Raw genomic sequence first — 72089 nt, 5'->3', positions numbered from 1 at the left:
TTACAACTTCATTTTTGTGTGGAAATGTCCATGTTTTCTCTTGCTCTATTCAGATTTTCCAGAAAAGTTATTTGGTTGAAGGCAGGTACATCCAATCGCAAGCAAACCTTTGTAGCAAGATATTTCTATGATGCTGTTGAGGAACAAAGGGGTATGTACTGAAGAGTTTTGGTTTGAACCTTTGTTTATTTGTATGGTGCCAATTCACACGTCATCTCGAGTTACATTACACAGAAAACAAACAAGTGTAGATCCAATTCAACAAAGTCAGATTTGAGCCAATTATATTCCAGTTCAGCTAAATTAATAGTAACTCCAGGTATGATGGAATTAATTCCAAATGAGTCACAGATTCAAAATTAACACAATGCCAATTCATAAAAACAGCCCAGATGGGGATCCCAAAAAATTGAGCTGAATCTTCACTTTGGTACAATCCCCCATCCAGTGCATCATGGGAGGTCCTCCAGGTCTCTAGTCCTATAGCAGCTTACATAAAGGCATGGTTCAGCTCACCTGAGCCAACACTATCAGCTTTATTAAAAAAAATAATAATAATTTTTAGCATAGTTTAGAAGGTGGAGAGGGTGTCTGCATCCTGAACACTGACTGAAAGCTGGTTCCACTAGAGAAGAACCTGATAACTGAAGGATTTGTCTCCCATTCTGCCTTTAGAAATTCTGTGAATCATAAGTAATTCTGCAGTCTGAGAATAAAGTGCTTTGTTTGGATTATATGGAATTTTGAGTGTTTCAAGATGGATAACTTTTACCTATGTAGAGTAGTAGAGGTTTGATAAGCATTTTATTGTTGGGATGGGAGTACACTAAATACATGGTTAAACCAGACACTAAGCATTTTCCTTGATGTTCAGGCTGTCCTCGACTGATCCGAGGTGACAGAGGAAAGGAAAACCTCGTTGTTGGCCAAATGCAAGTTGCATTTCATGTGCGACAATTTAGGGATCAAGCAAGGCAGTGCTTCAGAATGGGGACATCTGTGCACAACCAGGTATGTTTTTAAAGCTTTTACAGAATTGATTTGGAAAAGAAAAAGACGGTATTTGAATGAGAACATTTTTTCATATTCCCATATTTTCACTTACTTTCAGAGAGCTGAATGCTTCAACAGCATTCTGAAACGGACATGGATCAAGAAATGGCTGCAGACATTTGAGGTATCAAAGCAAGTGGTCTTCACAATATGCTCAGAGTGATTATGCAGCATGGTCGTCTTAGACCAGAATTTCCTTCTCGTATTTTGTTTTCAATCGACAACATCTTCCATGACATCTAAAATTAGCAATCAGTTTGATTTGTTACAAGCAAATGTATAATAAAAACATATGTAACTTCTAGAAACTATGAGAGCTTAATTAAATTAGAATTGAATTGATTTGATGCTAAGACAAAGTTTAAATCTTTCCAAAATGTCATACTTAGGCCATGGTAGAGTCTGGCATCCTTGAACTGGACAACCCTGTACACATGTAAGTTTAAGAATTGTTTTTGAAATATTAATTTAAATCATTTTTAGATTGATTGCATGTCACTGAAATAAAGCTTAAAATATTTCTTTCTCAAAAGAAATTGTTTACAGTACACACATCTTCCTCTGCTTCAAGATGACTTGAAAACTGAGCAAAGAATGTGGAATACCCATGACATCCGTAAACAACGCCATGCTCCAGGTCCTTTTGGAAAGCCAGACGTCCTCTACACTTCCCCACCTCCTGGTATTTGAGTTACTATTGAATTTAACTTCACTTGTGTGTGTGTGTGTGTGTGTGTGTGTGTGTGTGTGTGTGTGTGTGTGTGTGTGTGTATGTGTGTGTGTGTGTGTGTGTGTGTGTGTGTGTGTCTGTCAAACAAAGTCCTTGACAGACAACACCCTTGCTTTAAATATGCATTTCAGTGTCAAAAGTAAAATGTATCTTTCAATTAATTGCTTTTGTTTTACTAATCTCTTTGAAATGTCATGTTAGTAACTTTCTCAACCAATTTAGCTTGGTTCTGATGTTCAGGAGGCATCATTTTTCTGACAAGAGCTACTTAATATTTTATTTCTGTAGGTTATATAGAAGCTGTAAATATTTCCTTGAAATACACTTTGCAGTTACTATATGCTTCAGTCACCCAAGGGGGATTTAACTGAAGGACCGATGTTTCTATTCTAATTTCAGGTTTTGCTGACATGCTGTGCCCTGTCGATGCAGACCTCCTTGATTACGCAAAGCAGCTTGTCAGTGGAGAAGAAGAGCCATCTTTGGTGGCAAATCAAGAATTCAGAGACATTTGCCAGACAGTCTTAGGAAACAGTCAGTTTCCAAAGACAAAAGAGGGTTGTCTTGCTGCTTATCTTATGGTCATTGAAAAAAATCACTTCTGTCATGAATCGAGATCAAATTCATACACCCGCTACCTTTGCAGAAGCAAATGAAGTGTACAAAGGTCTTATAAACGTGCTCGACTGCTCGGACAGGATTAAGTATCTTTGACGATAAATAAAGAGAGATATGAAAATGGATTTTTTTTATTGCAACATATTCATATTTATTCAATGTTCAGATAACTTATCCCAACTTTTATCTTAATACTTCAGTCGTACTTATGAACTTTTTTGTTATCAACATGGAACTAAAACCAAGATATTACATTTTTGTTAAAGAAAAATAACTTCTGTCCCTTAATTGCTGAACAGTGAAATGTTAACAGATTACCACCTGTAACCATAATGACTTTCCAAATCAAGTTCAAGGCCATGTTTAAGGAAGTGCACCACATCTGATGCAGTGGGCCTTGAGGAGGGGTCATAGTTTATCAAACCTCTAAAAAAGCTGTACCTCTCACTGAGATGTGTAAGGGCATGTGGTGGGGTACTGGCACTCATTAGTGTAGCCAGCTGCCTTTGGTTTTTAACAATCCATGGCACTGATCGTGTGAAAAGCTCCAGATATGTAGCCCCCAAAGACCATATGTCTGTCTGACAGGAAGCGTCCTCAAACCGAAGGACACACTCAGGTGCCATGTAGAGGTATGTGCCTCCAGTTGGCCCACAAGCTTGTGAAATCAACCTGCTGCCTTGGCGAAGGATCACAGTGTCTCTGACATTGGCAAGACCCCAGTCTGTCAGGATGGCCTTCTTGGATGGTTCATGAACCTGAAAGATATTGGAATTCAAACCTTCAAGTTAAGATTGTCCATAACCTAGATGCTAGGGTTAAAAATAAAAAAATAAATGAAAATAGGCTTCAAACAATGTAATTTATTTTCATTGCTAAATGGTCAGGTGTTTTCTTCTACATTAATAATTTAAACTTTAATTGCTCTCTTTTGCATTGGCTTATTTAACATGTGTAAAAGCCATGCAGCTTACCATGACATTTGCTGGCTTTAAATCTTGGTGAATGACATTTTGGGCATGGATGTACTCAACAGCCATGGACAGGTCCAAAGCAATAAAGTCAGCATCATCTCCTTCAAGCTAATGGCAAAACATGTAAATGGAGTATTTTTATATAGAACTTTTATAACCTTACAAATCACTAAAAGTGCTTTACACTATAAGCCTCATTCACACAACTCTTCATTTATACAGAGCTACACAGGTTTGTTTCAGTCTACGGAGTGCTTTTTCTATAATTTGCACACCTTTGAACACACAGTGAACCCATTTATTTACCTAAGGTTGTGGTCATAGACAAAATTGTTCCTCTTGGTCACATAAACAAAATCAGAATCTCATTCCACACTATAAACATACAAGACTAAGTGTATATGAGAACATAAACGGAGTAATTAATGAAGTTACCTTCAGAGAACAGTTGTCCCTATGAAGGACATCATCCAGAGTTGCCCCATGAATGTATTCATTTGCCAATAAAAAGCAGGATTCTGTGCGGGCTGCCGCCATGAGTCTCACAACATTGGGATGGCAGAGTCTCCTGATAAAATAGGAGAGAAAACTGAACGTGTAACTTCACATACTGGTACAACTTAGCTTGTTGAACAAACCCTGACATTACTCAAGTTTTGGAGAAAGAAATATGAATCACACTTAGCTCTCACAAGGATACGTTGATTTCGTGTTGAATATCTTTGTCTTCCTGTCCTGCTGATCCAAACACCACTTTCTTAATTGCTGCTGGGGTACCACGGAAAGAACCTCCATAAACTTTCCCAAATGTTCCTTCCCCTAGAAGGTTTTCTTCATTGTACTGTATTAACGACTTGTCCACATATGGAACACGTGGCAGATACACTTTAGGATACAAACACAAACACGTTATGAAACACCTGTTCATGAGGGTTTATGTTGCATCACTGAGAAGAATAAAACGCAGAATAAAACGTTTGACTGTAAGATTGCTTTGGTTAGGATTCAATTGAAAAATACTGAAACATTGAATATGACATAAAATATTGTGGCGGGGTGCTGTTATGACTTGGGCAAAAATTAAAGCCAAATGCCGGAATTCACTTAGATGGTGTTTTATTGTGCTCATCTTCAAGGCTCAAACAAAAAACAACGTGAAGCAGCAGTGCAAAAAAATAATTACCAAGGACATCCAGGCAGGTTAAAATAGAAAAAACAGCAGTACCTTCAAAATTCACTTTGGCAAGTCCAAAGATCAAAGTTAAGACCCAAACAGTATCAAATAAAAGAACCATGTCAAACTTGTTTATAGCAAGTGTAATATCTCATCCTCACATGAATCAAGCATAAGAAATATGTGTTCACTGATAATTCTTTTGAGAGTCATTACTTACATGACGGTACAACTGGATTCACAGACGACGATCCAGAGAAAACAATCAATTGTCCACTGTTTTCGGCCCCTACTGACGTCCCTTCACTTCCCTGGACTACACCTACACTTTGAGCCACAGCTCCTCCTGTTCTTGCAGATGAATCTGAACTATCATCCTGGCACTGGCTTTTCTTTGAGGCTCTACCTGATTTCCATATGTCAGCACAGTAGTCCTACAAACATATGTAGCCAAAATGTGTATATTTAACACTGTGCCCTGACCTATCATGATACTGGCATGTTAGACAAATAGGGTAATTTACATCACATTTTACCTGGTCTTGTGTACACCCAGGATGGCTTTCCCCAACAATTTCCAGCATTTCATCTACAAAAAAAAAAGAAAAAATTAAGAGAAAAAAGAAAAACACAAGATGAACATCATGGATATGCACTAGCACACATATAAATGCACAAGTTTTCAAGGGTTGAGAGGTGACCACATGAATACAGAAAATTCCAATTCATTTGAGAATTAGCAGTCATACACACCTGACACAGAGCTTTCTTCATCCATTATGATGACCTCTGTAAAAACAAAGTACCAAAATTTATATACCAAAATGTAAAATATAAACATATAAACATACTAAGTCAATTAAACCTGCTGTCCAAATACCCAATTCTCTTCGTCCAATATATATTGTCCTCTTCCAAGGATCTTTGATATCAGCCACAGTACTGTGCTCTTTTTCAAAGTCCTCTTGACTCCATCTTGTGCCATCAGAGTTGCAAAGAGTAAACTCCCATCCCTCATTGCTGTCTGGCCAGAAAGTGTTCTTGCCTATTTTTAATAGGTCTGTGTAGGTCTCCGTGCCTTCAATAATTATGCGAGGTGGGGCTTCTTCAAGGATCCTTTTTTGGTACCGTCCAGATTTCCTTGAGGTTCTAGCCTTCCACTCCATGGGAAGCATTCTTATCTGAAAGACAGAGTAAAAATAAATAAATAAAAATAAAATTATGAGCTACCAAAAGCAACCAAAGAGATATGTGAATTATTTCATCTGTACAGACTCCAGCTGACAAACCTTAAGTAATGATCTTTTGGGAGCACTCAGTGGATACTGTTTTTTTTTTACTGTTGGATGTACCATTTTTTTGGCTTGGCAAAAAGCCTCTGCTGCACCTATTTAGTAAGTAATACAGAGATTTAATTTGAGATTTGTGTGAAACCAGACACTTAACAGTAACAGTAACACACATAGTTTGTATACCCTTTGCCATTACTTACTTAAAAAGTCTCTGGAGTTGGCCTCCACTGCAATATGAAAGGACAAGATACAATATATGAAACAAGTACTAATAAACATCCCAATGGTGACTTAGGCTTCAACAATATCGTCACATAAACATCAATTATAATCAAGACATTTTGAAAAAGAAATTCTAACTGAATCATTACTCCAGAATTTACATTTCTTTTTTTTTTCTCTAAGTTCTATAATAATCAGCTGTGGTCCAACTGACCTGTTTTCTCTGCCAACAGCTTCTTCACTTTGGCATCAAAGCCTTTGTCAGTAAGCTCGCCTAAAAATTAAATTTTAAGAAGTAAAATTACAAGCCAGTAAAAGAAAAAAAACTCATAACAGAGTGAAATGGTACAGTAAATACAATACAATACAGATATGAAGATGAGGACGTCTTGAATCCACTTTTGATAGCCTTACATGGCAATAACTAATCTATAAACGTCAAAACAGTATTATAATTCGGAAAAAAAACAAGTATTACCATTCTCGAGATATTTTTTCAGCACCTCGTATGCCTTTACTTTATCACCTTCCTGGAAATATACATTATTTAACAAATCTTTCACATAATCACATTTTTTACAAACTGCTGCTATTCAGCGCTAGCGCATACCTTAGCGCATTTCAAGCCAACTTTTATTAAATAAAAATACCGTGTTACCTTAGCTCACTTTCTGCAGTTCATGCAAATTTACATTTTGACATACTGTATTCAATGATAAATACACACCGGGATGTGGAGAAAATTGAAAAAAACAATAATAAAATAGGTATAGAAAAGCTACACATTGGTCATCAACTTAACATGCTTGTTCCTCTTTATTGCACCTCGATGACGTTTAATTGTCGCATAATTACGACGCGTGGTAGTGGTCCAGTCCGCAATTTCCTTTGACAGAGTTTCTCCTGACTCTGACTTTTGACTTCTGACCTCTGACTCTGACTTTGACTCTGACTCTGAATCTGACTCTGACTTCTGACTCTGACTTTGACTTCTGACCTCTGACTCTGACTCTGACTCTGAATCTGACTCTGACTTCTGACTCTGACTTTGACTTCTGACCTCTGACTCTGACTCTGACTCTGACTCTGACTCTGAATCTGACTCTGACTTCTGACTCTGACTTTGACTCTGACTCTGACTCTGACTTCTGACTCTGACTTTGACTCTGACTCTGACTCTGACTTCTGACTCTGACTTCTGACTCTGACTTCTGACTTCTGACTTCTGACTCTGACTTCTGACTCTGACTTCTGACTCTGACTCTGACTCTGAGGGAGTTTTCCCTGACTCTGAGGGAGTTTTCCCTGACTCTGAGGGAGTTTTCCCTGACTCTGAGGATGTCCTAATATGTACACCTGTTGTACTGTCAGAGTGAACCTACCTTCGTGGAATACATCATTTTGAGTTAAGTTTTAATGTGATTTCCAAATGAGTCATTGTTTTTAAAGACTGTACATTTAGAGAAGATATTTTGTTGCCAATTGTTAGGCTAAACGAGTAGGCTAAAGTTATGAAAGGCTAATGTCACGTTAGCATGAAGCTATTATATAGCACTTTAAAGTGGTACCTTGAGTTAAGAGTGTCCCGACATAAAAAAAACTGGGGAAAAATTATAGATTGGAAGGTTTCTCTGTTGTGCTGTACTGCTACATTTCTACCTGTGAAATTGCTTCCAATAAAGAAAGTCAATATAGAAATGTTAAAGATAAAGATATGTTGCCGTTTGCAGCACTGGCAATGAAACATGCACAGTTACGCTGCAGAGGTGTGGATTGTGAGAAAGCACCGAGTCCCGTTCTTTTGAAGTTCTGTTGATATTTCACTTTTACAGTATGCTGACTTAGTCTTACTCGGAAAACTGTTGTATAATATGGACTTTTACAAGCCCAGAACAAGGAAAGGCAGGACAGTGTTTTGTCAAGACAAAGAGTGCCGTCAGAAACAACATCACAGAATTCTGTGATGGACACAAGTCATTCAAAAAAAATTTGGGGCCATAAGCTTTTACCATTTTGGATACGCCAACTAAAAAAAATATGGACACTATTCCAGCAGTAAAATAGCATCGTATCTTTTTAACATCAGTGGAGGTGCTGCCATATTGGCACAATTCATTATGTATGAGGCGCCTCCTGTGTTCTTTTATCTGATGAAACGAGGGGCCACACTATGAGTTGGGTATTAAATAGTTTCTTTTGGAAAAAAAAAAAAAAAAAGTGTCCCGACATATGAGTTTTTTAAGAGCCGTTATTCCGTCTATTTTTATTTCATGGAACGGATTAATGGCATTTCCATTCATTTAATGGTGAATATTGATTGGACTACGAGCTATTTGACTTATGAGCTCTGTCACGGAACCAATTAATCTTGTAGCCCACTGTGTTGGGATTTTGTGTGTGTGTGTGTGTGTGTGTGTGGGGGGGGGGGGGCGCATATTATTCAGTAAGTATATAATCAACACAGTTCATAAGGATTTCATAACTGTAACGTTAGATGAAACTGAAAAGCTTTTTTGTTATTATAAAGGTCTAACTGACTGACTTACATGATCTCGTTTAATTTCATAGCAGCTAGGCTTGGAGTTGGTTTTAAAGTAAGTTACAGCACAAGTATGCTCTTCAAATTGAACCTATATGTCCCTAACAATATCTATTTTGATCAGTGTATTTTAGGTTCATGTGATGATACTAACATGTGGCTCACGACTGATGAACGTCACAGGAAAGAAATGAACAAACTTTTCTTCAATTTATTAAAATAATGCTTAAACTGATGGTTTAACTAGTGCAGCATGTTTTCAGACAGGTTCAAGTTCTGGTGGCTTCTGCTGAAACAAGACTCAAAAACTTAGAAGAGAAAGATTTAATTCTATGGTCTTTTCAAAGCTCTGGACCACAAAGTTTTGTGTTTGTCAACTCACTTGAGAAGGGAATAAAATACACTTGAGATTTCAAAAAATGATGAAAAAAGGACCATCTGCAGTTGTTCTCGAAGGAGGCGGAGCAGGTGGGTGCAAGCCTGTCTTCTGGGGGAGCTCAGATGTTGGGCGTCACTTCCTTCAGGATCTGCTTGGAGGGCTTGAAGGAGAAGTCGTGCAGCGAGATGCCTTTGTCCCTCAGCCTCTTCATACAGCTGTGCCGCAAGTCGTCATACTCCTGCAGATCAAACGCGCACATCATCACCACCTGAGCTGCAACATGAACTCACACGACTCCGGTCGCTGTCAGACCACTCACCTTACATTGTCGAGCCAGGTCCTCCTCCATGGTGTTGACGATGGCCTGTTTAGAGTTCATCATTTCCTGGAAGCAGCAAAAAGCCCTTTTAGAGAAAAGTGTGTGAGCTTGCACGCTGTCAGGTGAGACAGGATGATGTTGCTCCTCAGAGTCAGATCTCGGCTGGTTGTTTTATGCCTTTTTGGAGGTTCTAATTCTTCTTTATGTGTTTTTTTGTATCGTTGTACTCTTGTGTTTCTTTTTACTTCTCATTCGTCTCTTTAGTTGTGTTGTGTTTCACTGTGGTCACCAAAATATTTCCTCACTGTCTGTGTCTTTCAGTGGGGAAATATTCAAATGTTATATGACACAGTTTCAGAGGGGCTTTTTATCTTTAGTTGTTCTTAGCCCGCAGCTGTAAAAATCAGGACTGAATATAATTATATGCAGACATCAAACCTCAAGCTTTTTGGCGGCATTGCTGCGTGTCGTCAGGTCCTGGCTGGAGACCGACAGAGCAGCGTAGAGCTGCACCTCTGTCACCTCCAGAGTCTCCGCCTGCACCGCCAGCTTCTTCTCCAGCAGCATTTTCTGCAGCCCACTCTTCTGCTGGATGTCAACCATCCTCTCCGTCTGCCTCATCACCAGCTCATCTTGCTCCCGCTGTTCCTGCCGGAACGATTACAAACCGTCAGCTCAGGATGAGCGAAGAAAGAAGGGAGGGAGGGAAAGCAACAGGTGGAAGCAGCTCACCTTCTCGACAGCCTGCTGCATCTGCTCGTTCTTCACTGTCATTTCTAGGATCTGCTTATCAAGACTCTTCAAACAAGCTCGGTGTCTCTGCCAGACACAAACATATCATCAGCAGTTAGTAAAGAATCTTTTTCTATAGTGTGGGCTCACAGTTTTGGTCCCAATGTTCTCTCACATTGGCTAATTGATTTAACATGTTTTGCTAGCGTTGTTGAACTACTTTTTCAGATACTTCTGTTGTTTTCTGTTGTCCTGCACAGCTGTCAGCAGACAGATGAGCAAAAATGATGCTGTACTTTACTGGTAGAATAGAGAGAGGCGGGGTTCTGTGTCATTTCATTCGTGTATCTTACAAAGGTAAGATGAACCTTACAATTAGAATCAGGCTCTTTCCTTTGGTTGGGCATGAAAACACAAATCCCCAAAAGCTCACAATGAATTGTGTAATCGATTGAAAATATTTGTGCGTATGTGATATTTTGACAAGAATCTTCAAGATTTTTTTGTTTTTTACGGAGTGCACCCTGTTCTCCCAGCTCCTTTTGGGAGGAAGACTGATGATCCTGCATGATGAGCTCAGAGCTCAATGCAACGCACCTCGAATGCATCCCTGGTCAGGCGGGGGTCCTGCAGCTGTTTCTTCAGCTCAGTCAGCTCCTGTTGGGCCTCGTGCAGAGTCTCCCTCAGACACTTGTTCTCCGCCTGAGCTGCTGAAAGCATTTTGCGCATTCGTGGCTCTACCTTCCCCAACCTCTCGAGATCGTTCTGTCTCAAAAGAGAAAACACACCCAAAAAGATTTGGTTGAAAACTTCTATCAAGTGACATAAGCAAACTGAGCGATTTAATACCACTGTTGTTCAATTCTTTACAAGGAGGATCACTGAATGATTTTCTATGGGAATATATGACTGCTGTGCCTTATTTACACAGTTCACCTTGTGCACCTTCAGAAATGCCAAATACAGAGGAAAAGCCGAGAGTAGGATCCTCGCTATTTTATGGCGTGCCTGTGTTACAACCGAATAAAAGTTTGAATTGACAAAAAATACAAACTGAATGGGTTTGCAGCTGCAGGACAAAAACGGATGGATTGGAGTAAAGAAGCAGCCCAGACTTTCCTGCCAAGAGCGTAAAGATCACTGAGGAGTTCAGACTTCTGTTTTCCCAGCTCACCATGGACGATGGGTGATTTTCTTTTTTTTAAACTTTTTCAGTCTCCTGTAATTCAAATAGTCTTTTCACAGTTTAGCCATAGAAATTGAATCTTGAATGCTTTGACTTGATTCGCCTCACACAGCTGAAGAAGGAAACCAGTCTAAATTGTTCCCTTGTCTCTTTGTTACGATCTCCCCTTTTTCTTCTCCTATTTTGTCTTCATTTATTCTTTATTTTACCATCTGTCGTCAGAACTTAGTGTTATTGTTTACCATTTTCATAACCATGTGTCAGAGAGCGAGTAACCAGCCACCACACACAGTAATTTATAAATAGCTAATTGATAAAACTTCAGTTGTATTTCTCTGTCATGTCGGGTGCTTTCTCTGTAATGCTCAAATCTCAAGATGTGTCGAACAGGCTTTTTTAATCAATAAGAGTCCTTTAAACTTACATAGATCGCTTCAAAGTTGATTTATGGAAAAGCCTTCTCAAGGTGAAACCTACAACAACTTGCCAATCTACAAATGAACAAAAGGTCTAAATGACTGTGGTGTTTTCTGACCCACTGATGATGTAACTTCCTTTTAACAAGTTAAAGAGAGACACTTTTGCTCAGTGCTGTATAGTAACGAAGTAAAAATTCTTCCCTACTGTACTTAAGTATATTTTGGAATACTTTGTACTTTCCTCGAGTTTAAAATTTTTTGACTACTTTCACTTTTACTTCACTATATTTCCAAACTTAATTGCATACTTTTACTCCAATACATTTTCATTGTTCTGTTTAGTTACTCGTTACAAAACAGAGAGAGAGAGAGAGAGAGAGAGAGAGAGAGAGAGAGAAAAAAAACAACAGTGTTTTTTGATCTCATGCATGTTATGCCTGCCCAAAGACGTGGAAATTCTATCTTACTGAAATTCCCCTTTTTTAGATTTTAAGATAGTTTTACAAAAAAGGTCTTCCTCTTCAGATGCCAGATAAGCTTCAGTTTTCTCTTATTTTTTTCTTTCATTTTTGTTTATAATGATGGCCATAACAGTAGCAGCCTCTTTTGTTTCATTTTTTTCTTAATGGTGTAATGTACGCCTCATTTTCAGCACTGACCTTACTTGAAGAAGAAAAACTTAAAGGTTCACAAAGTTTGTATTTTCTGTCTAAACCTGGTTTAAATTTTGCCTGCACTTGGTTGTGTGTAGATTTTAAGTGTATTTGACCTTCAAAGTTTACCAAAATATAAAAAATGTCATTCAAACTGCATTTACCTTGTTTACTTTTTACTTCTACTTTTCATTACATTACCAAAGTACATCTATTTTTACAGTAATTCTCATACTTAAGTACAAGACGTTTCGGATACTTTAAGATTTTAACTCAAGTAACATTTCAGTCGGTGACTTGGACTTTTACCAAAGTCATATTTTGGAGGGGTACCTATACTTTTATTTGAGTTTCTACTCCATATGCAGCACATATTTTGACGCTTTTTAGACAGATGCAAAGGAATGGAGGATTCCTCCCTCTTATCCCAACAGGAGACATGTCGCGACACAAAAGCAAAGTGGAAGTCCTTAAAGTTTAGGCTCCAGCTTTGCTCCGCAGGAAAAGAAAAGATGGGGTACCTGAGCTTCATCAGTTTTGGCCAATCGTTTTAAAACTGGAGCGAGAATGAACAATAAACACACTTGTGCTGTTTCTGAAGAACGTTTTCAGGTTCTTAAAGACTTTTAGAACCATCTGCATGAAAAACTAAATGTGCAAATGTAATCCTTTTATCACTTTCTTGTTGAAATATGTTGGGAACAGACAAATCAGCTTTGAACTAAATTATTTTCGATGGGAGGTGATCTCTAAATTTAAAGTCGGAGGTGAGTTTTTTGGTATCATGAGACTGCTGCCAGGGTCAGGAAGAGTTTCTCTTTCCTTCTAGTCTGCATTAACATTCATTAACACGTTTCCTAATAGCAAAGAGCTAGTCTACCAGCTCTTTAAATCCGGGCATTCAAGAAAATATTAAAGTCAGTCATCAGGTCCATTTTAGCTTCAGCAGCTTTAGCCTTCAGTGACGAGCTGATTTCAACATAAATACCATCAAACAACAAAAAACTGATGACATTGCTGTCCTGTTAGACTGGACTTGGTGCTTGTCTCTCCGCTCACCTTCAGCAACGTCATCTTCTTCTTTTGATCCATCTCAACTTTGTTATATTCTGCTTTTGCTTTTTCCAGCACTATGTCGTGATTTCTGATCAGAGATGCCACGTGACTTTTCATCTGCTTGTCTATTTTACTGGCGGTCCTGTTTCGCTCCTTCTCCTTCGCCTCGATCAGAGACTGCATCTTCTGGTTATAATTGACATGCATTTCTGAGGAGGTGGAAAAAAATGTTAGGCCGTGTTTGTTTATGTAGAGGGTTTAAAGAAAGGAATAGGTGGAGAGGAGAAAAAGGAAGGGAAGATGAAGAGAAAGCTGATGGGAAGGAGGGGAGGAAGGAGAGGAAGAATGAAAAGGAGGAAGGGCAGAGGAAGGGAAGGGAGAAAATAGATAAATGAGGCAAAGGAGGGAAGGAAGGAGAAAAAATAAAGGAAGGAGAAAGAAGGATGGAAGGAGCTGAAGAAATAAAAATGAATGGAAATAAACAAGGAAGGAGATGAAAGAAAGGTGGGATCACCTGTGATCTCATCAGTCATGTGATCATTAAGCTCAGCTGCAGTACATGGAGGTCACCTGACTCACCTGTTCAGCTGCAGCTTCTCATACAGGTGTACTTACCTTGGAGCCTGCGTTCATAGTCTTTGTTCATCTCGATCAACTCCAACTGATTTTTCTGGTGAGGATGAGGAGGCCACATATTCATCATGCTCAGGTAGGTGAAGAAACGTAAAAAAAAAACAAAAGCAATAAAGACAGCGAATGTCTCACCAGCAGCAGCTCCTTAATGTAGTTCTGCTTGTGGAGCTTTTTCTGCTCGTAGTCCGCCTGCCAACCCTGAGCAACTGCGTGCAGCGCGAGCTCCGACTCTCTATGCTGGTCCTGGATCAGCGAGGAGGAGGAGACACCGTCGATCTTCCTCTTAGAGATGGCGTTGTTCTCCTCAGCCAGGACATGCTTCAGCTTCTGTAGAACAGGAATCTCGTGTGTATAAGACTGCACAGCTCTCGTACAGAAGGAGAGCGCACTCACAAAATCTGAAAAGTAAGTAAGCCAGGAAATATATTACGATGTTTAAAACCGAGCCCACGCCTGACCCTGTGCAGCTGTCCACCATAAATGTCAAGAAACATAAAACACAGAGCATGAGAAATGACAAAGTAACAAGTAATGGCAAATCCTGCTGCAACGAAGAGGAAGAACTTCTCCGAGAGTGAGATCAAAGTGTTGGTCGTAGAAGTGGAAGCCTGAAAAAGCTGATTCTTTGTAAAGATGTAAAAAAGAGGGTGATGGTGCATCTGCGGAGTGTGGCTACCACAGGTGGAGGCGCTAACTCACAGTAATCTGCACTTGGCTGTGCTGATGGTCCTCCTCTATCTCCCTTCTCCTGTTCCTCAGCTCATACTCTGCCTCCTGCAGTTTCCTCTTGGAGACCTCCCAGGAGGCCACAGTCTTGTCCTTCTCCAGCTGGAAGTAATTCTTCTCTTTACGCACTCTATCCAGCTCTTGTTGGAGTTGAACAGCTTGTTCCCACAGCTGCAGGTCAAAGACATTCACTTCATCGCAGGTTACTTATTGCAGACAAGTAACACATAGCAGTAGAAAAAAGTTTGGACACAGCTCACCGCAGAGGTAGCAAATGTGCACACCGTCTTTACTGGAACACATATTCTTTTGTAAATCACAAAAGTAATTTAAAAAGTAAAAGTAATTTAAGAACAATAGCACAAGCTGTCTCAAAGCTCAAAGATTCTACCAACGACGTTCATCAAGTATCGTTCTTAAATCAAACCACTGGAGAGTTACTGATCCATTTTAAGTGGGTTTGGATATTTGAATTTAAACGTCTGCCAAAAAGTCACAAATTCCCACGCCCGGGCTCTTTGGTGTGAACATTAATATCGATGAAGCGGTTGGTGGTGATGGAGGGAGTGTTGTGTGAGGTCACACAGCGACATGGAGGAAGGAAGCGAAGCGGGGAGTATTGCCGACGGCAACGCTTCAGAAGATACAGAGAAGCAAGACATTCCCCATCCATGGCCCTATTTAAAAGAGTTATTCGTTGTTGTTGGCTCCAAAAAGGACTCATGGCGGATGCGCTGTGTCCTGCATCAACCGAAAAAAACACGAGCTGCTGGCGACCCAACAAAAGACCAAATAACATTGGGCTTTTGTTATTAACAGTGTAAATGTCCAATATGGCTTTCTGGTCATAACTATTACTGATTACAGTTTGGTTGTGCTGCAGTAGAAAAAGAAAGCAACCTTTAGCATTCAGAGTACTTTTATCCAGATGCTCATGCAGTACCTCTGGTCAGTTAAATCTTAATTATAATGTCTGAACTTTTTTCATTTCACAAAATGATCAAAAGATGTATTGTGTTTCATTAATGGCAAAAAAAAACATTTTTACTTTTACTTTGAAAGTACATTTCAGAGCCTTTACTTTCTTACTTGTACTTGAGCAAAGGAGTTGAATCAGTACTTCTACTTTTACCGGAGTATTTTTTTACACATGTAGCCAATCTGTACTTCTACGTAAGTACAGAATATGAGTACTTTTGCCACCTCTGGTCCCAGCTGGGATTCGTTTTTCTTCATAAACATATCAATAAATAAGATGATATAATTTCAATTTCTGAGATAATTTCAATAGTGTTGGCAGTGATTTTTGTCTTGGAAGGAAGCATTTAAATCATTTAAATCTATCTATCTAGCCTTAACTTGAGAGTTTTAAGACTCAGAATTGATCTCTGTTCTTCATGGAATTAAACAAATAAAGCTGTGCTAAACAACGCAATATTCTTTACTTTGGCCATGGTCTTTAACAGAACTGCTTTAGCATCGATCAGCGGCTCTTACCTCATCCTTAGACATCTCAGTGGCAGTACCGTTCACCACCGCACGGGGCTTCTTTGTTTTAGTCTTTGGTGGCTGAAGAAAAACAAAACACAACGACGTTCCAACCGTTAAACAGCCTATTGTTGCATATTATGCTACAAACCGTAGCCGGAGTAACCGTTGACTCCAAATTGACCAGGATGCCTGTTGTCGCAAATTTGCAACATACAAAAAATTATATTTATTTTTTGTGCAAAAGTGAAATGAATAATCTCAGCACTATTTACCATCATTCACCATTTTTTAAATATACAGCAATATAAATTCAGGCGTTAAGGGGTTAAAGTTCCCTCCTGTTAGCTAACCTTGGGAACTGTGTTTTCTGGACTCAGCTGCTAACGCGTTAGCGGTGTGTCATGGCGTTAGCAGCACTCCGCAGTACAATTGTGGGATAAGTTACCGATAAAAGATAGTAGAACATAAATAAAGTTTCCTTACCATCCTGATACACCAACGTTTCACAGAGCAGCAGCAAATAAACCAGACACAATAAACACGATTCGGACCTCAACTAGCCGAGATTTCAATTGTCAAGATGTGACAGTTGTCAGGGCAACACGGGAGGTGACAACTGGCATTTTGCACGTTTTGACATTTCCGACATTCACGTATGAAAAGAACTGTATTTTCATAAAGAAATGTATTTTCATAAAGAAATGGTTTTTTTTCATAAAAAAAATGAATGTGGCTGTAGCCAGACTGTAGGCGTATAACGGAGATTAAAAATAGGATTTTACACAAGGTTGTCTTGGCTGATAGAAAAAAACATTTCTGCAAATGGCTTAAACTATTTAGATTTTCACTTTTCTGTCCGCTTCAAGGAAAATTAAAGTGGAAAATCAGAGTTGAGACTTTTCTCACAGACATTCCCTTCTGACAATTAAGGACTCCTCTTGTTCTTAATTGGGTTTTGTATGTGCTCTTCATTCTTTAGAGCACCATCATCACTTTGGTTTACAATGTTTAAACATGCTTAGTTTGTGCCTTCAAGCTCTCTCTGTCAAATATCTCCTCCCATCTATCTCTTCCTGTTGGGTGCATTTTCGCCCATCTTTCTTTAAAAGACTTCTACTTCAGGGAAATTCTTGGTGCTGTCTTGCATGCGCTGCAGTTCTGAGGTCTGCCAACAGATTTCCAAAAATGTTTTGCTCAAGATACCTTGAGGGTCATGGCAAAAACCTTCAGCTGCTGCCTCTTCAGGTATTGTATGATCAAACAGCACTGTTCCCCATCGTCTTTACCAGGAGGAAAGGTGATTTTTTTAAATTAAATCCTTAACATTTTACTCAAAAGATAATTTTGTTCATCGCAGCTCTAAAGGTTTATTCTAATTTCTTCAGTCCACAGGACTTGTTTCCATCTGTTAAGCTTGTTTAATTGGATTTTTGATACAGATGTAAATGCAGGAGTTGTTTTAATTTATTTTGAAATGCATGCTTTATGTTGAAACGAGAAAAGACAGGAAGTAGCGCCGGTTAGCGGGGTGAGCTTCACAGAGACCGAGGAGCACCTGTAATGGTGATGTTACCTGCTTGTAATGTATGAAAAATGATTCATGAAAGTCATGAAAGAAGTGATGCAAAGGTTGAAGTCCTGGTTTGGCCGTGGAGATTGCCTCTAAGGAATGACACTGCCGTTGATTGAAGCAGGCTAAAGTGGTTAGTGTTACTTTGGTTATTTGTTGGTACCGGTGACGATGCTGGGAATGTTGTTTCTTTAGTGATTACAGAAACTGATGTTGTCTTAGCTTTTTTTTGCTTTTAACATTTAGTTCTACGCAGTGGCGATTCTAGAGATTTATACATGGGGTGGCAGAGGGGTGGCAGGCATATATTGTAGGGTGGCAATTATTTTAGGAAGCCCATTGTAGGAGCCAAAGTATACCTTTGCTTCTATAAGTTTTCCCTCTGCCATTTGGCAGGATGCACAGTTTTGAGTGGTAACTTAGGTGAATGTCAGAGAGTAAATCGAAGCCCTCCCACACCGAAGGTTATTGGCTTATTTTGCTGAATAAACCGCCCTCTGACAAGCAGTCGCCCTGAACGCTCGTTGAACAGAGCATCGCTTCGGACAGATACGCACAGGTTTCACAAGCAACCTCTCCCCACGCCCCTCTCTCTCTCTTGCCTGCGCAGTCGAAACGCGCATGGTGCACGAGTTATTTTCCGGGAGACTTGGGATGTCTGTCTAGCCTGGGCGAAAGCCGACTGTTGACTCTGTCAAACAGTCTGGCAAAACCCAAGAGGAATCCGTTTCCATGGAGGGCGGGACCTTACCCAGCAACTTAAATTCATTGGAGTAACGGAGTTCCCTTAACCAATCATAATGTTTAGAAATGACGTTGGTTATGCGCCGAGGTTCATGCTTACTCTCGCCAGGCTCTAGCTCGCGAATCACGCTTCTCACATCCGCTTTCATTATACCGGTACCATTTGATAAATCAAACTTTTCCCAAAGCCAGTTGGAAGGAGAGCTACGACATCCTTGCCACTAACAATATTGAAGAGGCATTCCTCTTGCTCTCGTTTTAATTGTGTAATGCTCTCCAGAGTTGAGACAACTTCATGGATAGCTTCTAGCGTTCTTCCGTCGCCATGTTTATTTCCGCTGCGGTTGAACTACAATTATATGGACTACAATGGACCCCGCGCGTGAGTTCTGCGTCACCACTCGCAACTGTTTGCTGATTGGCAAAACACTGAGCGAACCGAGGTAGGGGGATTTGGCCAGACTATGGCTGTGTTCGAAACCGCCTACTACATACTACATACTTGAAAACGGCATACTCATCGATCAGACAGTATGCAGAGCGTTTACACACAGTGCACTTCACTCCTGCCCGAGCCGACATCAGCCGGCCTGAAAAGCTGATTTTGCTTAAGCTATAAACTCTGTAAATATATAACTTTAGCAACATTTGAAACATTTTCAGGCGAGAAAGTAGTCGTTTAGACCCCCAAGGTGTTGAAAATCTGACAAAATACCGGCTATTTACAATTTTGTTCCCACGAATTCGCCGCTAGTAAAGCTAGCCGCTGTGAGCAACGCACTTCCGGTTTCGCCGTTTTGACTGCTCTCGTCCCGTTAACTGAATTTGACCGTTCAAATGGCGATGGACGACGTCACGTTACGTTGCATCTTGGGTAGTTTGAGTGTGACAAGTAACCTCATGATGAATACTCAACATTTCGGCGAATCTAGTATGCATCTAGTGTACATCCGGGAACTTAAAAAAGTATGACTAGTAGGAATAGTAGGAAAAGTAGGCGGTTTCGAACACAGCCTATGTGCGGAACCAAAATCTTTGGGCGGAAGTACGTAGGATGGCGTCGCCAGGCTAGGAAGCGGCAAGAGAGTCTGGCTGCAGACCTGCACTGTCAGGACCCACAGACCTGCACTGTCAGGACCCTGTTGCAGACCGTCACCTGCACCACAGCCCTTTTACAGACAGCCGTTCCACTTCCTATTCGCGCCATTATAAAAAATTTGGCTGCAGTTCAGTTGATTTTCTCTGGGGGCGCTGGCGAGCGAGTGCAGAATGACCATTTTCCATAGGGCTGGCGCTAATAACTCAAAAAATGTCCCCGCTAGCGGCTGAAACCTGAAAATAATACTGTGATTTCTGACAGACGGATGTGGATTTATATCGAAAGTACAATAACCTGGGAGTTATAGCTTTCTGTTTTCTTACAGGTCTGGCATTTGCGAGTCAGTATCTGCTAGCATCTAGCTAACGGAATCTGAAGAACGCACGGCTGATTACGACCGGCTACTTTACGGCACTCGTCCACTGTGCCAGAGTGCTAACCTGGTGCCGCTAACAACAAAAAAAAGTTAAACCAGAGGCTAGTCAGAGAGTATGTAAAAGGGCTGTGCTGAAATCTGTAACTATTTGAGCTAACCCCTCTCTGCTAGCTCAGCGCTAGGACTGACCATGCCGTAAAGTGATTCCACATGCGTGACGTCACTCGGAATGCAATACTGACAATAAATGTGTATTTTAAACAAATCTAGTGAGTCTAAAAAAATCAAACCAAGTGCCGTTTGAAAGGATAATTTATCCTGCCTTTAGGAAAATTAAAATGAAAAAATATAAAAAATTGTATCCAAAGCAATGGCTGGATCTAAGGTGGATTTCATAGTACCACCATAGAGTTCGGCGTGCTCTGCACTGCTTCGTTGGCGCCCCTAGAGTGCAGTACCACCCGGAAATAGCCGCCAGTTTTCCCTCTCCTCATAATAGAGACTCTCTGGCTGTGTTCGAAACCGCCTACTTTTCCTACTATTCCTACTAGTCATACTTTTTTAAGTTCCCGGATGTACACTAGATGCATACTAGATTCGCCGAAATGTTGAGTATTCATCATGAGGTTACTTGTCACACTCAAACTACCCAAGATGCAACGTAACGTGACGTCGTCCATCGCCATTTGAACGGTCAAATTCAGTTAACGGGACGAGAGCCAGTGTTGCCAATTTAGCGACTTTGTCGCTAGATTTAGCGACTTTTGGTCATCTCTGGCGACAAAAAAAATAATCTAGCGACTTAGCGACTTTCGGGCTCAATCTGGCTGAATCTAGCGACAATTTAACTTGTTTTGTGAGTGACAAATCAGTTGCCCCTCGACACCATACAAGCCGAGACAGAAGCACTGCAGGACGGCGGCAACCTGGCATACCGTCATTTCCTGTCAAAACGGCAGTTTCAAGCTAGCTACAACGAGGGTAGGTTCACTTCCTGTTTTCAAAACAAAAGCACCTTTTTATCGTAATGGCTTTCCCTATGATAAAAGGCAACGGGTATTTTATTTTGTCAAAATAACCGGAAGTGCGTTGCCCACTGCGGCTAGCTTTAGTAGCGCCGAATTCGTTGGAACAAAATTGTAAATAGCCGGTATTTTGGCAGGTTTTTAACACATTGGGGATCTAAACGACAACTTTCTGGCCTGAAAAGTTTCAAATGTTGCTAAAGTTTACAGAGTTTAGAGCTGAAATCAGCTTCAGGCCGGCTGATTTCGGCTCGGGTAGGAGCGAAAATATATAATATGGGCGTGGTTACGTCACTTATGACGTCATGACGCAATCTAGCGACTTCTAGCGACTTTTCAGAGAGCCAATAGCGACTTCTTGTGATTTTTTTTTGGCAACACTGACGAGAGCAGTCAAAACGGCGAAACCGGAAGTGCGTTGCTCACAGCGGCTAGCTTTACTAGCGGCGAATTCGTGGGAACAAAATTGTAAATAGCCGGTATTTTGTCAGATTTTCAACACCTTGGGGGTCTAAATGACTACTTTCTCGCCTGAAAATGTTTCAAATGTTGCTAAAGTTATATATTTACAGAGTTTATAGCTTAAGCGAAATTAGCTTTTCAGGCCGGCTGATGTCGGCTCGGGCAGGAGTGAAGTGCACTGTGTGTAAACGCTCTGCATACTTTCTGATCGATGAGTATGCCGTTTTCAAGTATGTAGTATGTAGTAGGCGGTTTCGAACACAGCCTCTGCCTGCACTGTGAGGATCGGAAGTGCACTGTGAGGACCGGAAGTTGATTCGAAGCCTTTCAAAATAAAAGCGTGTGTATCGGAAGCACGTATTTTTAAACGATTTTAAACGCTATATTTTTCAAGAGGTCCTCACAAATGAATTAATTAGTTAACAGTACAACATAAAATCTATCAATTCCCGGTCTATTGTTTTTATCTGTATTGTAAACTTTTGTTTGGTCACTGCACACATTTTCTCTTAGGCTCATATTCATAAGCCAACATCTCACAAGATGCCATAGGCCTATACTGTACATTTTATTGTGTACTATAAAGTAAGTCACTGGTATTTCATTATCATTTCATTTTGACTTTATCGCACTGCTCTTTATATATATATTTCTTTCAATTAGTTTTTCTGTTGTATTATTCTGTATTTTTATCCTTAACCACCATAAATTTCATGTTTGGTTCTATGTCTATGCCAATTATGTTTTTGTGCTGCTGGAACACCTTAGTACCACTAAATAGTACCCTAACTCTTGATATCTACAGTATAATCTTAGTCAAATTATTAAGGGATCAATGAGAAAACATAAAAACACACCAAGTCACAACATGATCAAATGTTCTGTAGTGTTTATTCAGTCAAACATTCACAATATGACAAAAAATCTTTGTTTTTGTCGACTACCTGTTCACAAAATATCAACATGTCGTTAATATTGTGAAATATCATTTCTCTTTCATCCTCGTCCAGTTCTTCGTTCCACAACCTCCCATATTGTAGAGCAGCCTCTGCCTGTTCCTCTTCCCCCATGCCCTGAACGTCAGGCAGGTCCAATCTGGCAGACAACAGTGGTTTGTTGGCCTCAGCCCACTCTGCTGCATGTCTGCAATTTTTAAGAATGCGATCTTCAACCGAGTCCTATGGAAAAGACAGAAAGAAAGATGTCTGTAGTATAGCTGCCACACCAACAGTATCTGACCAATAGACACTGTGCAAAAGCTTACGCCTTCCACTGGTGTGTCCACATCAGCAAGTCTGGCTCTCTTGGAGACCTCTGCCTGCTGCTCTTCTTCCTGAGTACTCAACTATTAATATGAATACATGCATTATACATACTTTATACTCTTACCTGAATTTGTAGTCCAGTTTTCTCTGTCCAGTTGCCAGCCCAGGATTTAGTGACTGGGATAGGTTTCTAAAAGACAGAAAGTGAGGTGTCAGATGTTCTTCACTGCAACCTACATTCCCTTCATTTTCCTTTTACCCTTTTACAAACCAAACCACAACCTGCCAGAAGTTAGTAGCGTTGGCTAATACTTATATATATATATATATATATATATATATATAAGTGAGCACTATCGATACGATAACAACGCTAAAGACTAGCCAAAAGTAAAAAAACCTGATTCTTTAAAATTAATATAACTTTACAGTATATAGTTATTGAAATATGCATCTGTAAGAGACAAATAATGTCGTAATAAGTCAAACAAAATTATACAAGTGAGCACTATCGATACGATAACAACGCTGAAGACTAGCCAAAAGTTTAAAAAAAACCCTGATTCTTTAAAATTAATATAACTTTAGAGTATATAGTGTGCAACGTAACGTTCCAGTGAATAAAGACTGTTTCTGTTTCTTCGTATGAAAGAAAGTTGTTTTCACTCGACTTTTACTCACCTCGTCGTTGCCACAGTTCAAATGGGGAACGAAAAATACGTGCTCCTCTCTTGTAGCTTCGGGTCCTCACAGTGCAGGTGACATCACAGTGCATGTCTGCAACTAAGGGTCCTGACAGTGCAGGTCTGCAGCCAGACCCCTCTCGGAAGCGGTGGTAACTTGCGGCGATTATCCAACCGAAAAGTTTTGAGTCTCCGGCGTAGGCCGCCTCTCTTTCCTCTTTTCCGAGGCCTCGGGGCCGGCGGTTTATACTGCAGTGCCCTCGGGATGGTATCAGGGATAATCCCGGAGATTGAAGTTCGCAACGAGAGGAGAAACTCTCTGCTGTATGCTCTGGTAATTCCGCGTCCACCTGCTTCCCAACCGGTAGGGGAACAGTAACAACGATACCGAGAGGAAGAGCACAAAAAAGCACAAAAAGCTCAAAGAGAGTTCCCAAAATTTGCAAGGCTGAAAATCACTGACAGTACACATTCATACGCGAAATTAAGTTTAAAAGAGTCCGTTTAAGCAGTTCAAAACATTAAAAGATAGAGACACGGGCTGCTGGGTCGCACGTGAAGGAGCGCCCCAGAGGCTTTGCTTTGTGAATCCTTTTTTGTGTTTAATATTCCTCCTTTTGTATCTCTTTGCGGACATCTTGCATCATCATATTTTCTGTGGTTCATTCATCACTTTTGAATCTGAATGAATACTGAATCATTTGTTTTGTAGCATGTTTTGTATCTTCCTGTCGTCATTCTGTGTCTACTTTGGGTAATCATGTTCCTTTATGACAGTTTTGGAACTCTTTGTTGCCATTTGGTCTCTTTCAACACTGCATGAAAAGAGGGATTTGTGGATGTATGTGGCCCCTTACATGTCCGCATACGTTGAGCCCCTGCATTTGCGGTGGTAAAAGTGAAAACTTGGCCCAAATTGTCGCAAATTGACCTGGCAACTGCTCCCCCATGCCCCCCTCCCCTCCCCTGCTTAGGAGAGCCTTTAATATGTAAATGCCAGTGATCAGGTCAGGAGCTGCCACAGTCATTTTCAAGTGGGGTGGGGTGAGGTGAGGTGGGGGGTGGGCAGGCCTGTTTCTACACGTTCCTGACCATCACCTCCAACTCCAGCCAAGTTTGTTGCTGTGTTGTCTTGAAAAAGAAGAGGTGCACGCTGTCTGCTGGTGACAGGTGATGCATATCTGGTTTTTTTTCTCCCAAACACCTCTTTTGTAACCGCTTTTTGTGGGCAAAATTCAAGGATTCAAGGATTCAAAGGTTTATTGTCATGTGTGCAGTTAGAAACGTGTTTCCCTGAACAATGAAATTATTTTCTTTGTTGCCCGCACTGGATGTCCAAATGTATAATAATAAAGATAAGATAAAGATAAAATAAGCATGCAACAGCGATATTCTAAAAGATTTCTTAAATAAAATAGAAATATAGAAATAAAAATATAGAAATCTGGCCTGTATACATAATGTGCAGTAGTGCGCTCAGTGTTTTATTGTGTATGGCTTAATTCGGTGTCACAATGGTCACAATATCGCCGAGGTCTTTTCTTTGTCCTTGCAGAGTCCATTTTTGTGTCAAAACAGTGCAAATTGCCAGCTGTGGTCAGACAACATTAAATAGCAAAAGGACGGGAGGTTGTCTCGCGAGTATTCCGGGTAATGACGTATACGCATATGATTGGTGGAGCTTAACGGCTCGCATAAGCTCTCGTTCAATCATGTATGAGAAACATTGTGTCGTGCAGTGTAAACAAAAAGGAGCAGATCTGGCGGCAGAAAGGGAGACAGAAATCGCTGAAAACTGCCCTGGTATGCGGAATACAATGGCTGGAAGACAACTTGCTTTCAACTCCCCAGCAACTCTCTGCGGGTCTACAGGTTTGTGTGTTTTTTTCTACTTGCACATGACCATTTTATTGTTTAATTTTAGTCTTGTTGACACTGTACAGCACTTGGGACAGTTCTCGCTGATTTTAAATGTGCTGTATATTAAACTTACTTACTCACTTGCTTACAGGCAGATAAAATGAAAGTCCTGTTGAATGCTATGACCGGGATGTCTCGTATGGTGGCCAGCACTGTGGATACGGTCGTGGAGAGGGTGCTGGAGGGAATGGACCAGAGATTCGCTAGGTTGGAGGCAAGATGGCCGTCGAGAACGGACTGGAGTTACATTCCAGAGAAGTTGAAGAGCGCAAGAGAAGGCGGATACAGAATCCGAAAACCGCGGTAAGAGTAGGTTATTGACTGTGGCTTTAGGCTAAACTCAACTTAATTGTGTCCATCACGTGAAAACCAGTGTGAGTTGCTTTATTTAAAAAATGAATTTCGTGTTTTCAATTTATAGGAAGCAGTTCGCCGCCTGCATAACTCACCGTGGCATATAATCCAGGTCAAGGGTAAGAATAAGTGAATGTTCTCCCAATATCTAGTTGAGTTGGACCCGATGTTACGTTACGTCAATGCAGTTTTTTTTTTATTAACCATAGGAGTATTGTTTTTACAGGCTACTGTCACCTCACAATATGGATGTAACGAGTCGCTTGAAGGAGGCGGTGTCAAACAGTCCGAACTTCAGCCAGGTAGACGGGGACACTATCGAGGGTGAGCGGCGCTGACTTTTACCACGGCTCTGGCACTGATACTTTTAAGCACTGGTCATTTTATTCATTCCTCTTGTTGTTGTTTTTTTAGCTGCGTGACGGACCTGTGTGCTGTGCTACAGGCGCGTCTTGAAGCCAACCCGAAATACTCACAGTCTCACCACAGAAGAGTGAAAGAGAGTAAGAACATATACGCTGTCAATATGACTTTCGTTACTTTATAGACAAGTTGTCAATATGCTGTGCATGGATAGACCATGTTTTGATTACTTATTGGTTATTCCAACAGCTCCCAGAAGCCAGCTTCTGATCCAGGATGAGGACGTCTGACAACTCCCGCAGACCCTGCAGGGACCGGAGGAATGCGAAGAATGCGGATTCCAAACGGCGGCGTTTAGGCTTATTGTGTATATTGTAGGCTACAGCAGTGTGTGTATATAGTTTTCAATTCTTTATTATCAACATGGTTCTTATTACAAAGTAAGCTATGTACATTGTGTGGTGTGGCAATAAAAGCGCTTTAAAAAAAGGAAACTTTTTTTTTTTTTTAAAGCGCTTTTATTGCCACACCACATTCTCAATAGATTCACGTCATTCATGCCTGCATTAGCCTAGTCATAGTGCAGCTTATAAGAATGACGTGAATATATGAAGTACACAAACATCCCAGGAATATTAGTAATCATAATCACAATTATTAATCATAATTACTGAATGATATGCCCATATAAAGTATGCATATATTAACCTTATTGGCCAATGGGCGGTCAGCTTTACAGGAGCTTTTTTATGTAATCACGTGCCTTTTTTGTCCAATACCAGCGAGGCCAGTGAGAGGTCCAGGCACTCTCACAGCGGGGTGCTAATCGCTGAGCCATTAGCACCCCGCTGTGAGAGCCCGCCGCGAGCCGGGTTCGTTTCCGACGATTTTCTCGCTCAACAAACTTAGGCTGCGGCTACACGGAAACGTTTTTCACTGTAAACGATACTTTTTCTTATCGTTTCGCTGTCGCGGCCACACGGAGCCGGCGTTCCCACTACCCCAAAACGATAGTTTTTGAAAACGGGTTCCAGAGTGGGAAAGTTTGAAAACGGCCTCGTTTCGTTTCCATTGTTACAGCTAAAACGTTTTTGCGTCAGTCACACGTTGACGCTGTGAGCCAATTTTAACACTTCTCTATTGTCTCACAGCGTGGCGTGACACAGTGGCGTGTGTACTGCATCGTTTCATCGTTTTCGTCTGGACCAGCAGCGCGTTTCCGTGTGGTCGCAAGAATTTTCGTACCCGTTTTCAAAAAAAACCTCGTTTCGTTTTCGTGTAGCCGTAGCCTTAGGTTTTTTTAAAAACGGGTACGAAAATTCTTGCAACCACACGGCAACGCTGCTGTATGAGGTATCAGGTCCAGACGAAAACGATGAAACGATGCAGTACACACGCCACTGTGTCACGCCACGCTGTGAGACAATAGAGAAGTCTCACAGCGTCAACGTTTGACTGACGCAAAAACGTTTTCGCTGTAATAATGGAAACGAAACGACCTCGTTTTCAAACTTTCCCACTCTGGAACCCGTTCTCAAAAACTATCGTTTTGGGGTAGTGGGAACGCCGGCTCCGTGTGGCCGCGACAGCGAAACGATAAGAAAAAGTATCGTTTACAGTGAAAAACGTTTTCGTGTAGCCGCAGCCTTAAAGTTTGTCTGCCTGCAAGCGCCCAGGTGCGTCCGAAAATTAGGCAAATTCGCGGAAGTTCACTGCCGTCCACAGTGACACAAATCCCTCTTTTCGTGCAGTGCAAGTATTTTACATCTCACGGAGCCACAAAATCATCGTCTTTTCCAAATTATGAGACTCCCATGCTGCAGTTTCAAACCAACAGCAGGTATCACAAGTTTTCCCAAAGGCACTTAATGCTGTTCTTAGTTTTTACAGTCACGTCGTTGGCTGGTTCAAGTCCATCACAATGTGAATAATTTAACCAGCTAAGATCCAGTTTGCTTTGTAGCTCAACTGATATCTAAAGAGAAAGTTTATTTCCAGCTCTTGTTGTTGTCTCATAAAAATAAGACCTATGAACATGTAGAGCTTCAGTGTTTTCTCTAAAGGTGACCAGAACCGGTCTTTAGATCAATATGATGATTTCTGTCTCATTGTTCCAGTATATTAGTAACAAACTTGTTATAGCCTGGATACAAGCACAACACTGTCATAATAATAATAATAATACATTTTATTTATAGACGCCTTTCATAGGCACTCAAGGTCACCTTACATAAAAAACAAACAATTTAAAATACATAACAAATAGATAAAAAATACAGTTAATTAAAACGGTGCAATAGTAATCACAATTTAAACCCTTTCAAAGCTGTGAACAGGTAAAACTTTAACTTAATTTACCAATCTGCAAAGTGATTTCATTCAGTATGTCGAGGTAAGGGAGGTAGATGTTGCTGGGTCCAGGAGGAGAGAAACAAACGTTCCCATCAGCCACCATCACACTTTGACCAAAGACACACAGCTGAAAGAGGCAGAGAGACAGTTGAACGTTGATGTTATTGAATTTGCCTCCTTCCAAAACACTGACAGAATGTCTGATGGTGCACCTGCTTCAACAGGAGTTTCTGCGTCAGCTGGAGAAGACTCCTGCTCTTCACTCCTCTCAGATCGCTGAGCTTCAAAGTGGCTCGAGCCAGAGTCACGATGCAACCTGGCGGCATGCATGTCCGTCCTGACAGCAGTCTCACTGCTTCCTGCATGCAGGCGGACACACGGAGCAGCTGAGTTGCATTAATTATTTCATACGAGTTAAGTTAAGTATTTGAACAGTTCTGTAAATATAAAAAAAAAAAACAAAAAAAAAAACAAACACATTTCTGTGCCTGAACAGCAGGCAGAAAAAGTTTTGTTCGGTGAAATAAACACAAATAAAATAAGATTTTGGCTTCCGGCCCGTTTAAACCGTTCATCTTATAGTTAATGCATGATAAAAGTGATTGCATCATACGTTTATCCCTTCAGTTACAGTCAGATTCAGCAAGCTGCAGATTTCTTAATGTTCTTATTTGTCATCTGTAGAAAAAAAACTGATGATGCATCAAGTTTCATTACATGCTGACATGGGAAAATCAATTAAAAAAAATGGTGAAAATGTTTCATTTTAACCAAAAGGATCAAACCAGGTGAAGAAGGGAAGAGATGGACCTCTTCATTGTTTGTTATTGAAATGAAAGGATTCAAGGGCAGTATCCTTAGCTAGGAAATTGTTTTTGAATTGGCTCTATATGAATGAATTGGATTATTTTATAAACAATTATGATTACAATTAATTGAATTCCAATTGGCTTGAATTGGACTTTATTATTTAAGTGCCTTGAGATGACATTTGTTGTATTTGGCGCTATATAAATAAAACTGAATTGAATTGAATTATGAACATGAATGGAGTAGATGGGAAACCCATGTGTACCGTAGGCTGCGATGTGATTTTCTTCATTTCTACAAAAGAATTCTACTTTAGGCGTGTTTGTGATCGCACCTGCAGCGTTGCTATGCCGCCATCCGTCTGGCCTTTGCGCAGTTCCAGTTCTGCTTCCTCCACCATCAGCAGGGCTCGGTTATCACGGTCTCCCCATCGTACACATTCATCGAGACCCTCTCTTAACAAGCGAGCTAAGTCATTATTAGTGTTCATACCTGTAATAGACCATTTCCAAGGCACACAAAATAAAAACTAATTCAATCACACTTATTTACGACCACTATGTAGCATTTATAAGCAGATTGAACACTAACCACATTTTATTACATTGTAATTTCAAGGTCCTTAAAATCCTTGGTTTTCAGTTTGATTCAACATATAAATATTAGGGCTGGGCAACGATTAAAATGTTTAATCTAATTAATCACATGATTTCCCTGATTAATCTCGATTAATCGCATTTGTACGCAAAATCCAAAAATGAATCCAAAAGTAGTGTATAGCTTTTAGCATTTTAAATGTGCAGCCATATGAATGAAAGTGCCATAACATTTGTTGTGCAAACACACTTTTAACATCTTTATGTAGTTTTTATGTAGAATCCTCGCTCCACTGTCTGTTTCCTTGAATGACTTTCTGCTATCAGTTGTGTGTTTTGCCTTTAAAGCTATAGTAGGTATTCCTAGAGAGCTAGCAAGAGAGCTAGCAAGATTCGAAAGTGGCCCCTCCCCTCCCCATTCCGTCAGTGCTTCATACAAAGCCGGTAGAACCAGAGAGTCTCTATTATGAGGGGAGGGAAAACTGGCGGCGGAATTTTTTATATTTTTTTATTTTAATTTTCCTAAAGGCAGGATAAATTATCCTTTCAAACGGCACTTGGTTTGATTTTTTAGACTCACTAGATTTGTTTAAAATACACATTTATTGTCAGTACTGCATCCCGAGTGACGTCACGCATGTGGCATCACTTTACGGCATGGTCAGTCCTAGCGCTGAGCTAGCGGAGAGGTGTTAGCTCAAATAGTTACAGGTTTCAGGACAGCCCTTTTACATACTCTCTGACTAGCCTCTGGTTTAGCTTTGGTTGTTGTTAGCAGCACCAGGTTAGCACTCTGGCACAGTGGACGAGTGCCGTAAAGCAGCCGGTCGTAATCAGCCGTGCGTTCTTCAGATTCCGTTAGCTAGATGCTAGCGGATACTGACTCGCAAATGCCAGACCTGTAAGAAAACAGAAAGCTATAACTCCCAGATTATTGTACTGTCGATATAAATCCACATCCCTCTGTCAGAAATCACAGTATTATTTTCAGGTTTCAGCCGCTAGCGGGGACATTTTTTGAGTTATTAGCGCCAGCCCTATGGAAAATGGTCATTCTGCACTCGCTCGCCAGCGCCCCCAGACAAAATCAACTGAACTGCAGCCAAATTTTTTATAATGGGGCGAATAGGAAGTGGAATGGCTGTCTGTAAAAGGGCTGTGGTAGAACCGCGTGCGCGCACGAAGCAGGGAGCCGACAGAGGGGGGCGTAGGCAGAAAGCGAGGCATCTGATTGGTTTTTTGTAGGCGCTCCAATCCGAGATCAGCGGGATTGGTCATCTTTTTCTGAGTCCTGCAGCTGCCACAGAGGTCTGATTATTTTCGTCCCTTTTTCTAAATACATCTTGTATAGATTTCTCTCAGGATAGACGGACCATTTCACCCAGTATTACAAAATGTGTTTCTGAACAGGATTACCAACCATGTCTTTAGGTGATATTTTAGACTGGAACTACTACGGTGAGAAGACAATTCAACTTGGCAGTGTTTACAGATGACTTTGGTTCTGTCGACTCCGCCGTCTGGAAGAACTTTAAAATGAAAATGGCCGAGTAAAAGTTCTGTACCCTTCTCCATGTTTGGTGGATCCGCCGGTTACTTTCTTTTCCGGTTCCGCAGCAGACAGCAACAGACTTTTACAAAATAAAAGCCTGTGATCAACAGACTTTTACAAAATAAAAGCCTGTGAGCAACAGACTTTTACAATAATAAAATAAATAATAAAACCTGCGTTAATGCACGATAAAATATTTATCAGCGTTAAATAATTAACAAGTTAACGCGATAATAACGAGTTAACCAGCCCAGCCCTAATAAATAATATATATATATATATATATATATATATATATATATATATATATATATATATATATATATATATATATGTGTATCTTTATGTGATGAACAACCTAAAACAGACGTGTTTTTTCTAAGTGAAGATCCAGCAGTAGTTTGAAGAAACCCCAAAGGAATCCACCACCGAAGCAGACCAGGGAAAGAGGCCACAGTGTCAGAGGTGCTTGCTGCTAGGCTGTGGATCAGAGCCAAGCGGCAGCGCAGCCACAAAGACGTTCCAATTCTCTCTCCGGCCTCCACAGCTCTGGGGTTGTCTCCATGCAGGTTGTTTGACACACTGCAGTCTTCTGTGTCCTTTAGGCAGGATATAACACATGTGAACACATGCATACACTAAACTCAGCTGCTTCAGTGAATGTGGAGACGTTAAAGGAAAAAAACTGACACCATCACATATCAGACGCTAACAGGTATAGAGGTTCCACTTTCCTGATGTTGTCATGGTTGTTGTTTTATTTTTACATCAAACTAAAACAGTTTTATTCTGGAGTTAATTCATATAAATGTTGTACCTGTTTACTCTCAGGCTTGGATCCCCTCAGAATGACGGGCGATGCCTGCAGCAGCACCAAAGATGAGGCTGCGATTTCAGAGCTGAGGGAACACATCAAAATGGTTATTTTAGTCCTGTTAACCCCCCCATATATTTATATATATATATTTAAAGCTCTAAATGACCCAGCTCCATCATATCTTAAAGATCTCATTGTAAGATATTTTCCTAACAGAGCACTTCGCTCCCAAACTGCAGGTTTACTTGAGGTTCCCAGAGTTTCTAAAAGTAGAATGGGAGGCAGAGCCTTCAGTTATCAGGCCCCTCTCTGTGGAACTACCTGCCAATTCGGGTCTTAAAACTTAAAACGTTTCTGCTATGGGCCCACCCTGCTGGGGGGCCTCATCTGTCACACCTTTCCTCACTTTACGCTCTTTTTTCCCTGTTTAATTTCTCAAATGATATTATGTACATGTGACATTATTGTGGTCATTAACTCGTGTTTCCCTGTTCCAACAGGTATCCTTTGAATGGTGTTACAGGGGTTTTTTCCCCTCAGCCCCCAGCTGGTGGAGGCGGATGGCCACTCTTCCTGAGTCTGGTTCTGGTTCTGCCAGAGGTTTCTTCCTGTTAAAAGGGAGTCGTTCCTCTCCACAGTCGCCTCAGGCACGCTCAGGACGAGAGATTGGACTGAAGACTGAAGAGTTTCAGTGCAATCTATCGGTTTCCTTAGCTCGGAAATTGTTTTTGAATTGGCTCTATATGAATGAATTGGATTCTTTAATAAACAATTATGATTACAATGAATTGAATTCCAATTGGCTTGAATTGGACTTTATTATTTAAGTGCCTTGAGATGACATTTTGTTGTATTTGGCGCTATATAAATAAAAATGAATTGAATTGGATTGAATATATATATATATCATTGTACCTGAGTGCAGGTTGTCTTTGCTGCAGGTAGAGGTCCGCTTTAAGAAGATTGGATTCTATTGTCAGCTCCAAGTTCTCCGCTTCGTTGTAGGAATGAGATGCGAGCTGCTGTTTGATGGAGCACAACATGGAGGTCGCGCCTTCCAGGAGCAAAAACTACAACAGTGGAGGTGAAGAATATGCATGAACATGGGCCAGAAAGGCTCCAAGAATAACAGCTCAATACAGGCTCCCTAAGAAAGGCCCTATGGAGACAGCAGATCCTTTAACTCGCTCGTTAGCTGTAACATCAAAAGCAGACTGATCACGGCAAGACCAGCGAGGATGCAGCGCTGCGGAACACTAACTACAGAAAAAAAGCATGAAGCATTTGGTTAAATGATGGTTTAATACTTCATCAGCACAGCATTGGCACAGTTTTTGGCTGAGTAATGCATCACAGGATCAATCACCTTCCTTATTCACGTGATTTGAAGCTTTTAAAGCTCTGATAGCACTAACAGAGGAGGACCCAGCGTATCGTTTCTTTCTTAACTGAACTCTGATCAGCATTATTCTCTTTATTCTGATGGACACACCTCATGTGACATTACGGTAAGTAGAAAAGACGGAGAAACAAAGGTTTTTGTCCAAGAAAAAGTAATGAATTAATACAAAAATAGAAAGATTGTGGGACAATTCTCTTTCATTCAACAGTTCATGTCGGGATGAAAAAAGAATAAACTATCATCGCTCATCTAAAAGATCAATGATCATTCATAAAAAAGCATCTTGTAAGTTCATCTGGATGTATTTATAATACATTTTTACTATTGATGTAGGAGTTGTAGTTAGTTCTTCATTGTGTAAAACACATTTCAGCAAACTAAAACATTAATAACAGGAACTGAAATCTCCTACAGGTCTGACCTTTATCCTTTCTGGGGTGAGTTTCTCCTTCTTACGATAAAGAGTGAAACCTTTAGGCTCCTCTGAGTCCAGGCTGTCCTGTTCAAGGCCTTCTGAGTTCACCAAACCGCTCATTGTGTTGCCCAAAGCTTCCTCAGGATCTGAAACACATTTCCACTTGGTGCATAAAAGACGTTTGGGTCCATAGTCCCTCTGTCAGCAATGAGCAGGGGGGGAGGTTCATACAGGTGGATCCAATCAAATGTCTGAATATTTAGAACATTTATAGAACGTATAGAACATTAATCTTTCCTAAAAAGCTAATTTTACATTAAAACGTTAAATTTGTTGCTTTGAAGGCAAGTTAAGCCGGTACTAGTCACCAGATCAGCCTTTTATCAACTTAAGAACATATCCAGAATGAAGGGTTTCATGTCCCAAACAGATCAGGAGAAGCTGATTCATGCTTTTATCTCCAACAGACTGGACTACTGTAATGGTCTTCTGACTGGACTCCCCCAAAAGAGTCTCAAACAGCTGCAGCTCATTCAGAACGCTGCAGCCCGAGTTTTAACCAGAACAAAGAGATCACATCACATCACCCCAGTTCTCAAGTCTTTACATCAGCTCCCGGTCAGATACAGAATAGATTTGAAAGTTCTGCTGCTCGTCTACAAATCACAGAATGGTTTAGGTACAGAATACACGGATGACATGCTAGTAGAGTATAAACCCAGCAGAGCACTGAGATCTGCTGACTCAGGTCAGATAGTGGAGCCCAGAGTTCAAACTGGACCCGGTGAAGCAGCTTTTAGCTGTAATGCTGCTCACAACTGGAACAAACTACCAGCAGAACTGAAATCAGAACTGTGAGCACTTTTAAATCCAGGTTAAAAACATTTCTCTTTCCGTGTGCTTATGGTTGAGTTTATATTTTTCTTTTTCCCCTCTTCTTTGATTGCTTTTAACTGTGTTTTAATCTTTATTCTATTTCTATTCTCTTTAAATTTTTTATTTTTTTGCTGCTTTATGCTGTTCTTTTAAATGCCTTATCTTTATGTAAAGCACATTGAGTTGCCTGTGGTATGAAATCCGCTATATGAATAAAGATGCCTTGCCTTGCCTTACTAGCGGCTAGCACTAGCGGAAATTTCATTTCCGGTCCGTTTACGCGTTAGTGGAAATTGATGCGTTCGTGGAAAGCGGAAATTTTCCGTTCCGCCAATAATTCAACTGCGACTGAAATCGAGAGTCGTCAGACCAGGCAACGTTTTTCCAATCTTCTATTGTCCAGTTCTGGTGAGCCTGAGTGAACTTTGTACTTTTACTTAAGTATTTTTTAACACTAGTACTTTTACTTGTAATTGAGTACAATTTAAGCAATGTAAAATGTAAATGTACAATTTGTACTTGAGTACAAATTGTCAGCACTCTTTCCACCTCTGAGCACGAGTTATATTAAGGGTGAATGTGAAGATTCAGTGCACAGATGTAGAGCAGTATTTATGTCTATTAATGCACAAACTCATTTGTTTCACTCCAGAAATGTCACAGTATCCAACCAATAAAATCCTCCTAATTATGTGAATAGAAGAATTATTCTGGCTTACAAACCTGACACAGGACAGCCACGCACGGAGTTGGAGAGCGCCAGGACGAGCTGAGTGCGAGCGAGGTTGAATCTGGCACACAGCGTGGGACCGTACAGTTTGAGCACTTCTGGAGTAAAGTCACACCTCACAAGTTCTTCCAAAGCCTGACAAACACACAACACACAAATTACATCCACAAGAAACCAATTCTGTGGCCACGTGGTCAGCTGATCTGATATTTACTGGGCAGGTAACATAAGTGAGCCTGGACCTTACCAGCTGCAGCCACCTCAGAACATCTGCTAAACTAAAACCAGGTGGTTGTAAAGTGGCACAGAATGCTTCTTCCTTTCAAAGAGGATTTCTGATTCTTAATTTATATTTAATTTGACGTTTTTACGAGAACATCCTCACAGAATCCCACTGAAATGTCTCTATATCTAAAGAAATCGTAAAGAAAGTACCTCTATGTTGTCCAGAAGAGACTTGTTGCTGTAGAATGTCTTCACAGGCTGCATAACGACAAAATAAGCTGCGATTATGGAATACAGAAGCAAGCTTCCTGTGCTTGCATGTAGAGTCAGCATGGAAATATTTTTGTAATCAGAACAAGACAAATTTAGACAAAGATCCAAAAGTGATGGGCGCACGAATGCCTCAGAGAAAGAAGCAGACACACAAACCAACCAATTATAAACACAAGTTAAAGGAATCAAATCTGTCCAGAAGTTTCTCCAGTACCAGGACACAAAAGGACGGAAATAAAAGTACCCTTAAAAACGCTGGTAGACCTACGTGGAGATTTGTTTTGGGAATGTAGGGTCCATAAGGCAGAAAGACACCGATTCCCAGTGTGAGATGAACTGCCTCCATCAGAGCTTCGGTGAACAGACGCAGCTGTGTCAGAGCACGAACCTGCAGAACAAAGCCGGCAGATTAAAACTCAAATACTCAAATCAAATTTATTTGTAGCACATTTCATGTCCAAAACAATTCAAAGTGCTTCACATAAAATAAAAGCATTGCAGCAGGGAGTGTAAGAAGCATTAAAAATACAATAAAGAATATAAAGAGAAACAAATTAAATCATTTAAATGAATTTAAAAACAAGCAACAGTCCAGATAAGTTCAAAGATATCGTGCAGATTTCATGCATAGACATATGAGAAAATAAATGTTTTTAACCTGGATGGATTTTAAAAATGTCTCCATTTGGTGAAAGTTTAATCTCCACTGGCAGTTTGTTCCACTTGTTTGTAGCATAACAGCTAAATGCTGCTTCTCCATGTTTAGTCTGGACTCTGGACTGGACCAGCTGACTTGAGTCCTTTTATCTAAGAGCTCTGCTGGGTTTATATTCTCTGAACATCAGCAGGCCTTTAAAATCTATTCTGTGACTGACTGGAAGCCAGTGGAAAGAAAATACTTACCTTGAGGATTCTGCCTTCAACAGTGCGCTGCACATCTCTGCACACGTGCCCCACAAAGTGAAGATAAAGGGCGAGTACGGGCAGAAGCTGCAACAAAAAACACACCTTCACACTGGGCCACTTGTTTATCTTCAGACCGGAAACTTCAAACAAAGACCGCGTTTACCGTGACGCAGTAGCCTGCATTGAACAGCCAGTTACAAATGAAGCTGAGGCTCGTAACGGTGGTGCCGAGGTGGACCCTGCGGGTCTCAGAGAAAAGGTCGACCCCAGGCAGGAACTCATCGCCCACGCTGTGGGACGCAAAATGGAGGTCGGCTCGGGGCTGAGCCACTGAGCAGCACAGCACGCTCTGAGGAGGTTAGTCACACACACACAAACATGTCATAATGGCAAGGCAAGGCAAGGCATCTTTATTTATACAGCGCATTTCATACCACAGTTGCCTGTGGTATGCCTCAATGTGCTTTACATAAAGACAAGGCATTTAAAAGAACAGCATAAAGCCGCATAAAAACAAGCAATTTAAAGAGAAAAAAAATAGAATAAAAATTAAAACACAGTTAAAAGCAATCAAAGAAGAGGGGAAAAAGAAAAATATAAACTCAACCATAAGCACACGGAAAGAGAAATGTTTTTAACCTGGATTTAAAAGTGCTTACAGTTGGATAATGGACACAAACACAGGTAGAAACCATCTTTGTGAGAACGTATATCAGCACCCGTTGGAAGGATTACCTTAAAGAGGTGAGCAGACAGTAGAGAGCACCTGGTTCGCTGACTGATATCAGAAGTTAAAATGAACCTGGAGATCAAAATATATCTCAGTTTGGCTTTAGAGACGCATGCTTGCAGCGCACACCTTCCCATGTCAGCTGAACCTACTGCGCTATCTTTGCTGTGAGCACAGCAGCCTGCAGACACCCCCAAACGCCAGCCTGTTTTATTGTCTCCTGCACAGAGCCAAAGGACGCGCCATCCCACTTCTCCACAACGCCTGAACTCTGGAAGGCACAATCTACAGCTCTACTCCAGCATGAGTGTGCCGCCCTGGAGAAGAAACAAACAAGGACGATCACTGTTTACAGGTTCAGCCAATAAAAAGGCTGCGGGCTCGCTCCAACACACACAGGAAAGAGGTTTCTGCCAACCGTGTGTTTCCGGTGTAGAACTGCAGGTTCCCCAGTTCATGCAGAGCCAGAACTCGAAGGGAGTCATGACCATTGGCCTGGAGATACTCTGAGGAAAAGTTGGATGAAAAAGTCAGATCACTGAGCACATGATTAGGCAAGGCAGGTTTATTCAACAAAAAGGCGATTCAAAGTGCTTTACAGATATATTAAAACAGTAGAAATAAAAAGCATGATTTAAATTTTAAACAAAAAAGAAAGAAATAAGTAGTCAGAAATCAGTAGTTAAAATGTGATTAAGTTTTGAAACACTGAAAAAAATCAGTCTTAGTATATTTGTCTCATTTCTAGTCAAAATATCTCATTACACTTAATATAAGACACAACTGCCTAACAAGTACTATTTCAGCCAGATATAGGGACTTGATTGAAGACAATACATCTTGAATATCTTGTTAAATGAAAAAGTCTTGAAAACAAATTGTTTTGAGTCACATATCATATGAAACAAGCTTTTTTGACATTTGAAGAGGTTTTTAAGCTAATTTCAAGATCACTTTTAACTCAAAAGTCCTAAATATCACTAGCCTAGAAATCTAGACGCCCCTAGCGACCGCAAATTGAATTTTCTCCTGGGCTTTTTGCTGTAAGGGTCTGGCTTGCTAGGCTAAAATATCACATCTTATTTCAAGAAATCTTGACAAGCCGATTTTCACTAGTTCCAGATTTTTGGCAGATTTTTTTTGACAAAAATGTCTTGTATTTGTTGTTTTTTTAACTTATTTTTGGAGGGGTATTTTTTCCAGTGAACCCAAGCTTCAGATTTGGAGCTTTATTCAAACGCAGCTGAAAATAGGTGTGTCTTCAGCCTGGACTTAAACACACTGAGTGTTTCAGCTGATCTGAGGCTTTCTAGGAGTTTGTTCCAGACATGTGGAGCATAGAAGCTGAATGCAGCTTCTCCATGTCTGGTTCTGACTCTGGGAACTGATAGAAGACCGGATCCAGATGACCTGAGGGGTCTCCTCGGTCAAGAAATCCCTGATGTATTTTGGTCCTGGACCATTCAGAGCTTTATAGACCAGCATCAGAACTTTAAAGTCTATCCTCTGATGGACAGGCAGCCGGTGTAAAGACCTCAGAGCTGGACCACATCAGTCCAGCTCTGAGATCTCAGTGAGGACTCAAGCAGCAGAGTTCTGAATGAGCTGCAGTTTTTAGGACCTGTAAAGATGCTGTTACAGTAGTCAAGCCGACTGAAGATGAATGCATGGACTAGTTTTTTGCACATCCAGTCATTAATCTCATCAACGCATTTACCAAGAGCCTGTACAGGGCCTCGGTCTCCTGGTGACATTGTAATGTATATCTGCGTGTCATCTGCATAGCTCTGGTAGTTTATTTTGTTGTTTTTTATAAGCTATCATTAGCTATAATTAATCCAATTCGAACCTTTTGTCATTTAACTACTTCTCTGTAAAACTCATAATTCGCCATCCCAACAGCTGCCTAATTAAAAAAAAAAATGTTTTTAATTTATTTAGTAATATATTATTATTATTATTATTATTATTATTATTAGTTAGTAGTAGTATTTTTATTAGAATTGGTATTATTATTGTTGTTGTTTATATACAATCATTGTAAAAATTAATAATTTTTTGAGCTACTTGACTAATTTGAATTTCCCCCATTGGGGGATGAATAAAGTATTTTTCTGTTCTATTCTATTCTACTTTTATGCACATGCCTGATTTATACAAAGTATTTTTGTGTGCTTACTGATTGAGTTGGAGTATGCGGCAGCAACAGTTGGTATGTGGTCAGAGCTGATAGGAAGGCCATAGATGGCATTCGGAGTACTGAAGTCCTCCTCAGTGAGGTCACAGGGTTGGATGTTTGGAGTGGGTACAACCATGGGACTGAAGTCCACCTGGCTTGCTGAGCGGCTGAGGCCTCTGGCCCGACCGTGATGTGGCACAAAGCCTGAAGTGGGACACAAGTAGTGCAGAGTTTTCACTGTGGTTGCATGTGTGTGTGTGTGTGTGTGTGTGTGTGTGTGTGTTAGTCAATCAGCAGTGGACTCACAGGGCTGAGTGTACGCCAGAAGCAGCACCAATAATGAGCGACTGTGTTGGAAAACTTGAAGACAATGCGGTCTTTTCTCCAGAGCTTGACGATAACAACTCAGCGTGTCTTCGACATCAAGAGGAACGCACACGAGTGTCTTAGACCGCTGCGTCTCTGCAACTGAGAGACACAACATTTCACTTTGTTTGGTCTTTATATTCAAGAACAGCACCATTCTACGGAAGTCCAGAGCGGATGTGGTACGTATAAACTTTGCCAGATCACGAGATATCTTTTCTTGAATGCTCATGATCAGTTTCTCCGTGTTCTTACAGCCTTTCCAAGAACGGACTCAAGCCGAAAATGTCAGATTTTGGAGAACCCGACATAGATCAACGCATCAGATTTGACTTCTGTCGAGGTCTAACAGGCTGAAACTGCAATTTGTTTGTCTTGTAGAGATAACTTTCATATCAGCCCGCCTCATTTAAAGAGAAGGCCGGCTCAACTGCAGCTCAACAGGCGTTTACACCTAACTGATCCTGCTGATATCGTCGACTTCATCAGTGACCAGCTGAGGGGACCAGGCCGTCTCCATGGTTACCGAATGATGCACGAGAGGTGCCGTTATCGTTTTTTCTCGAGATAACGAGATAAATAACTTGTTATCTCGAGAAAACGAAATGCTTGTCACACCAGCGGGATTTGCTTTGTGCTTTTTCACAAACGCTCCACATTCCATGTTTGATTCATAGGCTACTTTATTCAGTTTTCAATGAAACGGGGGTAAAAATGGGTACTCCTTTGCCAGAAATACATATAAACACATATAAACAGGGTCGGACTGGGGGAGAAAAAGTGGCCTCGAAAGCCATCGGTAAATTAACTTGTTATCTCGAGAAAACCATCAAAAAGAAATTATACGTACCACATCGCTCTGGGCTTCCGTACCATTCAAATCATCCAGTGTCATCCAATTATTTCAGAGATCAACACTTTAAACCTATAACACTATAAAAACCTTTTTGTGTGAGTTTAAAATGTAATTCTACATAAGTGAGTCTGCTTGTCTGTTCGAACCTTTCAGCGAACCAGCATCTCTGGGAGTGGAGACTGTACGTGCTGCTTTTCTGTGGCTGGACTGCAGCTGTGCAGAGTTAGGTGTCCACCCACTGAGCAGCTGGACGCCTGCGTAACTTCTGTACGTTATCTGAAATGCAGGATAGGCAGCACCAGAAACACACACAGAGAAGAGATTATGTGCTGCTTAATGACAACTAGGGTTTTTTACAGCTTCCGTTGAATAATTATTGAAATATTATCAAAGAAAAAACAAATCAAACACAAAAATGTATGAATTTATCCTGCAGTGTGGTAAAAAAATCTCTATAAAACAATTGTAATAGCTGGTTTGAATGACTGCATTTTGACTTCTGACCACAGTGCTGCATCACATGAAACCTGATTACATTTCTGGGTGTGGGTTCTGTCTGTGCTACCTGTTTGCCAGTGACTCTCTGGGTCATCACATGGTGTGGTTGTGGGACCGCAGGTCCTCCCAGAGAACCAACTCTTGCAAGCAGCCTCCTCTGAGCGTGCACCAGCAGAGGAACTGTGATCAGCGCGTAACGATCCCTGGGGCAGACATTTAGAAGGGAAACCGTGTCATCAGCTGAGAGTTTGGGTTTTTTGTTTTTGTGTGTGTTTATATCATGGTGGCAACAGAAAGCCTGACAGCACACCAACTTCTGGAGCTTTTTAACTCCTCTTTAATCCTCCCCGTCTATCTTAATATTTCTGTACAAAACTGGTCTTATTTACTGTGTATATGAGTTGAAAAGTAAGGCGAAGTGGGCAAGACTCTCCCATTTGCTGCTGTCATGCAGCCGCTCCAGAGTGTGCAACACCAAGGTGCGAACCCAGCGCAGGTCCACCCGCGTGCTGTCATCCAGGGGGGCCGAGAAGTGGAGGCTGGACTCCAGTTCATCTTCGGTCGAGTCGGAATCATACAAACTCCAAAGCTGGTGAGGGCAAAATGAAGATGAAAGCCGCAGGTCATGTGACTCGGGCAGTCTCTAGTTGAAAAATCCCTGTTACGGCCCGAGGCCTTGTATGTTTCTTTTTCCTGTATAAGTGTAGGTTCCTGCCTGCCGTCTCCACTGAGGGAACTGGATGCAGCCCTACTCCTGGCACTTTCTGGTTGAGGCCTACTCCTGCTCTGATTGGTTCTTCACCTTGATGACTCAATCAATCACTGAAGAGGCTTCCCTATTTAAACCTCCACTTCCTACCAGAAGGCACAGCTGTGTTCCTTTGTGTTTGATTATTTGGATAGCTTTATTAGCTTGTGCTGGACTGTGACTTTTCTTATGTTTTTTTGTATGTTCTGAAGGCTACTTTAGAACCTGTTTGTAGCTGGGTTGTTTTTGAAGAATCCTGTGTTTTGGTTTTATGTTATTTTAACTAAAACTGGTTTTGAAGCCTCTTGGTTTGTTTGATTTTGTTTTGGTTTTGTTTTTAGTTTTGAATTAACTCTCTAACTTTAAGATGTAATTTGTTTTGGAGTTTTTGTTTTATTTAGGGTATTGTTTTAAGACCCTTGACTTTTGGATTATTGTAAAATTTCAGCTTTAATTCCACGAAAAAGAAAACTAAACAATAAACACTTAACTATTTTTACCTTAAACATCTGGATATTTTTATTACTATTTTATGATTACTATCAATGATCTGCGTGAGTTTTTATTAAACATTTGTGGTAATAAGTAGCTACTGTATGTGTGACACTGACCTGTAGTCTGTTCAGCATGTCCATGAGGAGATCAGTAGCCAGCACCAGCAGAGGGGTGAAGATGGCGTGCAGCTGGTCGGCTGTGACCAGGGAGGATGCTTCAGGCTGAGCAGCTCTCTGCATCATCAGGGTGATTCTGCAGGTTTGGTCCCACAGACTCTGACACACACACTGCAGAGTCGTCCAGTGGCTGCCGCGATGAGCCAACACCTGAGAAGATCACACAAAGAACACACATCACACCTGCTTTACATGTGGCGCAGTATGTTTGCATTGCTGAAAAGATTCACGGTTTTCATACGGCTCCATTTGTGTCTTTTGTACATATCTGCAGTACCATGGCTCTCTGAAAATGTAAAGCAGCTTTGTTGAGGGACTCCAGTAGTGAGGCAGCATTGCATCTCTGTGCCTCCATCTGCTGTTCCACTTCCACAGTGTGACCAGAGCTTTCTCCCTCCTTCCAATTCTCCTCACTGACAGAGTCATCCACTCCGACTGCTAGAAACAAGCCTCAGTTAAGTGATGAAAGTTACAGTTTTTTCCCCCCAAACCTTTTGAGTGAGCCACTTAACTCACCCTCCTGCTTCCTCTCTTTGTTCGGAGTCATCGAATAGCCCCGAAGACCACAGTGAGTGGAAGCCCTCTCTGACACGGTGTCAGCAGAGTGCAGCCGATGTGAGTTCCTCCTCACCAGGACACCAGAGTAGGCCAAAGAGAAGCTGAAGGGATTACACTGGCTGTACCTGAGCAAAAGTCACATGAAATATATTGTCTCTCAAAATGAATGGAAATTCAGCTGGTAACGGCTAATATGTGTGTATTTCATGTGTTTGAACTAGGGCTGGGCAAGGAAAAATATTAATCTAATTAATCACATGATTTCCCTGATTAATCGCATTTGTACGCAAAATCCATAAATGAATCCAAAAGTAGTGTATACCTTTTAGCATTTAGTTTTATTTTAAATGTGCTGCCATATGAATGAAAGTGCCATAACATTTGTTGTGCAAACACACTTTTAACATCAGCATCTTTATGTAGTTTTTATGTAGAAGCCTCGCTCCACTGTCTGTTTCCTTGAATGACTTGCTGCTATCAGTTGTGTGTTTTGCCTTTAAAGGGGAACTCCGGAGCATTTGAAGCGTGTTTCCATTCTAGGGGTTGTCAAATAATGATAGTAGGACACAGAGAGGTGCGTATCTGCGCTCCCTGTGTGGAGATTGCTCTGTCCGCACAGCATGTCATGCGAGGCTAATACGTGGTGGCTAAGGGGCAAGCGCTAACCCTTCCACGTAAAACAACAACTTGCACACTGCAGAAACGTCACACCACTTTATAACCCATCCGACAATAAAGTCACAAGCCTTACCATCAAAACTATATGCATGGTTCTCACATTACTGGCATGGGGACGTTACAAAACAACTTTATAAACAGCATGTAACTCACCGGCTGGTTGTAGGCTCGCGCATGTGAAAGCCCAGAAGAGTCGATGGAGGATAATCCCATATACAAAACAATTATATTCTCTAGAAAAACTGCGTTCAAGTATTTAAAACATTACAACAATATTACTGGGCATGTATTGTTGTAATGTTTTAAATACTTGAACGCAGTTTTTCTAGAGAATATAATTGTTTTGTATATGGGATTATCCTCCATCGACTCTTCTGGGCTTTCACATGCGCGAGCCTACAACCAGCCGGTGAGTTACATGCTGTTTATAAAGTTGTTTTGTAACGTCCCCATGCCAGTAATGTGAGAACCATGCATATAGTTTTGATGGTAAGGCTTGTGACTTTATTGTCGGATGGGTTATAAAGTGGTGTGACGTTTCTGCAGTGTGCAAGTTGTTGTTTTACGTGGAAGGGTTAGCGCTTGCCCCTTAGCCACCACGTATTAGCCTCGCATGACATGCTGTGCGGACAGAGCAATCTCCACACAGGGAGCGCAGATACGCACCTCTCTGTGTCATACTATCATTATTTGACAACCTCTAGCAATGGAAACACGCTTCAAATGCCCCAGAGTTCCCCTTTAAGTGATATTTTAGACTGGAACTACTACGGTGAGAAGACAATTCAACTTGGCAGTGTTTACAGATGACTTTGGTTCTGTCGACTCCGCCGTCTGGAAGAACTTTAAAATGAAAATGGCCGAGTAAAAGTTTTGTACCCTTCTCTACCCCGCTGGCCTGCTACCCCGAGTGTTGTGGCCCCTGGCAGTCTATGAGGTGCCCATCTCAACAGTAGAGAAGCTGGAGAGAAGAGTCTCAGTCCATGTCAAGAAGTGGCTTGGAGTTCCGCGTTGCCTCACCACCATAGGCCTCTACGGAGACGGTGTCCTCAAGTTGCCCCTTACCAGTCTCACAGAGGAGTTCAAGTGTGCAAAAACACGACTGCAGATGACCTTGAATGAATCCAAAGATCTAGTGGTTAGGGAAAATGCACCAACCTTGGCTACAGGGCGCAAGTGGACACCTGCAAGAGCAGTGGAAGAGGCAACAGCAGCTCTCAGACATGTCAACATTGTGGGGAATGTTCAGCAAGGAAGAGGAGGCCTTGGACTAACAACTAGCCGTCCAGCCTGGAGAAGTGCCGCCCCACCAGCACGGAGGAAGATGGTGGTGGAGGAAGTGCGGCGTCAGGAGGAGGTGGCAAGATGGGCCAAAGCAGTCGCCCTTGGCAAGCAGGGTCAGTGGACACGGTGGGAAGGAGCCGAAAGAAGCAAGTTGAGCTGGAGGGATGTATGGGCCATGGATGCGAAGAGATTGAGTTTCACTATCAGAGCCACCTACGATGTCCTTCCATCTCCAACTAATCTCCATCAGTGGTATGGTGAAGACCCTACGTGCGTCCTGTGCGCCAAGTCAGCCTCCCTCCGACACATACTCACAGGGTGCAAAACCAGCCTCACCCAGGGACGGTACACTTGGCGCCACAACCAAGTTTTGAAGAGCCTTGTTTCCACACTGGAGGGAATACGATCCAGCATCAATTCCCTACCGCTGCCAACATCTAAAACCTCATGGGGAATTGCCTTTGTCCGTGAAGGGGCAACAGCTGCCAGAAGTAACTCTAAACCATCAGAGAGGAGCCAGCTGTGCCCAGCACGCGACTGGAAGATGCTGGCAGATGTTGGCAAACAGCTGGTTTTCCCATCAGAGATCGCCACTACCACCTTGAGGCCTGATCTGGTGCTCTGGTCACCCTCCCTAAAGAAGGTATACATGGTCGAGCTCACTGTACCCTGGGAGGACTCCATAGAGGAGGCATACGAGCGGAAACACCTGCGGTATTCCGAGTTGGCCGCAGAAGCTCGACATCAAGGCTGGAATACTGAAGTCCGCCCAGTGGAGGTTGGGTGCAGAGGCTTTGTGGGAAAATCTGCCACAAAACTTCTGAGGGACATGGGACTTACGGGTCAGAGTCTGCGCACAGCCGTCAAAGACGCATCAGAGGCAGCCGAAAGGAGCAGCCAGTGGCTTTGGCTGAAGAGGAACGACCCCAGTTGGGCCCCCAAGTAGTGCAGCAGGAGGTATGCGGTCAGCCAGCCCAGGCCTGACTCAGGGAACTGGACGCCCCTGCCATGCATAGTCCCCTGAGATGTCTAATTGGGCTTGGGACGCAAGCTCAGGACTGATCACCCTGCAGCTGGCCGCCTCTGGAGAGGGTGTATAGTGTTGAAGGCCGAAACACCCCATGACCCAGAGGTACACTACTGACGATGCGTACCCGCAAATTCCTTCTCCCTCAAGTTCACCCACCTCCACCAACAAAGCCTCCTCCTCAACTGCCTCGTACACTCAACACCCTTTCAAGTCGTTTGTTGTGTCACGAGCCTTCATTTCTCCTTCAAGTCCACCATCCGCCATTCACCTATTGTCAACTTAGCATATGTGTTCGCACAAGAATATTTACACCTAATTCTGTGTATTCTGGAAATTCCGTGTTTGGTGGATGCGCCCATTACTTTCTTTTCCGGTTCCACAGCAGACAAATAAAAGCATGTGAGCAACAGACTATTACAATAATAATATCAATAATAAAACAGGGGTGGTCCGTGGCGTAGTGGGTTGAGCAGGCGCCCCATGTACAAGAGGCTATAGTCCTCGCTGCAGCTGGCCCCGGTTCAAGTACCACATCGGACAGCCCTGTGCTGCGTGTTGTTCCCCCTCTCTCTTCCCCCTGCTTCCTGTCTCTCTGAACTTTCCATTCATTAAAGGCACAAAAGCCCCCCCCCCCCCCAATTATTTTTTTTAAATAAAAAAATAAATAAAACCAGCATTAAAACAATACTATGTAACATTTCTACCTTAAAATAACAGCTTGAAAAAAATTGTGCGGCTAGAATGAGTTTTAATATTACGATTGGCCTGTCTCCTATGCCCTTCGGGGGTCTGAGTATGAATAACAGCGCTTTGTAACTTTGCTGGACCGGCCCGGGAGCTGAGCAGAAGTACTTCGACTTGCTTTCTGGCACACCTACCGCAAAAACAAATAGACCCCTCTCACGCTCCCAGGTATAAGGCTAAGCTAGCGCAACATTGTCAGTGCGATCATCATGGCAGAGGCACCGAAGAAACAGAAGAAGACGTTGACTGATGAAGCAAGGAAGAGAAAGAGATTTGCGACAGTGTCTTAACCGTACATTACCTCCAAGCCTGTAGGGGGAGCTCCATAATGGGCTTTTTGAAAAGTTACATTGTATTGCGCAATAAAATATTTATCTGCGTTAAATAATTGACGTGTTAACTCGCCCAGCCCTAGTTTGAACCTGTGTTGCAGGCGTCCTCCGTGCAGCTGGTCCAAGCCCTGATAAAGCAGCGCCAGATGAGCCCGAGCCATGCAGTGGTTGAGCTGAGATCTCCAAAGGATCTCCTCAGAGCAAATCCTCCTCAGCTGAAGATGCTTTTTGAGACACAACAGACATCAGGTTCAGCAGGTTCTCCTTTAAAAAGCATCTCAGGATATTTATGTGTTTTACATTTATAAATGTGGCGGGTATCAGCAGTATCTCTATAGCAACCTGCAGATATTTAAATATCGTGTGTGTTTGTGTGGTATTATCCTCACCTGGGACGTTTCATTTCCTTTTGGAGCTTGGTCTTGAGCTTTCTTTCTACTTTTGCTGTTTGCTTTCCCATATTTTGTGGATACACCCATCATCTCGTTACGCCTGACACAAAGATAATTTAAACTTTATAAATAAATTTAAAGAATTATTATAATTATAAATTAAATACATTTTATAATTTATCTATAATTTATTCTTGTATTTTATTCTTTTAATTTTTTGTTTTTATTTTTCTGTACAGCACTTTGGTCAACTGAGGTTGTTGTAAAGTGCTTTATAAATAAAATTGGATTGGATTGGAAAGATGACTTATTTACTGTAACACAAAGACATCTTAAAGCAAAATGCATCATATCAGGAGTGTGGAACAACACATCTCTAATCTACGTTGTCTTGTGTGTGTTAAAGGAGACCTGGAGAGAAACTGGAACATGGTTTGGCCCCAGGTCAGCACAAGGTCCAGCTGGCCTTCTTCCATGGCCCTCTGGAGGAGCAGCGCAGCAAACTCAAGAAACTTGGGCTTGCGTCTGAGCTTCATCACTATCAAGAACGCACAAACATGAAGAAGACAGGAGGGAGTGAATTAGATGAAGCATGCGAGGGTAAGCAGCTTACCGCTGTGATAGGCGTCCAGCAACGTGCCGCTGGAGATTAGATCGTACGGGGAGGTGGGATCCTCAGAGCCCGTCGGTGGCTGCAGAATCTCTGCAGACGTAAAGAAATCTGGATTCAGTTTAAAGCTCCGAAAGAAACCCGGTTTGGATCAATGTGCATTACCGTTGTCTGTGTTGAGAGCTGCCTTGGATGGGACTTTTTCCTTATTTGTCAGATGCAGAGCTTCCAGCTGTAGGCTTGTATGATCATGGACTGCAGCGTGAGACACTCTCTTCCACTAAATAACACAGAAACACACTAAATCACTAAGAATGTCATTTAAAACTAAATGATATCGAAAATAAAACTCTTATTTTAAGAGTATGAAGATACAGCTTCAAATAATATCAAATTAAAACCGTTAATATCTGTGAATAATGAAGATAATTGTGATTTTTTTTTTTTTTTTAGTGTTTCTTACACCCGTTGTTTGGAGGAGAAGCTGTGCATCATGGACCTCCTGAAGCAGCCTGCGACCACAGTCCATCACTGCAGCCGCCGTCTGATGCTTCCTGAGCTCACGTAAGGCCTACATGGAGGAACTGAAGAGTCAGTCTTATCCTGCTCAAGCCATTTCTTTGGGTAAACCAAAGTCACCACAAAAAAGGCACACAGGCAGATATGCATGAATGCATACTGTGGTAGGTTCTTTTTTACAGAGCCTTTACTTTCTGGCTAATTTGTGTTGATATATATCACAAATACATGTGTCTTAAGTTGTAAATCCAGTTAAATGGGATGTAAATATGGAATCTAACCAAATCTGCAGCATATCTTTCTATTAGATGAAGACTTTAAAGGAGACATGGCATAAAATTTTTACTTTTTAAGGTTGTTTAACATTAATATGAGTTCCTCTAGCCTGCCTAAACCATGCACTGGAAATTATTCTCCGCCTTTGGTAATGTGACCATGCAGATGGCCTGATTGGGAAAGCCGCCGCTTATGCCGCTTCCTCCCAGAGCCCATATGTGGCTATGCCAAAACTGCCTTTCCCCGCCCACAGCTCTTTGGCCAGCTCATTGCGCTGTACATGGATGTAAAAAATCTGTTTAAAGCTCCTGCATCAGAACCTCTAAAGACCCAGTGGACAGATTTAGTTTTTTCTGGGAAAGTGACGACAGAACCGAAGAGATTTGTGTATGTGTGCGCCAAATATTTCACCGACGAACGTTTTCAGAACTTGGGCCAATACCGAACCCAAGGGAAAGCCCAGACACCCTCATTTCGGCCGCTTGTATTCGCGATCTCATTCTTTCGGTCACTACTCACAGCTCGTGACCATAGGTGAGGGTAGGAACATAGATTGACCGGTAAATTGAGAGCTTCGCCTTCTGGCTCAGCTCCTTTTTCACCACGACGGGCCGGTGCAGAGCCCGCATCACTGCAGACACCGCACCGATCCGCCTGTCAATCTCCTGCTCCATTCACCCCCTTACTTGGGGAAGGATCTCATTCCCGAGAGTAAGTTATTTAACGCTCTATAATTGTGTTGCTTTCCTGTATAGTTATATAGCTTGTTACCACAAGAAAAGGTTTGTATCGTTAGCTATGCAGCTAATAGCATCTGCAAGCACTTATCTCTGCCAACTGGGCTGTTGGAGGTGTTTGCATGCCCATGAGATGGTTAGCTCGCTCATTTTAGACCAAAACCCCCTACTTCAAGCTTCCTGAAGAAGAATGAATCCGCAAATTCAGTGCATTTCATCAGGATAATTCATTCATGCGCTACGTGCTTCTTTGCAAACCAGAGCAATCAGATGAGAAAGTCAAAATCCTCACTCCTGCTTTCCCCTTCACGCACGCCTTTTTTTGCTGTGTCTTGTGTAGCACTTGCTTGATGTTTGACTGTGTTAGGAGAGTTGTTCAATAACTAGTTTGTCATATTGTCAAAGTAAGCTAATTTTAACAGGTTTAGCTAGTTTTACGGCATAGGGCTGCCGTGCCATCTACGTGCCATAGCGATTCACAAAACATTTGCGCATGGTACCACGGGCGTAAGTAAGGCCACACCCCCACCCTCCGCTTTGGATTTAAAGCTGCAGTCCCTAAACAGCTCATTCTGAGGATCCTAAGGAAAGCTCATTTTTGGGACTGGCTGTAATTTTGCACCAAGGCAGAATTGTGGGGAAAAAAACTCAGATACAGTATTAGGGGACCACTAAAGCCTATAAAAATATATAAAAGCCTCCTTTTATTTTCATGCCATTGGACCTTTAATCATGGAAACTTATAGTGATGCACTTCTTTATTATATTTTTTTCCTCTTACCTCGTACATAATGTCTGAGTTAATTTACATTCCCCTTTATTTTTGTACCGAGCCACGTGGGGCTTTAAACATAAACACCAGCTATTCTAATAGAAATGATTCTAAAAACTGTAAACACACACACACACACACACACACACACACACCTTTGACAGGTAGAAAGTGATGCAGGCAATCATATGCATCAAGGATTCTGAGGTGTTACCAGCCCATCTGTCTTTGAGAAGACCTGAATTTTCCTCCAAAACCACCAAACATTTCTTCAGCACCTGGACACGAGAACACAGACGCACACAGCTGTAATTATCTACCATCGTATGTACTCAACACCCGTATGTGTGAGGACTTTGCATACCTGCACTACAGGGTCGTGTGCGATCTGATGGAAGATTAGCGGCGCCAACAGGCCGTAGCAGGTAACTACAGCTTGCACAGCGGCACGGCCATCATTCAAAAACATGGCCAAGTCCATGGCCACCAGCAGCCGCTCACACTCTGCCAGTCGGGCTTCCTGCAAAGAATCCTGAGGTTGATCATTTGTGAATGAAGAAAAGAAAGTAGAGGGTGGCTTCATCTGGAAAACATACATTTCATGTGCAGCTCAGCTCAATTTTTACCTCTTCCCAAAAGAATGGACCAACGTCACTGAAAGAGCTGCAGTACAGCGATCCCTGCTGAATGTTGATCTCCGCCTCGATGAAGATGGAGCTCAGGAACAACCGGCATAGATGAGGAGAGGAGTGTTGGAGGGTTCGTTTATGCAGCCTGAGACACGGAGAACGGGAAGAAGATTTAAGAAAATACCAAATCCTTGAATGGATCTGTGTGGAATGTCTCTGTTCTCACCCTGTGGCGGCGATTCCATCGTGTGTGCTGCCGAACCCAGAGTCCGGCTCAGTAAAATGGCTCCAAAGTTCCCTGCAGGCTTTCTTAGCTAAGACATACTGTTCCGTTTGAAACGCCACCTGAGGAAGAAACCAGTAAAGCTGCACATGTAATCCTGTCGTTTCTCTGCTTCTGCTTGTGTAGAATATCAGTTATCAGGCCCCTCTCTTGTGGAATAAGCTGCCAGTAAATTTCCAGGAAGCAGACACCCTTTCCACTTTTAAGACCAGGCTTAAAACTTTCCTTTCTGATAAAGCTTATAGTTAGGGATGGCTCAGGTGATCCTGAAACATCCCATAGTTAAGCTGCTATAGGCCCAGCCTGCTGGGGGAGCTCACCTGTCACACCTTTCCTCACTTTACTCTCTTTTTCCCCCGTTTAATTTCTCAAATAATATTATGTACATGTGTCATTATTGTGGTCATTAACTCGTGTTTCCCTGTTCCAACAGGTATCCTTTGAATGGTGTTACAGGGTTTTTTTCCCCTCTTTTCTGTCTTCTCAAACCCCAGCTGGTGGAGGCGGATGGCCACCCTTCCTGGTTCTGGTTCTGCCAGAGGTTTCTTCCTGTTAAAAGGGAGTCATTCCTCTCCAAAGTCGCCTCAGGCACGCTCAGGACGGGAGATTGGACTGAAGACAAGTTTCGGTGCAATTTGTTGGTTTCCTTAGCTAGGAAATTGTTTTTGAATTGGCTCTATATGAATGAATTGGATTATTTTATAAATAATTATGATTACAATGAATTGAATTCCAATTGGCTTGAATTGGACTTTATTATTTAAGTTCTTTGAGATGACATTTGTTGTATTTGGCGCTATATAAATATAAATAAAAATGAATTGAATTGAATTGAATAGTAAGCGGTGTACCTGAGCCAGGTGAGCCCATGTGGCCAGCAGCGGGGCAGGCATGGAAGCCAGCAGTGGGGTCGTTGTCCCCCCTATGGCGTTTCCCAGAAGCTTCCCCTGGCTGCTGTAGGCTGCAACTGCAAACAAATACTTCTGGTTGGGCTGCAGACCCTCCGCCGTCAGCACACACTCCCCAGAAACGGCCGGCACCTTGAGACGCAGTTTCATATGCATTCAGATAAATGATGAGGAGAGAAATCGTGCTTCTCCAAACCTTATACTCTTTAGTGGAACAGTTGAAAAGCACCATGTTCCCAGTTCCAGGCAGGCTGCAGTGACCGAGGCGAACTTTCCGGTCAACGACTTCAACGACGCGTCCGCAGAGCTGGTACCAACACACCTGCGAGGTAGCAAAGGTAAAACTGAAAAGATCAAAACGATTTAGGTTGTGTCTTATCATCATGACACAATTAAAAGCCAATCTCACCTGTTCCTCCGTGCCATGTGGAGCTGGGGCAAAGGTTAAGGAGTGGTCAGTGCGTGAGAGCAGGATGGGAGGAGGCGGAGGGTTTTCTCCTCCCCCCTTCGCTCCTTCACCTCTCCTTTTAGCTGGAGTCTTAGGAACGGTCACATGCACTTTTTTCTCCTCCTTACATGCCTTTTCTATCAGGGTCCAGGCCTCCTGTGAAGACCAAGCGAAATGTGACAGAAGGAGATCCCCACAGGAAGAAAAAGGTGAGGAAAAATCTGTTGTTTTTGTTTTATACTTTAACCGTGGATATCTGTTTCTGCCACCCGTGCAGAAAATCATCGTTACTAGCAGCTGAATATTTAAAGGGATAGTTCGCCTCTTTTGACATGAATGTAGTATGATATCCCATATTAGCAATATCATTTATTAAATTAGACTTACCCCCTGCTGCGTCCTGTGAGACGAGTTTCAGCCTCGTTTTGGTGTTGATGAAGGTAGTCCAGCTAGTTGGCTGGGGTTTAAAAAATAAAGCGTTTTGCTTCTCAAAACAAAATGCGTTCAACAGAGTAATACATTTGCATCACAAATCATTCATCCAGAATGGGATGTCATACAGCTTCATGTCAAAGGGAAACTATCCCTTTAATCATTATCAACAGAACACTGTTTATTTTAAGCATGTAATGCAGTATTTCTTCTTAAAGAATAATGATGCTAAACACTTTGTAAATTTACAGACTTTGCTGTTTTCTGCAACATAAAGTCATGAGATGTGAGGTAACTGTATCCATTGCATGCATAAATAACGTGTGAGTATCTCAGGAAGTGTGTTTGGTTTGTGTCACCTCAAGGAGCCTTTGAGTGTTGCTGCTGCTGCTGTTTTTGTGCTCCAGCAAGGCCCTCTGGGTCAGAAAAAGAGCTTTGGACCACTTGTTCTTCTTGATCCGATCCAACAGTTCAGACTCAGTGACTAAACAAAACAAAACAAAACCCAAAAGTCTCGAGACAAACCGCCACATTTAAACCTATTTTTTTCAGTCATTTCTACAATCACTGCCACGTATTTCCAGCATCAATAAGGACATTTCACACATACACAAAATGTTCATTAGAAAAAGGGATTTTATTTCACTACTTCTGGGAATGCAGGAAAATTCAAATATTTTGGAAAACAATTAAGTAAACTATAGAACGTCTTGTCTCGAAGGACATTCCTCTGGATCCAGGGTTTTTTATACTAGGTGTGTATCCCAAAAAACACTTTGTTTACCAAGTGTAAACAGTTACTAATTGACATGTGTCTACTGCGAGCTAAAAGACTGATTGCACTCTTCTGGAAGAAAACAACAGCGCCAGGTATCAAACAATGGATCATACAAATGCTGGAAACCTTACCCCTGGCACGCATAACATATCTCCTAAAAGGGAAAAGTGAGCTATTCGAAAACATATGGAGACCCCTCTGGACAGTTGTGGATAGGGTGGACTTGTCTCAAGAGGAAGAGGTTATCTAAGGACAGGAACGACCGGGCAAGGATGCCAAGAGCCAATAGAGTCTCTACATTGAACTACTATCACCTGTACATTTCAATTCAATTCAATTCATTTTTATTTATATAGCGCCAAATACAACAAATGTCATCTTAAGGCACTTAAATAATAAAGTCCAACTCAAGCCAATTGGAATTCAATTCATTGTAATCATTATTATTTATAAAATAATCCAATTCATTCATATAGAGCCAATTTAAGATGTATATCTGCAAATGTGTATCCAAAGAGGGCACTTGTTGTTGTTGATTGCCTTGGTTATATGGGGCGTGTGTGAAAATGTGAAAAATTCAATAAAAATAGTGAGAGAAAAAAATAAACAAATAAGGACGTTTCAGTTCTCAGAAGTATAGTGATGAGTACAAACTCTTTTCAAGAATCAGTGTGGCAGTGTGGCAGGGAGTCTGACCTGCATTTAGTTGCAGCAACTTGAGGGAAGCCCTGTGGTGAAGGATGTCAAGCTCCAGGTGGAGGTCTTTAGCCAGCAGAAACGTAGATGTGGACGGAGCGAGCTGACAGTCTGATTCTGCTTCATCTGTTTCTTTTCCCTCCTTTATGGTACTCGATGCATCAAAGGGGGTCCATTTCTATCCGCAAGAGGATTTATGGTCAACTTCTTAAAGATGAATCCAGAGATCCAGAGATCCTAACTCAACAGTGGCTTGGCTGCCTACCTGCATGAAGGCAGAATCGGTGACCGCTGAGCAGCCGTGAGGATGTAGTGAAGCTGCACCTTTTGCCAAAGCTTCCAGACCCATTTTTACCAGCTGGCACACCTTCTTCAGCAGCTCTGTGCTTGACTTCTGCAAAGCACACACACACAAACAAACCTCAGACAAAACAAATACACATTTCCAAACTGTTGGTGTGTAATTTGTTCAGTCAGATGCATATCCCACAATATATAAAGACTCATCATTTGATAGTGCACTCAAATACCCCAAGAACAGAGAAAGAGCTCAGCTTCACATCGTCGCCACCTGCTTCCCAATCTGCTGGGAAAAGACAATAATAATGTAGTCACGGCTAACGTCTGTGTGACTGATGGAGATAAAGAAGCAAAAAAAAGGGTAGTTTCAGTCGTGTTAATGATTGAAAACGCTCCCACCTGGTTCAGATGCTCTCTCAAGCTGCAAGCCCAATGTGTAGATCATCTCTGCCATCATGATGCAGTCAGAAGTGGCCGATTTAGAGACAAGGGCCACCTCACACAGCACAGACAGACACCACAGCCACTGCAAACATGTTCATGAGTAATACCGTTAAAGCAGTTCATATTCAGGTTTTACCCTGAAGAAATGAACATCACTGTTAGAAATACATTATTCCACAATACGTATGAACTAGGGCTGGGCAACGATTAAAATGTTTAATCTAATTAATCACATGATTTCCCTGATTAATCGTGATTAATCGCATTTGTACGCAAAATCCAAAAATGAATCCAAAAGTAGTGTATACCTTTTAGCATTTAGTTTTATTTTAAATGTGCTGCCATATGAATGAAAGTGCCATAACATTTGTTGTGCAAACACACTTTTAACATCAGCATCTTTATGTAGTTTTTATGTAGAAGCCTCGCTCCACTGTCTGTTTCCTTGAATGACTTGCTGCTATCAGTTGTGTGTTTTGCCTTTAAGTGATATTTTAGACTGGAACTACTATGGTGAGAAGACAATTCAACTTGGCTGTAAATGCTGTAAATGTTTTTTTATAAATTTATTTTGAAATACGTGTTTTTATGTTGAAACAATTAAAACAGGAAGTAGCGCCGGTTAGCTCCGTGAGCTTCACACAGAGTCCGAGGAGCACCTGTAGCGGTGATGTTACCTGCTAGTTTATTTTTATTTTATTACTCCATGCTTCGTGGTGTTTGCTGTAACTATGTGAATGTGATGCATTCAACAGACTTTTACAATAATAAAACCTGTTAATGCGCAAAAAATATTTATCAGCGTTAAATAATTAACAAGTTAACGCGATAATAACGAGTTAACTCACCCAGCCCTAGTATGAACTCAATGTGCATTTGTGACAATGCTTTCCTTTTTAAATACGTACCTTGTCATAATAATCTACCGTTTGTACGGAGCGTGTAAACTCCAGACTCTGCAGACGATCCTGCATGAGCACTTTCACCTTATCCCACAGAAATAACACGGTGTCCAAAACCAAGTCCCCGTCTGGCTGCAGCTCCTGCACAAACATGCAGATATGCAGTATATGTGATGCATTTGCACACTTAACTAGGGATGGGAATCGAAAACTGGTTCTTGTTGAGAACCGGGTTCCCAGTGTTTCAATTCCTTGGAATCGTTTGGCAATTTTGCAAACGATTCCCTTATCGATTCCAGTGGGCAGGAATGACATCACCACGCAACGTTGCGTGGCGAGTCCAGCGCAGCCAGCAGTCTACAGTAAACATGGCGCCCAAGCGGTACAAACACTCGAAAGTTTGGTTACACATCCCTAAAAAAGACGACAACAGGGCAACTTGCAAAGTGAATATTTCACCAAAGGGAGGAAATAGTACCAACAAGCAATGACTATGAATGAATGTCGCGTTTTCGATCCGCTCCGGACTAACGTTGGTGAATCTGAACCCAGCAACGTTAGCATGTCCTCGACTAACACTGCCTATCATGTTAGCGCCATTTGCCTCATTGTAAAACCTGCTGTTAGTATCGGTTAAGGTTAAATGAATGCCTTCTCAGGCATTATATTTAGATGAAATCATGAGAGACAGAGCCTGACTGGCTCAGAGCCAGAGGATGGTGGTACTACCCCCAGTTAACGTCTACCTCCAAGTTCTTCTTTCACCAGAGCAGGGAAGAGTTAAATTACCCAGGCCATGATAGACCAATGTGGACCCCACCGTTGTTGGGTTTGTAAGGTCAAGACTCGTATTACTTCTAAACTAAACAAAGTTGATGCTAATCGACCGATTTGTTGTCCTTTTTCTCCAAATGAGAATCGATAAGGGAACCGATAAAGAACCGAATCGTTAAGCAGAATCGAAAATGGAATTGGAATCGTAAAAAATCTTATCAATTCCCATCCCTACACTTAACCCTTGTATGGTGTTCGGGTCAAATTGACCCATTTCAAATTTTCAAAAGAAGAAAAATGGTACAAGTATACATTTTTTTCTACCTGAAACTCAATAGCCTGAGCTTGTTTTGTTTGATAAACATGTACAAACACACATGCTGCTGGACCCCACACATTTACATCCTTCCTATGGTCTTCGGGTCAGTTTGACCCGCATACACAGACACGCAATGTTACATTATTATCATCAAAGCACAGAGAAGCTGTTTGTTCTCACTTTCTTTTTTAGATGTTATTCCTTGAGATGTTATTTTTTCGCACTATCCTCTAAATTACAGTCTTCCAGCATCAGTATGACCAAAAGATTTAGCTGCCAGAGGGCTTTGGAGCTCATATTTGAAGAGACTCAGGCACATAGCGACGTGGAAGAGGAAGATGTCTCCGAATATGAGGATAATTTAGATATCAATTCAGAGTGTTCTGATTCTGAAAGTGAATTTGAAGATTGCCTTCACTCGGAATATGCACCACACACAAGGAGCACCACAGGTGGCCGCTGGAAGAGCCTCACAGAGATTTGTCTAAGAATGGACAAATTAAATGGTCTTCGTCCCCAGTGAGAGAGCTTCCATATATTCCATGTATTCTCCAAGATAAGCATGATTTATGACACCCAAGTCTTGAGTATAGTGGATTTTTAACATCAATTATAACCTTATGATAAAAAGAGTAGTCACACGTCCATTGTTAATTGTGTTCTAGTGGAGACTGATTCATTAAAGGATAAGACCGGTTTTTTGACATTGGGCCCTTGATTTCACATTATAACATGATGTTCTACTCACCCCTGCTTGTTGTTGGTAATTTGGAGCTGTTCCGAAGATATTCGCGAGGCGTCTGGCTGCTCTCTTGAGATATTCGGCCATGAAACGGTTTCCTATGGGCAAGCTTATACAGGCACAAACTATGCTGTTTATAATTTATTAATTACTGTACACTAGCACTGATAACGTGGAGGTGCGTCGCTTACTTAAATAAATCCGGGTTACTAATTTTGAATTTTAGCCGAATGAATAAATAGGCAGCAGGTCTGTGGGCTGTCTGTGGTAGTAGCACGATGATGACGTCAGTAACACCCACTTTACGACAAAAAAATCAAAATTACAATAACCCGGATTTTTTTAAGTAAGCGACGCACCTCCACGTTATCAGTGCTAATGTACAGTAATTAATAAATTATAAACAGCATAGTTTGTGCCTGTATAAGCTTGCCCATAGGAAACCGTTTCATGGCCGAACATCTCAAGAGAGCAGCCAGACGCCTCGCAAATATCTTCGGAACAGCTCCAAATGACCAACAACAAGCAGGGGTGAGTAGAACATCATGTTATAATGTGAAATCAAGGGCCCAATGTCAAAAAACCAGTCTTATCCTTTAAACATATATGTTATCTCAGTTGTTTGAAATTGAGATAAAGACATATGTTAATCTTTTATGAAGTAAAAATTTTATGTTAGAATTGTTTTTAAAGCCCCAAATATGGCCCCGGTCAATTTGACCCGAGGGACACCAGAGGGTCCCAAAAGTGAAGACTGTACAAGGGTTAAAAGGTCCTCCAACTGCCCATTTTTTAAATCTGAAACAGTAAGAAAAACCAACACACACAAGGTGCGAAACCTACAGGAGCGGAGCCACAAACAGACACGTGAAGGGTGTCCAACAGACAGATGAGCTCGTCGCTCAGGAAGAAGAAACACTCGTCTGTGGAAACATTAAGGAGAAAGGGATGCACTTTGTTTTAATTAGCATTAGCTAATATTCAGCAGTCCACAAATAACCTGACGTAATCAAATAATAACCAGCTGTAATAATAAACAACTGTACTCATTTTCCAACATGTAATTGTATTGTCACTGTTACCGTTGTCAGCCTCCTTCGTGCTGTCCTCTCTGGGATGTCTCCTTTGAGAAAGCAACAGATTGTTGAAGCAGTTAAGTAAAGCCAGCTCCCGCTGGGCCTTCCTGAATGGCTGACCTTCCACAGCCTGGCAGAGAGAGACACACAAGCTTTCACACTCACAGACTTCAGCAGATATTTCCCCCCTCTCTGGGTGATGAGAATTAAAGCAGATTCCAATGTGAGCCACTCACACACAGTAAAGGCAGCATCTCTTCGGTGAGCTCATTGAACTTATCTGGCTGCTTGTACTGGAACAACAATTTGATGAACCTCACTGCAGACAGGATGGGTATTTTCTTCTCACCTGGTAAAACCACACAGCACATCACTGCACAATGATTTCTGAACACCAGCGCAAAGAAACCACCTTTCCACAGCTCAACGTACTGACTGGGACTTACCTGTAATTGCTAAATCTATTAGAGTCGATGCCGGTGTCAGCACAACAGCAGAGAGGCATCGGTGGTCATCACACCTTTTCTCACCAGTACCTGCGACTCCTTAACACACATCAGCAAACAACAGCATGACTCCAACAACCTCATTACTACTGTGACCGTATGGTTTATCTTTTTTCTACTCACCGGATAGGATGCTCATGCCAGCAGACAGTAGTTCCAGCTCCGTGTCATCTGGCATCCTCGTTTGCAGAGGGCGTGTGCTGCTGTGCCAAAGTGCCTCCAAAACGCCCAAGAACTGTCCTGCACCGCAGTCGAACAGGCCTGTTAGCATGCATTCTGTTGGGGTGTGAGGCCAAGGCCCCTGCAGGACACACACAGACAGACATGCAAACATAAGACAGTGTTACAAGGACGACATGAACTCACAGAATAAGCTGACAGAAAGCCTGATGAAATCTTTTAAAAGCTTTTTGGACACTCGCAGCTTTTATTTGACAGTAGGTGAACAGGAGGGGGAGCGGAGAGATGGGGGAAGACATGCAGCAAAGGGACTCGGGCCTCCAGCCTCTGTGCACGAGACGCCCACTTAACCAGTTTCTGTAAGAGACCTTTGTGTCTGCAGTGAGATGTGCTTTTGCAGTATGAAGTTAAAAAATATCACAAATGGCTAAATTAACCTGATTATAAAATCCAAAATAATTAGGGCTGGGCAACGATTAAAATGTTTCATCTAATTAATCACATGATTTCCCTGATTAATCCCGATTAATCGCATTTGTACGCAAAATCCAAAAATGAATTCAAAAGTAGTGTATAGCCTTTAGCATTTAGTTTTATTTTAAATGTGCTGCCATATGAATGAAAGTGCCATAACATTTGTTGTGCAAACACACTTTTAACATCAGCATCGTTGTGTGTTTTGCCTTTAAGTGATATTTTAGACTGGAACTACTACGGTGAGAAGACAATTCAACTTGGCTGTAAATGCAGGAGTTTTTTTTAATTATTATTTATTTTGAAATACGTGCTTTTATGTTGAAAAAAGTAAAACAGGAAGTAGTGCCGATTAGCTCCGTGGGCTTCACACAGAGACTGAGGAGCACCTGTAGCGGTGATGCTAGTTTATTTTTATTTTATCACTCCATGCTTCGTGGTGTTTGCTGTAACTGTGTGAATGTGATGCATTCAATAGACTTTTACAATAATAAAACCTGCGTTAATGCGCGATAAAATATTTATCGCGTTAAATATATAACAAATTAACGTGATAATAACCAGTTAACTCGCCCAGCCCTAAAAATAATAAAATAAGTATCGGTTATTAGATAAGTTATAAAGTGTTAACAGTGTTTTGGTTTCAATTCTAACAATGGTCTTAAGTGATCGTACAGTTAAGGATGATATTTAACAGCAAATTAAGTGCATGCTCGTACATTTGGGATGTCCCTGAATGCATCTTTGTGTGTCCTCCTGGTCTCAAACACGGCTCCCTTGAACATCAGCGCACCCAGCTGAAAAAAAAACAAAAACACAAGAAAAGACTCAGAATTTGTGATTTAACTGTAACTATTTCAGTAGGATTTTAAAGATTTTTGTTGCATCTTTTTGATGGTAAAACAGCGTCAATCGGAGCTGTGAATAATGAAGATGTAGCCACAGTAACCATGGAAACAGTTCAAGAGTGTCCTGCCTTGATAGAGGCTTCTCTGTAAGCTCTCTGAGTCTCTCTGGTGGTAGGAACTTCGCTCTGCTCCTCCAGCTTTGCCATCGCGCTGATCTTTCCCAGGGCTCTTCGGGCAAATTTCTGAAGGCATTTAAATCGAAACCAGATACAAAAAACAACATTTAAGTTCAAATGGAAAGGTCCATAATTACCCCCAAACAAAAGCTAAGAGTGAGATAACCCGTGTTGGAACAGTAAAGTCTTTGAGCAGCAGATAGATCACTATCAACACATAAATGTAAACAAAGTATTCCTCTTTGTCACACATATCCAAAGGAATCTATTTATAACTTATCAGATCAGCCTGTGAACACTCTTTAGTGACTGTGTGTTCTGTCTGGATGCACACGTCTTTCACCTCTGCTTGCGCCTCAGCCTGGTTGTCATAGTAACAGTGACAGACAGCACAGTAGAGCATGACGAGGGAGGGCAGATATTTGGCCGTCATCAGAGGGACGGACAACTCTACACTGATGCTCGCCCACAGGAGGTATTCCAGCGCCTGGGTGGGAGCATGAATGGTGCCGTTACGTGTCATAAAGGATGCAACAGAAAATGATGGTGCGGTGCAGTTTATACAGCATTAATTAAGCAAGAGTAGCATGTGTCCTGCAAAGTGCCTAAGAGACCGAATCAGTTCAAACTCCCTTTAATCTACCCGACCTACAGCAACCAGCCATGACTCTGCAGATCTCCTTCAATAAACTCTTGCAGTTCACATCTTGTGTCACGCTCTGCTTATCACAGCGCCCAAAAAAGCTCTTGGGAAGAAAGTTTAAATAAGAAAAGCAACAGCTTTCTAACGGTACCTGTGCACAGCATCCGATCATCATCAAGTAACGGCAGATGTTGTAGATGAGTAACGAGCCTTGGTCAAATGAGAAAGAGAAAATTAACATGACACAGAATGAAGATATTTGAGAATAATAATAAATAGGGCTGGGCAACGATTAAAATCTTTAATCTAATTCAGTTCATATTCAGGTTTTACCCTGAAGTAATGAACATCACTGTTAGAAATACAGTATTCCACAATACGTATGAACTATGGCTGGGCAACGATTAAATTGTTTAATATAATAAATCACATGATTTCCCTGATTAATCGCGATTAATCGCATTTGTACGCAAAATCCAAAAGTGAATCTAAAAGTAGTGTATAGCTTCTAGCATTTAGTTTTATTTTAAATGTGCGGCCATATGAATGAAAGTGCCATAACATTTGTTGTGCAAACACACTTTTAACATCAGCATCTTTATGTAGTTTTTATGTAGAAGCCTCGCTCCACTGTCTTAAAGTAATACCACAGCCCTTTTACAGACAGCCGTTCCACTTCCTATTCGCCCCATTATAAAAAATGTGGCTGCAGTTCAGTTGATTTTCTCTGGGGGCCCTGGCGAGCGAGTGCAGAATGACCATTTTCCATAGGGCTGGCGCTAATAACTCAAAAAATGTCCCCGCTAGCGGCTGAAACCTGAAAATAATACTGTGATTTCTGACAGAGGGATGTGGATTTATATCAAAAGTACAATAACCTGGGAGTTATAGCTTTCTGTTTTCTTACAGGTCTGGCATTTGCGAGTCAGTATCCGCTAGCATCTAGCTAACGGAATCTGAAGAACGCACGGCTGATTACGACCGGCTGCTTTACGGCACTCGTCCACTGTGCCAGAGTGCTAACCTGGTGCCGCTAACAACAACCAAAGCTAAACCAGAGGGTAGTCAGAGAGTATGTAAAAGGGCTGTGCTGAAATCTGTAACTATTTGAGCTAACACCTCTCTGCTAGCTCAGCGCTAGGACTGACCATGCCGTAAAGTGATGCCACATGCGTGACGTCACTCGGGATGCAATACTGACAATAAATGTGTATTTTAAACTAATCTAGTGAGTCTAAAAAAATCAAACCAAGTGCCGTTTGAAAGGATAATTTATCCTGCCTTTAGGAAAATTAAAATGAAAAAATATAACAAAATATATCCAAAGCAATGGCTGCATCTAAGGTGGATTTCATAGTACCACCATAGAGTTCGGCGTGGTCTGCACTGCTTCGTTGGCGCCTCTAGAGTGCAGTACCACCCGGAAATAGCCGCCAGTTTTCCCTCTCCTCATAATAGAGACTCTCTGGTAATACTATGTAACTTCTCAAAACGCACATTATGGAGCTCCCCCTACAGGCTTGGAAGTAATGTACGGTTAAGACACTGTCGTAAATCTCTTTCTCTTCCTTGCTTCATCAGTCAACGTCTTCTTCTGTTTCTTCGGTGCCTCTGCCATGATGATCGTACTGACAATGTTGCGCTAGCTTAGCCTTATACCTGGGAGCGTGAGAGGGGTCTATTTGTTTTTGCGGTAGGTGTGCCAGAAAGCAGGTCGAAGTACTTCCGCTCAGCTCCCGGGCCGGTCCAGCAAAGTTACATAGCGCAGTTATTAGGGCTGGGTATCGTGGCCAATTTCCTAAATCGATTCGATTCATAAGGTCCTGAATCGATTAATCACGATTCGATCGATTCGATTCAATCTGCTCTTAAATAATGAAAATGGCTCAACTGTTTTACAAAATACAAATGTATTTTATTTTATGTATTATTTTCACCATAAACAACAGGTTTTAAGTGCAAACTTTTGAATTGGACAGTTTAAACTTCAGCTGTGAACACAACTGTCTCAAAAGTGCCGTTTTAAAACTATAAAGGAATTGCAAGTGAAAGTGTACTTGAACTACAACATTCCATCACTGCAAATTGCATTAAGGCATTGTTTGTTTCTCAATGTGCAAAAATGATGATAATAATAATAATAATGGTAACAAAACTAAAAGTAAACTTAAACGATCTAAAGTTAAAGGGATACAAGGTAGTTTAGCGGCAGTATAGCGATCTCTATTGGTCAAACTGAAATTCTACACTGTCGTAAAAATGCCCACCTGTACACACCCACTAACCATCGTGGCGAATGCTGCCATTGTGTTATTTAGTCAGTGCAGTTAGGTCATCTGATTCACAAGTGTAGACTGCCCACGTAAGATACTATAATCAGAGATTTTCTGTATAGAGAACTCTAGATAATATGCTATAATCCTGTTGCTGGAGGAAGTGGCCGGGGACAGGGACGTCTGGGTTTCTCTGCTCAGGCTGCTGCCCCCGCGACCCGATCCCCGGACAAGCGGCAGATAATGGATGTATGGATGGACTGTTGCTGATCTTGAATGGGATTCTTCCCTCATCATGGTGTATTCGTGGAGTGATTCCTTTGTATTAGCAGACACTTACAAAAGTTACATCTTAGACAGATGCGCGCAGGCACTACCAACATACACGCCGCAATAAACGCAGACTAGCTCTACACTATTCCGATTACAATCACAAATTAATCAATTTTCATTTGTAGATAACAATTCTTGTTCGGATCAAAACGCTATTCTTATTCTAATCAGGTCAGTCCGTGTATTTCTGAAGCTAGGCTACGTCTCGAACTCAGGAGGAATTAGAGCAATCTAAAACGCAGATCACTATGGTAGATGAACAAGATCACGCTTGGAGAAATTTCACAAAGATGGGAAGTGCCAACATCGAACGTTTCATATTCAGTCTGTGAAAGGCAGAATATGAAACGCTTGGTGTTGGCTCTTCAACGCAAGCGAACACATAGCCTACAACTACAGCTAGCATACAGTACCTAGCTAAGTGCCGTAAACACAAACGACTCTTCTCGCGCATCACGACACTTCAGAAGCGGGTCGCTCCTGCCGAAGTTACATAGGGGATTTTCAGCATACAGACCCCTGTTGGGAGCGAGACAGGCTTCATTCGCTTACCATTGACTTGTTTAACCTTTGTTAAACTCCTGAAGGCTATAATTTTAGGTGAAAATGCTACCTAGTGCCCCTTTAAGTCCTGTTATTGTGACTTTTTTCTCACTTGGTAATTGTGAGATTCTTGTGCAGGAAAAGGAGCTCCACGGAGCGCCACTGTTGCATCACGCACGAGACTACTGGGGTTAACTTCATGAAAAAAAAAAATCGATCTCATGCCCTACAAATCGATTTTGCAAAAATTTTTATGAAATCGATCCAAAATCGATTTAATCGATTTTTTTACCCAGCCCTAGCAGTTATTCCAACTCAGACCCCCGAAGGGCATAGGAGACAGGCCAATCGTAATATTAAAACTCATTCTAGCCGCACAATTTTTTTCAAACTGTTATTTTAAGGTAGAAATGTTACATAGTATTGTTTTAAATAAATAAATAATAATAAAATGAATAATAATTAACGAGTTAACTCGCCCAGCTCTAATAATAAGGCTGTGCAATGGATTTCTTTCAGCATCAACAATAAAACATGCTTGTTCGTAGTGAATGTGCTAATCTAGCTCAGCCCACATCTCAGAGAAGTCTCAACTCAGATCAATTCACTCTGCTGTGCTTACACTGTAGAGAACAAACAGAGATGAGGCCAAAAATTGATGATCAGGGACAACTCATAAACATAAAACACCTGCTTGTGCTCCAGCAGGCGTCTGAAGTGGTGAAACCAGGGCAGAGAGGCAGCTCTTTAGAGCCCGGACTCACAGTGGGAGTGCAGGAAAGATTAAACACATTAAAAGCATGCCTGCTCGTACTCCCGCTGCCTCCTGGTTGGAAAAGCATCAAACTTTGTAATTGGTTTAGTATGAGCTGCTCGTGGGTCAAATTTGCAAAGAAGTCGCTTGAAAAATGAAAACCTCTGTTGTGTTTATGATGGGAAATTGAAATGTAGTAGTTTAACACCTGCGGATGAGAGAGGAAGCTCAGAGAAACTGGTTTGTATTCACAGCCATAAAAAGAAGAATCTCTACCTGTAGCTTAATAGCTTCTGACTTCACCTGTTCCTCACACGAGGCGCACAGCTGCCCCAAGGATGCAGCCAGGATTTGTTCCTACAGGAGCTGTGTAACCTCCCTGTCCCGATACTTTGGGCTGTGCTCGGTAGATTAAAAACAGGAATTCTCAGCCTCAGCACTGATGGCTGATTTTTCCTGATGATGTTTGGTAACAAAACCATCTTGATCATATTTTACGAGTTTTGTGAGTCATTTAAATGAGTGAGGTCACTAATATCCAACGTCTGAAATCGTTTTTCAGGGAGCAGTTTGCACTCAGAGAAAGTCCTCTGAGTGAAAAGTAGATTTTTAATGTTTTAAATTGTTCTTTAAATATATCTGGACAAAAACTGAAATGTTTCCTAGTAGTGTGCAAACAGGAGAACTTACCCGTGTGTATTTTCTCTCTAATGACAGAGTTATTCGAGTTGTTCTAACATACCGTTAAGTATCTGCAGGGAGAAGCGGTCCTGCAGCTGAAACGCCTGCATCATGATTCGTATGAACTTCAGCACACCCAGCAGTTTACCCAGTCCCCTCGGGCTGAGATCGTTGAGCTTTTTCTGCTCCTCAAACACACAAAGGGCACAGCCAAGCATCGCACGGACCTAAACACACATTATATGCATTATATTATACTGTAGTTATGACAGGATTTTGGTCCAGATACCTAAAAACATCTCTGACATTTGTCCATATGGCAAAACAAGCTCACAAGTAGCACAGCTTAGTGCAGTACCTTCATGGCCACGACATCTTGGTCTGTATCAAAACCCTCAGGGAAGAAGCAGGCCATGAAGTGGACCACGTCTCTGATGTCATTTATTTTCACTGAGCTGAAATGTGACAGGTGGAGACAGTAGCCCTGCCACCGGGCCACCTGGTACAGCTAAAGATAAAGAGCAGAGGTAAAACTGTGGATGAGATAGTTCTGCAGGAGTAAAATCACCACCCTGTTTATGTTGACTGATAAAATAACAAAGCCCTTATTGAAATGATACTGATGCAAAGCTGTGGAAACCCACTTTTATCAGCATTTGTCGCTTACCTTTAATCCAAAGAGAAAATCAGCAATCTGCAACACCTGCTCCTGGTAAAACTTTTCAGGCAGTCGGTGTTTGTACTTTTTCCGTACCTCCAGGAGAATTTTCATCCTAAAAACACGATCATTTTAAAGGTGAACAGAACAAACAGGAAGGACAACAGAAAAGTACTGAGACCCTGGACACATCAGAGAAGTTAAGGTGCCCCGGTTCACTGTCCTGAAGAAAAGAAGAGGCTTTAGATGGATATATCTTTTTAGATGATATCCAGTCCACAGCCGCATTCTTTTCTTTTGTGGCCCACAATTAGCAGTGCTAAATACCATTAGCTAATTATCATTTATAGCTTCTTTTTTTCCCTGACGTCACAGTGACAGCGATAAGCTAACATTTACGTTGTCTTTACCCTTTAGCCAAACAGCCGCCGTTTAGCTCGGCGGAAGAGGCCGCTTTTTTCATCAGTGTGAAAAACGAGGTCACGTCTTGTTTGAAGGCTGAAATAACCGGATTCCTTTTGTTGAGTTTACCATAATAAGTAGCCGGTAAGTCCATTTCTGCGGACTCAACTGAAAACCTGAATTTCTGTCACTCACAACTGACGGTTGTCACATCACCATGGCAACACGCGCGAAACTACCAGGGTGGCACGGGGTGGCAGCCGCCACCCCTGAAAAGGGGTCTGCGTCTGCCACCCCAGTCAAACAATACCAACTGATGATTTATTGAATAATTATTGTTAATATCGTTTTAAAATCAAATCAAATGCAAAACAACCCGAAATCGGTGTCAAATTGCAGAATGTTACATTTCAAAGAAACACGTTGGTCCAACCCCCCCACCCATCACGAATGGTTGCATCCATATCGCAGCATCTCTTTGCCTTGACGTGGAGTCAGTGCAGACACAAGCTGTCAGATGGAGCCTGTAACATGCATCAAAGTGTAATATGGTTTCGAAACGTTTATAATTCCTCATCGATGGAAGGCACTGTACAAAATAAAAGTAGTATTATTATTAATATTTTCAAGCCAGTTCAGACAGACATCCCAAGTCTCCCGGAAAATAATTCGTGCACCATGCGCGTTTCGACTGCGCAGGCACGAGAGAGAGAGGGACGTGGGGAGAGGTTGCTTGTGAAACCTGTGCGTATCTGTCCGAAGCGATGCTCTGTTCAACGAGCGTTCAGGGCGATGCTTGTCAGAGGGCGGTTTATTCAGCAAAATAAGCCAATAACCTTCGGTGTGGGAGGGCTTCAATTTACTCTCTGACAGTCACCTAAGTTACCACTCAAAACTGTGCATCCTGCCAAATGGCAGAGGTAAAACCTATAGAAGCAAAGGTATACTTTGGCTCCTACAATGGGCTTCCTAAAATAATTGCCACCCTACAATATATGCCTGCCACCCCTCTGCCACCCCATGTATAAATCTCAACCTTTGCATCACTTCTTTCATGACTTTCATGAATCATTTTTCATACATTACAAGCAGGTCACATCACCATTACAGGTGCTCCTCGGTCTCTGTGAAGCTCACCCCGCTAACCGGCGCTACTTCCTGTCTTTTCTCGTTTCAACATAAAACATGCATTTCAAAATAAATTAAAACAACTCCTGCATTTACATCTGTATCAAAAATCCAATTAAACAAGCTTAGCAGAAGGTTAGCTAACAGGAGGGAACTTTAACCCCTTAACGCCTGAATTTATATCGCTGTATATTAAAAAAATGTTTTGTTGTGTTTTAGCCTTTAAGTAGATGGTAAATAGTGCTGAGATTATTAATTTCACTTTTGCACAAAAAATAAATATAATTTTTTGTATGTTGCAAATGTGCGACAACAGGCATCCTGGTCAATTTGGAGTCAACGGTTACTCCGGCTACGGTTTGTAGCATAATATGCAACAATAGGCTGTTTAACGGTTGGAACGTCGTTGTGTTTTGTTTTTCTTCAGCCACCAAAGACTAAAACAAAGAAGCCCCGTGCGGTGGTGAACGGTACTGCCACTGAGATGTCTAAGGATGAGGTAAGAGCCGCTGATCGATGCTAAAGCAGTTCTGTTAAAGACCATGGCCAAAGTACAGAATATTGCGTTGTTTAGCACAGCTTTATAAAGAGATAAATTCTGAGTCTTAAAACTCTCAAGTTATGGCTAGATAGATAGATTTAAATGATTTAAATGCTTCCTTCCAAGACAATTATCTCAGTGATTAATAGTAAGCAGTCATTGTTTTAATATTGTCATTTTCATCAAAATATTCCCTATTTATGATTCCAAAAAAAAAAAAAAAAAAAAAGCTTACGGAAAGGTTACAAATTATGAAATGAAATGAGCTGTTTTTGAATTTGTAAGAGCTACAATTTCATTGGATAGCAAAAAACAAACATACCACGTAATTTAGATGATTTATTGATATGTTTATGAAGAAAAACGAATCCCAGCTGGGACCAGAGGTGGCAAAAGTACTCATATTCTGTACTTACGTAGAAGTACAGATAGGCTACATGTGTAAAAAAATACTCCGGTAAAAGTAGAAGTACTGATTCAACTCCTTTGCTCAAGTACAAGTAAGAAAGTAAAGGCTCTGAAATGTACTTTCAAAGTAAAAGTAAAAATGATTTTTTTTTGCCATTAAAGTGATACTCCGGAGTAGATTCAACCTGGAGTCATTTGAAACGTGATATCCATTCAAGTAGCCCACCCGCAGTTTTTTCGATATTGGCTGAACATCAGCTGAGTTACTGAGTTATCCCGAATAGCTTCGTACAAGGGTTAATGGATCCTGGTCCGTGTCTCCAAAATTACCACACTAAAATCACATGCCATGACACCAAACTTCTACAGTAGTACAAATATGGTCTGACTCTGTACTCACCAAACGATGCATTTGGAAGTTTGAAAATAGTCCAGGAGTTTATTATTATCATTAACACAAGCCTGATAGCTTCTCTGCAGCTAAAGCTGCATCAACGTCACTTCAGAGAGCTGGGAGCTTCAAAGTAAGATGAGGGTTGATCTACTACTGTAGACAACAAAGTATATGCTATATTCTACATGCTTTTTTTTATGAATTTTTATGTTGTAGAGTTGTGAAGTTGTTTTATCAATGGACAAACTGAGCAGCCTTGCTTTGTTGCCTTGCGTGGGAATTTGTGACTTTTTGGCAGACGTTTAAATTCAAATATCCAAATCCACTTAAAATGGATCAGTAACTCTCCAGTGGTTTGATTTAAGAACGATACTTGATGAATGTCGTTTGTAGAATCTTTGAGCTTTGAGACAGCTTGTGCTATTATTCTTAAATTCCTTTTACTTTTTAAATTACTTTTGTGATTTACAAAAGAATATGTGTTCCAGTAAAGACGGTGTGCACATTTGCTACCTCTGCGGTGAGCTGTGTCCAAACTTTTTTCTACTGCTATGTGTTACTTGTCTGCAATAAGTAACCTGCGATGAAGTGAATGTCTTTGACCTGCAGCTGTGGGAACAAGCTGTTCAACTCCAACAAGAGCTGGATAGAGTGCGTAAAGAGAAGAATTACTTCCAGCTGGAGAAGGACAAGACTGTGGCCTCCTGGGAGGTCTCCAAGAGGAAACTGCAGGAGGCAGAGTATGAGCTGAGGAACAGGAGAAGGGAGATAGAGGAGGACCATCAGCACAGCCAAGTGCAGATTACTGTGAGTTAGCGCCTCCACCTGTGGTAGCCACACTCCGCAGATGCACCATCACCCTCTTTTTTACATCTTTACAAAGAATCAGCTTTTTCAGGCTTCCACTTCTACGACCAACACTTTGATCTCACTCTCGGAGAAGTTCTTCCTCTTCATTGCAGCAGGATTTGCCATTACTTGTTACTTTGTCATTTCTCATGCTCTGTGTTTTATGTTTCTTGACATTTATGGTGGACAGCTGCACAGGGTCAGGCGTGGGCTCGGTTTTAAACATCGTAATATATTTCCTGGCTTACTTACTTTTCAGATTTTGTGAGTGCGCTCTCCTTCTGTACGAGAGCTGTGCAGTCTTATACACACGAGATTCCTGTTCTACAGAAGCTGAAGCATGTCCTGGCTGAGGAGAACAACGCCATCTCTAAGAGGAAGATCGACGGTGTCTCCTCCTCCTCGCTGATCCAGGACCAGCATAGAGAGTCGGAGCTCGCGCTGCACGCAGTTGCTCAGGGTTGGCAGGCGGACTACGAGCAGAAAAAGCTCCACAAGCAGAACTACATTAAGGAGCTGCTGCTGGTGAGACATTCGCTGTCTTTATTGCTTTTGTTTTTTTTTTTACGTTTCTTC

The 72089-nt window shown here is 41.6% G+C and overlaps 1 long non-coding RNA gene and 1 pseudogene across 1 annotated transcript; one reads left to right on the top strand and one right to left on the bottom strand.

Moving 5' to 3' along the window:
* Positions 1 to 1455: 1455 nt before the first annotated feature.
* On the top strand, positions 1456 to 2358 carry LOC142398455 (uncharacterized). Its single transcript, XR_012772800.1, has 3 exons — positions 1456 to 1489; positions 1587 to 1735; positions 2183 to 2358. It is a non-coding gene; the product is annotated as an uncharacterized LOC142398455 (long non-coding RNA).
* A 26008-nt stretch (positions 2359 to 28366) lies between these two features.
* LOC142399548 (cilia- and flagella-associated protein 54-like) lies at positions 28367 to 68347 on the bottom strand (annotated as a pseudogene).
* Positions 68348 to 72089: the final 3742 nt, after the last annotated feature.

This window comes from Odontesthes bonariensis, chromosome 14 (genome assembly GCF_027942865.1).
Source record: "Odontesthes bonariensis isolate fOdoBon6 chromosome 14, fOdoBon6.hap1, whole genome shotgun sequence".
Lineage (NCBI taxonomy): Eukaryota > Metazoa > Chordata > Actinopteri > Atheriniformes > Atherinopsidae > Odontesthes > Odontesthes bonariensis.
Note: the sequence above shows the minus strand (reverse complement) of the source record. Positions and strands in the feature narration are given on the sequence as shown.